The 70,477-nt window shown below is 48.8% G+C and overlaps 2 protein-coding genes and 1 non-coding gene across 4 annotated transcripts; 2 read left to right on the top strand and 1 right to left on the bottom strand.

Annotated features, from left to right (window-relative positions):
• The first annotated feature begins 3,800 nt into the window (after positions 1–3,800).
• LOC121452659 lies at positions 3,801–3,927 on the top strand. Its single transcript, XR_005974903.1, has one exon. It is a non-coding gene; the product is annotated as a small nucleolar RNA SNORA24 (small nucleolar RNA).
• Positions 3,928–6,768: 2,841 nt separating this feature from the next.
• Vrtn (vertebrae development associated) lies at positions 6,769–8,925 on the top strand. Its single transcript, XM_041657927.1, has one exon. It carries the CDS (start codon positions 6,769–6,771, stop codon positions 8,923–8,925), a length of 2,157 nt encoding a protein of 718 aa, XP_041513861.1.
• A 25,637-nt stretch (positions 8,926–34,562) lies between these two features.
• Positions 34,563–55,376, bottom strand: Syndig1l (synapse differentiation inducing 1 like). 2 transcript variants are annotated; one of them, XM_041658460.1, is made up of 5 exons: positions 55,027–55,376; positions 45,562–45,649; positions 37,780–38,253; positions 36,419–36,559; positions 34,563–36,265 (listed from the first exon to the last, which is right to left on the bottom strand). In XM_041658460.1, exons 3-5 carry the CDS (start codon positions 38,191–38,193, stop codon positions 36,107–36,109), a joined length of 714 nt encoding a protein of 237 aa, XP_041514394.1. In that variant the 5' UTR covers positions 38,194–38,253; positions 45,562–45,649; positions 55,027–55,376; the 3' UTR covers positions 34,563–36,106. The 2 variants fall into 2 exon arrangements, with proteins under 2 accessions (XP_041514394.1, XP_041514393.1); XM_041658459.1 differs by lacking the exon at positions 45,562–45,649.
• Positions 55,377–70,477: the final 15,101 nt, after the last annotated feature.

Genomic DNA, 70,477 nt, shown 5'->3' with positions numbered 1-70,477 from the left:
CGTTTTTGTGTTTCAAGACAGGGTTTCTCTGTGTAGCTTTTGGTAAGATTTAAATTTTTTGAATTTATTCTTATGTATGTGTGTGCGTTGTGTGTCTGATATGTATTTATGGGCATGTGTGTCACGGTGGCAGCTAAAAAGCAACTCTCCCACCCTGATGTGGGTTCCAGGAATAAAACCGGAGTTGCCAGACCTGTGCTGCAAACACTATCAGCTGAGCCATCTCAACAGCCCTGTAATAAGAGTTTCCAAAAATGTAAAATGCATAAAAGATAAGATGATTTAAAAGGCCAATTCCTGTCGAGGTTTTGGGGGGACAAGGAGTTTGAAGGTATGCTTCTATAATCCCGCATTTAGGAGGCAAGACTATTTCACATTCAAGACCAGCCTGGGCTGCGTGATGAGACCCTGTCATTTAAACAGGAGCAATTAAAACCTATTCTGCTTTCTCCCCCCAAAAAAGCAAGAAAGAATCTAAATCTAGATTAAATAACACTGTATAGGTAGAAATCTGGTGAGTTTATGCCAGATTATTCCTAATATACACGGTGTCCTTTCCCTAGACAGGTTTTCTCTGTGTAGCCCTGGCAGTTCTGGAGCTCACTTTGTAAACCAGGCTGGCCTCAAAACTCAAAGATCTGCTTGCCTCTGCCTCCGAGTGCTGGTATTAAAGGTGAGTGCCTCTACCACTCAGTGGGGGTATAATTCTTATGAAATTTTTCTTAATATGCACATTTTGAAGACTTTCCCCCTATAATGTTAACTAAGGGTGATTTGCATCGTCACCACGTGGAAGGTTCTTTCTTGCCATCAAGTAAAATTCTGGCAGTGCCTTTGGTGCTTCAAAATTCCCATCTCCCCACCTTTACCCAATTACAATTTACCTTCCGGTGCACCTTTTAAGCTTACAGTTTGACGAGCAAGTGCTTTGTAGGTGGGGACTAATTAAAGCAATTGGGTTAGACTCTGAGAACCAGATCTGCGAAGCCAGAGAAGAAAACATCTCTTTTCTAATTTAAAAGCTGTCCACAACGGAATGCCTCTGCTTGGCGATTTTCTGAAGTTAGGGTGATTGACCTCTATTAGAAGGGAGACTGGCTGGTTAAACGGGAGAATACAGCACCTGGCTAACTAACTAATTCACTTGTGGCATTTTTAGACTAATTAGGCTTCTGCCAATTGCCTCAGTTTCTCCGCCTGTGAATTGGGGCTAACGATATTACCAACCCTTTTCTTTCTTTTTGAGATAGTGTCTGAAATATTCTAGACCAACGTCAAGCTGGACACGTAGCCAAGGGAAACCTTAGGATCCTCCTGCCTCCACCTCCCTCGTGCTGAAAGTATAGGTGAGCTCAGGGGTTGCTATTCAGGAACTGGAGGCCCACGCCAGCACACACGTTTATGCTATATGGTGGTAGCCATGGAATCCAGGGCTTCTTGCATGCTGGATAAGCTCTCTTGGCTGAATTCTAGCCCCCGAAGTTCCTTGCACACCCTTTTTAAAATGAGGGACCTGTGCACTGTGGTGGCGGTGCACACTTTTAATCCCAGGCAGAGGCAGATGGATCTCTGTGAGTTTGTAGCCAGCCTGGTCTACAGAGTGAGTTCCAGGACAGCCCTGGCTACACAGAGAAACCCTGTCTCAAAACAGAAGAGCGAAAATCAAGGACTTGTTTTTTTGGTTTGGTTTGGTTTTGGTTTTCCAAGATGGGGTTTCTCTGTGTAGCTCTTCTGTCCAGGAATTTCACTCCGTAGGCCAGAATGGTCTCAAACTCAGATCCACCTGCCTTTATTATTTATTTTTAATTAATTGTATATGTATGAGTGTTTTGCTTGAACGTATGTCTTTACCACCACACGCGTGCCTGGTGCCTGTGGAAGTTAGAAGATGTTGGATTCCCTGGACCTGTTATGGAGTTATAGAGGTTATGGACTGCCATGTGGATGCTAAGAATTGAACCTGGGTCATTGGTGAGAACAACAAATGTTCTTAACTGTTGATCCCAGAATTAATCCATCCATTCATTCATTATGTGCCAATCCCAGTTCTCTCTTCCTTCTCTCCTGCTCCCCTCACCTTCCCCCATCCCACCCCCATCCACTCCTCAGAGAGGGTAAGGCCTCCTCTGGGAAGTCAATTATTAAGTCTATCCTATCCCTACCTTGAGGCAGGGCCATCACCAACCCCTCCCCCCGCCCAGGCTGAGTAAGGTATCGCTCCATAAAAATGAAGCCCTGGATTACTTTTTTAAAATTATACATTAATTTATTTATTTTGTATGTAGTGGGCCTATATGCTATAGCACACGTGTGGAGGTCAGAAGACAGTTCCCAGAGTCTTTTTCTACCATGTGGGTTGCAAGAATTAAACCCAGAAGCCAGGCTGTGGTGGCGCACGCCTTTAATCCCAGCACTTGGGAGGCAGTGGCAGGCGGATCTCTGTGAGTTCGAGACCAGCCTGGTCTACAAGAGCTAGTTCCAGGACAGGCTCCAAAACCATAGAGAAACTCTGTCTCAAAAAACCAAAAAAAAAAAAAATTAAACCCAGATGTCGTATCATCAGGCTTGGCTGTATTGGCTGTATGTTTTTGTGTGTGTGTGTCTGTGTATGTGTGTGAGAGTGTGTGTGTGTGTGCGTGCACGCGTGTCTGTCGCTCTGTGTGTTGTATGTTTAATGATGTGGATTGCTCTTCATCTTCCTTGCGGGGATTGGTTCTCTTGATTCAGCTAGCTTGGCTGGCCAGCAAGCCTCGGATTTTTCTGACTGTAAGGGTATGTGCCACTCCCCTGACTTTTTAACATGGAGTCTTATACTCTGAGCTCAGGCCCAGATTTCTGGGCCAACACTGTACCAACTCAGCTGTCATCCATGTCTGCCCACCCCCATCTGTCTTCTTTCTCGCCGTACTGGGGATTGAGCATAAGGTCTCCCTCATGGTAAGCAAGTGCACTGAGCTGTCCCAGTCATTCCTACTCTACCGTGCTGCTCTCAGGTTTAGAACACAAACAGTCCCCATTCAACAATCTTCCACACTGTGGGGTCCTCCTTGTTGCCCCCGTGAAAGACCATATATTCCAGGACAGCAGTTCCCAACGTTTTTTAAGTTTCGAGATCTCCCTTAGCTCTTTAAATGAGGAACTTGGAGACTTTGTTTATAATGATAATAGCTCAGTGTATACTATATTCAAACTTAAAGCCAAGGAGTTGAGGACTCCAGTCTTACATGTCCGAGGTCCTGGGTTCAACTCTTAATATTGAATTAAAAACAAAGTAAAAATGAAATAGTAACAGATAACCACTGATATGAAAAGTAACTTTCCCAAGGCTGGACAAAGCTCAGTGGTGGAATTCACCACTGGTACGTTCAAGGCCTGGGTTTGATCCCTAGCACTAATTTAAAACAGATTTCCATAGTCAAAAGAAAAATGAAGAATCATTTAATTTCTTTATTTTCGGACCTCTGCAATACCAGTTTGGTAGATCCTCATCAGTCTGTCTTCTTACGCTGTTTGGTTGGGGGAGAAATTAGGAAAATCAGACTTTAATTCCTTTATTTATGTTTATTTTATTGTTTTTGAGACAGGGTTTCTCCGTTTAACAGTTCTGGCTGTCCTGGAATTCACTTTGTCTCTGTAGACCAAGCTGGCTGCAAACTCCTAGAGGTCTACCTGCCTTTACCTCCGGAGTGCTAGGATTAGAGGTGACCTTGGACTCTAAACCCGGCCTGTTTCAGCTTTACTGAGCTGGGGTTACAGACCCACAGACCCGTGCTGCCACGCCTTACTGTGGCAATCGGCAGTTCCGTGTATCCTTGGGCCTTGCCGGCTGTGGCAGTCACTTCCTAGCCGTGGAGAGCATGTTCTTGTTATTGCCAAAGCCGTCCCCATTTAATTGGTCTCAGATTCTGACTTGAACAAGTAACATCTGAGTCTGTGTGGTGCCAGGAAATCGGATATATTCTAAACTACTCTTGAATGTATGTTTCTAGGTAACCTGAATTCATTGCTGTTGGGTGATGGAAGACACGCTAAGGTATTGTTTGAAGCAAAGTAATAGTGGCTGAGATCTTTCAGGCACCTTACAAGGGGTCTTCACATTTCAATCTTGTAAATGAGTATTGTTAATTGTAATATGGCAGTCTTTTCAATAAAGTCCTGATCTTTATTTCATATAAAATTTTTCGTAGTCGGGTGGTGGCACACCTTTAATCCAAGCACTCGGGAGGCAGAGGCAGGTGGATCTCTGTGAGTTTGAGGACAGCCTGGTCTACGAAAGCTAGTTCCAGGACAGGCTTCAAAGCTATAGGAAAGCTCTGTCTTGAAAAACCACTAAATAATAAACAAATTTTTCATGAACAGAAATAAAGCTTGGTTGGTGAGTAATTAAAAAAAAAATGTCAGTAAGTCTCTTGCTAACAGTAGTATTCTGGCCAGCCCTCTTGGGCAGGCCATTTTCCCAAGCCTTTCTCTGATTTGTCTTTAAATTTATAGTAAAACTCTTTTTTAGTTTTTCTTTTTTTTTTAATATTTATTTATTTATTATGTATACAATATTCTGTTGTGTGTATGCCTGCATGCCAGAAGAGGGTACCAGACTTCATTACAGATGGTTGTGAGCCACCATGTGGTTGCTGGGGATTGAACTCAGGACCTTTGGAAGAGCAGGCAGTGCTCTTAACCTCTGAGCCATCTCTCCAGCCCCTCTTTTTTAGTTTTTCAAACCAGGATTTCTCTGTAACAGCCCTGGCTGTCCTGGAACTTACTTTGTAGACCAGGCTGGCCTCGAACTCACAGAGATCCACCTGCCTCTGCCTCCCAAGTGATGGAATTAAAGGTGTGTGACACCACCACCCAGCCAAAACTCTTCCTTTTCTTCCTTCCTTCCTTCCTTCCTTCCTTCTTTCCTTCCTTCTTTCCTTCCTTCCTTCCTTCCTTCCTTTTTCTTTTTTCCCCCCAAGATCATAGAGTTTCTCTGTAGTAATGGCTGTCCTGGAACTCACTCTGTAGACCAGATTGGCCTCAAACTCACAGAGATCTGCTTGCCCTACCTCCCAAGAGCTGAGATTAGAGCCAGCCGTGTGCCACGATTCAACGCGTGAAACCTTAATAAACTCCCAACTATGCTTTAAAAAAATTGCTCTATAGGGCGTGGTGAACACTTCCAATCCCGGCACTGAGAGGCAGGAGGCCGACTGAGTCTGAGGCAAGCCTTGTCTACATAAGAATGTCCCACGCTGAAAGCAGCTAATTCATCACAGACCTCTGAACCATAATAGTCTAGAGGAGACATTCTTCCTGCTCAGTGTGACAAAAGGCCCTACCTCCAAGGGCATTCTTGGGACATCAGGGGGAAAGGATGGGACTTCTGGTATAATTAGATGCTGTTCTCTTTATAGAAAAGATTGGTTTCCACACTGTAGCCCAAACTGGCTTGGAATTCACTTTAGTCTGCCCTGGTTTCAACCTTATGGTACTCATTCTGCGTTAGTCTCCAGCGTGCTGGGAATATAGGAAGAAGCTGTCGCTTCGAATCATACAATAACATGGTTTTATTCAAATCGGATAAGAAGGCAAACTCTGCTGGGTGGTGGTGCCATGCGCCTTAAATCCCAGCACACAGGAGGCAGAGGCAGCCGATCTCTGAGTTCGAGGCCAGCCTGGTCTACAGAGTGAGTTCCAAGACAGCCAGGGCTACACAGAGAAACCCTGCCTCGAAAAAGAAGGCAAATTATGTCATTGTGTAAAATAATTATGGTATGTCTAAGTATTATTCTCAAAATAATTTATGAGGGACCTGGAACTATAGTTTGGGAATCATTGTTTTAGGTTTGTCTCTCGTGTGATCATAAGTCTTGAACCACTACAAAGATAATTTGTTTATATATTTATTTTGAGACAGGACTTCACTCTGTAGCCCTGACTGGCCTGGAACTTGCAGAGATCTGGCTGCCTCTACCTTCCAGATGAGTGCTAGGATTAACGGCATTCACAACCGTGCCCAGTCGAGGTGAAGTTTATGCACCTGCTGTATACGATGCATGTATTAAATGATGATGCATAGGAACCACCATCCCCTACTGCTTTGCTGTGTGTCTGCTTCTGTGCTAGGGGATAAGTGTCTGTGCCTGTCTGTTTTACATAGAATCTGGCTAGGTAGCCCAGGCTGGCCTTGAATTCATGATCCTCCTGCCTTTCCCAGTCCTAGGATTGCATGTGTTATTTTACTTTCATTATATTAGTTGAGCTCATAGGTTTTCTAAGGTAGGAACCCCCATGTTATGTGGGTGGAAGGCAGAAGCCAGAAGCTTAAGTGTGCTTTGCCAAACTCACATCAGAACCAGGATTCAAAGCCAAGTTCCAGAGACTGTGCTTTTCCTCAGAACCACTGAGTGACTAGACAAAGCCAAGGCAAAATTAGCTGCTATCTCTTCTGGGGGACTGAGGGACACTACATCTAGGACAGTGGTTCTCAGCCTTCCCAGTGCTGCGACCTTTAATGTCGTGGTGACCTCCAACTGTGAAATTATTTTCATTGATACTTCATCACTGATTTTGCTACTGTTTTGAGTCATAATGGAAATATCTGTATTCCCATGGTCATAGGCGACCCCTGTGAAAGACTTGTTTGACTCCCAAAAGGGTCACAACCCACAGGTTAAGAACCATTGCTCTAGGGAGAAGGTACAGGAGCGCACAGGGTACCTGCTGTTGTTGGATATCACAGTCATCTTGTTTTGACCTCTGCCCCCTCTCCTTTGCCCTGTCAGGATGCCCTCTCGGGATCAGCTGGTGCAGCAGGTGTTGCGGGATCTGCAGGAGGCAGTAGAGTCCGAGGGCCTGGAAGGTCTCATCAGTGCCGCCCTGGAGGCCAAGCAGGTCTTATCTTCCTTCACCCTCCCGGTCTGTCAGAAGGGTGGCCTTGGGCCCCAGGTGCTGGAGGTGGACTCTGTGGCCCTGAGCTTGTATCCAGAGGATGCTCCGCAGAACATGCTGCCCCTGGTGTGCAAGGGGGAGGGGAGCCTGTTGTTCGAAGCAGCCAGCATGTTGTTGTGGGGGCACACGGGCCTCAGCCTGGAGCTGCGGGCCCGCACCGTGGTGGAGATGCTGCTGCACCGGCACTATTACCTCCAGGGCATGATCGACTCCAAGGTGATGCTGCAGGCTGTGCGCTACTCCCTGTGCTCCGAGGAGTCCCCTGAGATGACCAACCTGTCCTCTGCCACACTGGAAGCCATCTTTGATGCCGATGTCAAGGCCACGTGCTTCCCCACCAGCTTCTCCAATGTGTGGCACCTGTATGCCCTCGCGTCCATCCTTCAGCGCAATATCTACTCCATCTACCCCATGCGCAATGTCAAGATCCGACCCTATTTTAACCGCGTTATCAGGCCACGCCCCTGCACCCAGGTGACCTCCATGTTGCACATCATGTGGGCTGGCCAGCCCCTCACTAACCACCTCTTCCGTCATCAGTATTTTGCCCCGGTGGTTGGGCTGGAAGAGGTGGAGGCTGACGATGCCGCTACCCTGGACCCCACTCCTCCGATCCTAGGTCCTCTGCTACCACCAGCCAAAACCCTGGAACTGCTCAACCATGAACCTGGCCTTAGCTACTCCCACCTCTGTGACCGCTCCAGCATCACGAAGAGCACCTTCTACCGCTGGCGGCGGCAGACCCAGGAGCATCGGCAGAAGGTGGCCACCCGCTTCTCTGCCAAGCACTTCCTGCAGGACAGCTTCTACCGTGGGGGCCTTGTGCCATTGCAGCAGTTCCTGCAGAGATTCCCTGAGATCTCCCGTTCTACCTACTATGCCTGGAAGCACGAGCTGCTGGGCTCTGGTGCCTATTCAGCTCTGGTCCCGGCTACTCCACCCAAGGAGGCCCTGGCTGTGCCAGAGCTGGAGAGTCTGCCAGGGAAGAAGGCTGCCGAGGGGCTGGGGTGCTCCCCAGCGGCAGCGGCTATATCAAGCCCTAGCATGGTCTTAATGCAGCGCGCCGCCAAGTCGTACCTGGAACATTGCATCTCTCTGAACAAACTGGTACCCTATCGCTGCTTCAAATGCAGGTTCCCTGGCATCTCGAGGTCCACCTACTATAACTGGAGGCGGAAGGCCCTCAGGGGGAGCTCCAGTTTCAAGCTGGCTCCAGTTCTTGAAACCACTGAGTCTCTACCCCCAATAGAAGTTGGGGACGGTACCCTGCTCTCTTCGAAAGGTGAGGTGGGAGAAGAGGGGACCGGGAAAGCAGCAGCTGGAGGCCCTCCAACTTCCCAGCGGCTCCTACCCACAAGGATGCCCCTGTCTCGTTGGCAGAGGCGACTACGCAGGGCTGCCCGCAAGCAGGTACTTAGTGGGCACCTGCCTTTCTGTCGCTTCCGCCTCCGCTACCCTAGCCTGCTACCCTCCACTTTTTGGGTATGGAAAAGTCTTTCCCGGGGATTGCCCAGGATGCAGGCCTCCTCTTTGGGCCGAAGGAGGCAGAAGCCAAAAGATCGGCAGAAGCCAAATGAATGGCAGATAGAAGCTGTTAAGAATGTAACATCTGTGATTGGTCGTCAGGTGGAGACACTGCCAGTGGTTGCTTCTTCAGAAACCTCCCCAGAAGATGCCCAGAGAGGGCCTTCTAGAGAGGGGGTCATCCAGGAGACAGCTATGACCCAGGGCCAACCCCACAGTGGGTCCCTGTCAGGCCAGACTGTGGCCGCAGCGGCAGCAGGTGGCAGGGATGGCCAGGTGCTAGTGATGGACATGCTGACCACCACAAGGTTCAAGGCCCAAGCCAAGCTGTTCCTGCAGAGACGCTTCCAGTCCAAGACTTTCCCCTCCTACAGGGAGTTCCAAGCTCGCTTCCCCCTCACTGCCCGCTCCACTTACTATATGTGGAAGCGGGCACTCTTTGAAGGCCTCACGCTTGTTGATGGCTGACAGAGAGGTGACACAGAGCCTGAGAAGGGGAGACTTGAGGTGTCTCCTGGCTTGGCTTGGATGCCCTTCGCTCTGTCTTCCATAATTTCCTGGCTTGGGTGGAGAGGAGGAAATCGACCACCTATTCTAATGAAAGCTACAGAAGTATCAATTGACTCTTTTTGGTTGTTGGCTGGTCATATATTTTTATTGCGTTTAATTTTTTTTTTTCCCATTAAGGTGGGTTGGGCAGGACCCCCTTGCCAGTGGTTGTGGAAGTTACGGTTGTGCCACGGCTGCCTGTAGCTCTTCCTGGTCCCACAAAGAGTATCACAGCATGGCCATTCTCTCCGATGAGGCACAATATGTCTTTACTTTTTTTTTTTTTTTTAGGGTGAGGTCCCTTTTTCTCAAAGATGTCTTCCAAAGAAACAAGGGATTTGAATGTGAGGCTGATGTGTGGCTTTGTCTCATGCCGCCCGTGGAGAAGGTGCCAGGCTCTTCATGATCATCAGCTGGACTTCATAGAATAAAACCACGGTGGCCTCTAAGCCAGGGAAGGCCCCTAGGCAATGGAAACCCTAGAGAAGAAGGGCCTGCTCTGCTCCCTCTGCTGGGGGTCTCTGCCGGTTGCTGCCAGCCTGGCTCACTGTTGGGGACCTGTCTTGGAGCCAAGCCTCCTCAAACACTGAGTCACATCTTGGGCCAGGAGCCATAGGGTTACAAAGCTGATGGGAGACTGAATTTTCTTTGTCCAGCGGCAAAGTTGGAAAACCAAAAAAATAAAGTGATGTCTTGCTCTCACGCTGCCTAAGGTCTCTGGGATTTGTTCCGCTAAAATGTGACTGCCCGGGAGCTGGAAAGATGGCTCAGTGGTTAAGAGTACTGACTACTCTTCCAGAGGATCTGGGTTCAATTCCCAGCACCTACATGGTAGCTCACAACTGTCTGAAGATCCAGTTGCAGGGGATCTGACATCTTCACACCAATGCACATAAAATAAAGTTAAATAATAAATCCATAAAAAATATTTTGAAAAAAGATGTGACTGCCTGTTCCCAGGTTCCCCTTCAGTTTAAGGGGTTGGAACACTATTTCTATCTTCTGAGAGTGCATGCTTGGGAACACAGCTGGTGGGACTCTTAGGAACTGGATCTAGAAGTGACAATTTGGCCTGGCTGAATAAAACACGTCCCTCTCCACATACTAGGTGTGCCAGGCAGGCTGGGCCTAAGGCAGATGAGGGCTTTTGTCTCTTGGGCATGAGAGAGAGATTCTCTTTGGTCCTCTCAGTTTCTTGTAGCTGCTGTCACTTATGCGAACCTGACTTTTGCTTATACCCTACATCCAATCCATCATGAAGTCCTGCCAACCGTGGTGCTGGGAATGGAACCCAGGGCCTTGTACATTACTGAGTTACATCCTCAGACCCTTTCTTAAAATCCAAATTCTGCTGGGCGGTTTTGGCACACACCGTTAATCCCAGCACTCAGGAGGCAGAGGCAGGTGGATTGCTGTGAGTTCGAGACCAGCCTGATCTACAAGAGCTAGTTCCAGGACAGGCTCCAAAGCTACAGAGAAACCCTGTTCCCCCTCCCCCCCAAAAAAAATCCAAATTCTATTCTTGAATCTTCCCTTCTTTCTGCTCAACACAACTTCCCTCCTTCCCTTTCCATATGGCCCGATCTTCAGAGGGATTTTGATGAAATTAGGTCTTCCCGCTGTCCCGTGTCTGTGGCTTCCTTTTCTTCACAAAGTTCCTCCCTTGAGAATGGCCTTATAAAGTGGCCCCCACCTCTCTTCCCCCCTCTTCGCTATGCTGTGCTCCCCTGCTGTGTTCCTGCACTGGCTGCCTCTGATGTGAATGTGACTTCTCCGTTCTGCTCTGGTACTTCCCATGCTTGCTCCTTTGGTCTGAAATGCTCTTCCTCCTTGCTCCTTCCTCGAGCCTCATCTTCCCTTCACCCCTATCTTCCCCCTTTTAAAGTCGGTTAGTTTTAGACACAGTCTCGCTGTGTAACCATGGTTCCGTAGACCAGGCTGGCTTTGAACTCAACAGAGATCTGCCTGCTTTTGCCCCCCCCCCCCCTGAGTGCCGGATTAAAGCTATGCATCCCCAGGCCCCTTCTGACCATGACCTCAGCATCCAGAATGCTGGGATTACAGGCGTCCACCACCGCAGTCAATTCCAATTCCAATGCTTTTCCCTGTTATCTACACAGCAGACACTGCATCTCTGAGTCACTATAACATATAACATCACCCTTTTGCATTCTCTGGTAGGTTCTTATTTCTACTGTTGCTTTATGGTTTGGATGCCCCCATTAGAGTACATGCTCTTTGAAAAACTTTCTTTTTTCTTTTGCTAATAGCACTGAATTCTATAGATAGATTAATTCTAGGCACACAGTAGGTGCTAATATTTGAAAAGAGAATGACATGGGTTTTTCTTACTGTTAATCCTGTGAGATCTGATTTTTGCAAACCTAATCAGAAATACTTAATACTTCTCATAGGCCAGTTTCCCCTCCGTCTTTACATCCACCCTGTTAATCTGTGCCGGCAGCAGCTTGCCTTTATATTGTTTTATTTTCCAAATTGACTCTGCCTCCACTCAAATTCCAAACAAGTAAGGGCCCCCAGAGTTCAGCCCCTGTCTACCACCGAGCTTATTCCTCACCCGAATGACTCTTCTTTCTCCCGTATGCTTCTTTCTCTTCCCACAGGACTCACCCAAGAGTCCTGTTGTTATTTGTCGATTTTACGCTCTTGACTGAGGTCTGGGGTGTCCACGGAAGCCCTGCTACAGCTGAAGATTTGGTGAAAGGATTGGATTGGAGGAATTTAATCTAACTTGCAGTACCAACCTTTAGCCAGCAGGTGGAAGTCCAGTGCAATCCATTTTGGCCATGAATAGCCTCAAGGTCCCTTCTGAAAAGGCCTGAAACTCTACATTTTCTTGCCTACACTAGGCGCCGCTAGAGCAGGCCCTTTGAGGCTGGGAGTAGAGTCTCCTAATGAGACCTAAAAAACATGGAATTTTGGATGCAGCTCAATGGATAACCATTTACCCAGTGTGGGCGACGCTAAACATACCCGGGGATTGCTACCAGGAGGAAAGGGGGAGGGGCTTGTCAGGAATGTGGATTCCAGAGTCCCACCCAGATCTACTGATTTCCACCTTAGATGTGTCTCCTTTCCAATTAGAAGACAGGATCACAGCCACACTCACGGTATAGGTAAGCATCATCCAGCTCCCCATACTAAGAGATGAGTTAGGAGCCGCTCAAAAGGAGTCTGAGTTCTCGAGGCGTGGAGGGTGGGCAAATGCCTGAGGCGCTTGCTCGGGGCTACTCTCCAGTAAGACACACTAGGGTCCTGAGATGGGAAGACCATTTTATCCAAGCCCAGCATGGGTCCCTAAACTTACAGCAGAAATTTTAAGTTCTGTTGGGGGGAAATGCAAATAAGGTGTGGGCATCATTGGGAAATGACTGCGCCTGCAGGGCTCGGTTTAGTAAAGTGCTGAAGAACCGTTCCTTTTCTAATCTGCCTAGAAAGGCAAAGGGACCTAAGCCACGTTCACGCTCAGTCTCACTGTACAGCCCTGCTTGTCCTGGAGCTTAACTATGCAGACCCAGCTGGCCTTGAACTCAGGGATCCCTGACTGCCTTTGCTCCCAAGTGCTGGGACTAAAGCCGTGCACCACCAACCACACCAGGCTTCATGGCATTTGTTGAAATTACTTGTGGTTTATTGGTACCACTTTCCACCCTGACTGGATACTTATGAAGAAGAGAAAAAAACAAAACAAAACAAAACAAAAAAAACCTAGTACAACATTCTATGTGGCTCTAAGGGAAAGTTTTATTTTGTTTATTTAAATTTATTGTTTTACGTGTTTGGGTGTTTTGTCTGCATGTATGTCTATGTACCACATGTCCACCTGATCCCCGCAGAGGCAAGAAGAGGCTGTCAGGTCCCTTTGGACTAGAGTTATAGACAGTTGTGAACCACCACATTGGTGCTGGGAATCAGAACCCCATCCCTTGGAAAAGCAGCTAGTGCTCCTAACTGCTGGACCATCTCTCCAGTCACCCAGAAAGAATATTTTAAATATAAAAGTTTCCCCCAGCCGGGCGGTGGTGGCGCACGCCTTTAATCCCAGCACTTGGGAGGCAGATCTCTGTGAGTTCGAGACCAGCCTATTCTACAAGAGCTAGTTCCAGGACAGGCTCCAAAACCACAGAGAAACCCTGTCTCGAAAAAACAAAACAAAAAAGTTTCCCCCATCACTCCCGAGGCAGAGGCAGGTGGATCGAGTTTGAGGCCCACCTTCAAGGGGATTTCTGTAGGTTGCATGCCGGCAGGGCTATGTAGTGAGACTCTGTCTGAAGAAACTTTGACCCTACGTCAGGTGAGATGGCTCCGTCAGGGCATTTGCTGTTAAATCTGAGGGTCTGAGTCTGGTCCCTGGGACCCACGTGATAGAGAGAACTGACCCCGACAAGTTGTCTTCTGGTCTCCACACGAATGATGTGACACATGCCTACAACCACACCAATAAACAAACAAATAAATGTAATTTAAAAATCAGCCTAAAGATTAACGGGATTAATTTTCCCTTTTATTTCCGCATTTCCTGCTGAGGAAATCACTCTTTTCACGGAGATTATCTTGTCTGTCATGGCACACGATTTGCGGCTCAAATAGTTCTCTTTGAGAACGAGCCAGGTGTGGTGGTATATGCCTGTAATCTCAGCCTATGCGAAGCAGAGGAGGAGGCAAGCCTGGGCTACATAGATAAGGATACTCCATCTCAAAAGAAAATCAAAGGGGGCTGGAGAGATGGCTCAGTGGTTAAGAGCATTGCCTGCTCTTTCAAAGGTCCTGAGTTCAATTCCCAGCAACCACATGGTGGCTCACAACCATCTGTAATGAGGTCTGGTGCCCTCTTCTGGCCTGCAGACATACACACAGACAGAATATTGTACACATAATAAATAAAAAAAAGGAAAGAAAATCAAAAGCTGAGAAAACCTTTCTTGGGATTAATGGTGGTTCTCAGGCCCTGAGTGGCTGCTTACTTCCCATCCTGGAAGGCTCAGTTGTGCCTTGACATCACCAGCTGCCACTCCGGGTTCATGCTCTCGGTCCCCCGCTAAGTCCCTCTTCTCTGGGTAATCTGCTCTATAGCATCCAGCTGGCGGTTGAGCTGGCCAGGGGCTAGCCTGGTATATTCTCTTCTACTTCTCCATTCCATGTCTGTGGGAGCAGCACAGGCTTTGCCAGATACCCAGAGAATCCTTTCTTTAGGCCATCCTGCCCTCTCCACTGAGCAAAGGTCCTACGATCTAGGAGATGGCAGATATAATCCATTCTCATCCAGGGACCTCTGGGGAGTCTCTTAGCTTCAATTTCTCCAAAGCTGTTGGCAGGCAAGCCTCTGTGGTTGGCAGATCACATAGGTTTCTTTCCTTTCTTGCTTTGGTGTTTTACCTGCATGTATGTCTGTGTAAGGGAACCATATCCCCGGAAGTGGAGTTACAGACACTTGTGAGCTGCCATGTGAGTACTGGGAATCGAACCCAGGTCCTCTGGAAGAGGAGGCAGTGTTCTTAACCACTGAGCCATCTCCCCAGCCCATAGGTTTCTATATAAAATGTGCAAACTGAGTGAGTTCACAGGAAGCAGGTGCGGGTTTTGCCTGGCTTCTGGGTTCATCCTGATCATCCCAACATATAGCTGCTCAGGAGGCTGGGGCGGGGGAGGTGGGACACTGGGGTGTAGCTTAGCGGTAGAGTGCTTGTTTAGTACATGCAAAACACTGAGTTTGAAGCCTGCTCAAGCCTGACTTCAGTGTGCTGAGTACATAGGAAGGCTGCTAATCTGAGGGACAGCTCTGGCACAGCGGTCCTTGGGAAGGATCAGGAGGTTCAGAATCCAGGCTTAGTGCATGCAGAGAGAAGAGCCCACCGCAGTACTGCATGCTGTCTGCTCCATTTCTCCCAGCAAGTCACCTGAGCTACTGACGTCAGGGTTACCTGTAGGGTGTCCAAGCAGGTTCCTAAGTGTTCCGATTGCTATTTACCTCATGGACGAGGAGGAGTGGAGCTTTTAGGGAAATGAAGAGCAGCAAAAAGTAGGTTTAATGGTGTAAAGAAATTTTTCCACGGAAGATGACTTTGGAAATAGCATGAAATCCGCTTAACTCCGGCTCAGAGCTGAGCAGAGTGCTGGGGGCATCTAAGGCTGCTAGGAGGAGACTCAGGGGATGCTCAGAAAGTCGTCATTCTGCCTGGGGTGACCACTGGGGTGGCTGAAGGTAGAAAGGCCACACACCGAGGTCTTCCCCAGTGGTTCCACCATGGTTCCAGACATCAGCTGACTTCTGATGGAGGAAGGTCATTGGTTAATTATAATAAAGAAACTGCTTGGCCCTCATAGGTTAAAACATAGGTGGGAGGAGTAAACAGAACAGAATGCTGGGAGGAAGAGGAAGTGAGCTCAGACGCTATGCTTCCCCTCTCTGGGCCAGACTGGACGAAGCAAGCCGCCAGGTCAGATATGCTGAATCTTTCCCGATAAGTGCACCTAGTGGTGCTACACAGAATATTAGAAATGGGTTAGATCAATATGTAAGAGCTAGCCAATAAGAGGCTGGAACTAATGGGCCAAACAGTGTTTAAAAGATTACAGTTTGTGTGTTATTTCGGGTAAAGCCGGTGGCAGGAGCTGGGTGGCGGAATGCAGCCCTCAGCTCCTTCAACAGCCATCAGTATTTGGGGGTGGGTGGGAGGAGGAAAAGCCAGGTTGTGGGAGTTGGGAGTGAGGGAGATCCTAGACAGAAATGAGTGACTTTGGGTTCCCTTCCCAAATTCCCCAGGCCAGCCTGGATCAGAGCTGAGCCTCTGCCTTCTGTGACTTGTGAGTTTTGATCATTTCTACGTTCCCTGATTTTGGCGGAAGTCAGAATTGGGGACACAACTAGGTTGTATGACTGTATCCATGTCAGATGTTGTGGGTTTGCACTGATCTTCAGAGCTCAGCTTTGTGAGGACAGAAAGGATGCCGGTGTCTGTGGGCTCTAAGGTGCCTCATTCGTTCCATCCGTGGTTACCAAGTAGGGGTAGGACACTGGATATGGCTTGTTTGGTGGACTGTTGGCTGAGCATGTGCAAGGCCCTAGGTTTGCTCTTCAGGTCCGTATAAACTGGATGTGGTGGTGAACTCCAGGACTCAGGAAGTGGGGGCTAGAGGGTCAGGAGGTCAAGTTCATCTTCAGCCACACAGCAATTTGAAGCCAGCCTAGGATATACGAGACCCTGTCTTAAAAACAGGGCCAGTGAAATGACTCAGTGTTTTTTTTGTTCGTTTGTTTGTTTTTGTTTTTCATACAAGGTTTCATTGTCTTCCTATATAGACCAGACTGGCCTGAAATTCAGAGAGATCCGTCTGCCTCTGCCTCCCAAACATAGAGATGAAAGGAATAAACCTCCACACCCACACCCAGCTGGAATAGCTCAGTGGGGAAAGACACTTGACCTACAAACCTGAGTTTGATCCCCAGAACCCATAAAAAGGTGTAAGAAGAGAATAGATCCTACAAAGTTGTTCTCCGTCCACCATGTGTGTGCCCCCTATTAGTAATAAAGAAATAATAATTAGTCCCAGAAAAGAATGAATACAAAGGAGTCCTGACCAGAGGTTGCTGCATAAAGATGGAAGAAAGAGGGGCTGGAGAGGTGGCTCAGAAGTTAAGAGCATCGGTTGCTCTTCCAGAGTTCCTGAGTTCAATTCCAAGCAACCACATATTTGGCTCACAACCATCTATAATGAGATCAGGGCTCTTGACTGGTGTAGAAACAAGCCTACCTCTGCTGGGAGTTGGGATAAATTTCCAAAAACTTTGTAGGGGATGAGAGGTGGAGAGGCTCCATGGTTAATAGCGCTGTCTGCTTCCAGAGGACCTGGGTTTGATTCCCAGCATCGGCATGGCAGCTCACAACCATCTGTGACTCCAATGCCAGATGATCTGAAGCCTTCTTATGGCCTCAGCCGTCATATAATAGCACACAGACATACAAGAAGACAAAACATCCATAACCAGAAAATAAAAACTAAAACTCAGGGCAAAGGCTGCTGTAGAGTGTTTGTCCAGCACAAGGCTCGCAGTTTGGTCCCAGCACTAAAAATAAAACCCACAAGCAGTGTGCTGTTTGGGGGAACCGAGGAAGGAAGGAACTGAGAATGTAAGACCTGGTGAAAAACCCCATGAGGGTGAGACTGTTGCATAGAGATTTGACTCCAGTACTTACAGGCTCCAAACCATTCAAAATGTCAGCTTTCTAAAGTGACCATGTTGGCCATGATATATTTATTTTATGTGCATGGTTGTCTTGACTGCATGGATCTGCACCATGCGTGTGCCTTGTGCCTGAAGAGGCTGGAAGAAGGCATTGGACCTCCTGGAACTGGAATTACAGATGGTTGTAAGCCACTATGTGGGTGCTGAGGGTCCAACCCAGGCCCTCTTCGTTTGTTTGAAACAGGGTCTCTCTATTATGCATCTCTGGCTGTCCTGGAACTGGCCAAGTAGACCAGGCTGGCTTTGAACACACAGAGATTTACCTGCCTCTGCCTCCTGAGTGCTGGGATTAAAAGCGTGCACCATGGTTGCTCAGCCAGGTCCTCTTGCAGAGCAGCAAGTGCTCTTAAGACACTGAGCCATCTCTCCAGTTCTAGCCACGATGCATTCATACCATAAGAATTGACGAACTTTACAAACCAGCCAGATATGAAAGGCTTCCCTTGTCAATGCTTCCAGGCAAAGCCGTGTTACCCACTGAGACCTAGCCCTCTCGAGTTGCCCCATCGCCACCCACCTCTCCTTTGCTGCATCTCCACCCGAAGCAGTCATCCTGGTGATTTGGGGTGCAAGCATCCAGAGGGCAGGAACATGGTGACGTATCCTGCTGTCTACACAGTGCTCGGTGACGAGTAAGTGCTTGAACTTCTGTACTGAACAGAGAACCAGGAAGGTTTGGGGTAGGAGAAGTGTTTCCTTCCAGCTCTGGGCTAGAGTACTGTGTGAGTTGTTCTGCAGGGCAGTCAGTAGCGTGACAGGCAGCCTGTTCCTGGGTGCTGGCCTGATCTTCACCAGACGGGACAGACGGAGGCGAGCAGGAGAAAGAAGAGGACATGCCCTGTGGGTCCAGCACCTTTGGGGTAGATGCACATGGGTCAAACCCATCCAGGTTTTGGGAATAGTGTTGTCATTGTGTGAAAAAAGAGGAAGCTGTCATATAATTTCCCATCGCATTTGAATTTCAGAGAACACTATTTTTTTTGGAGGTGGGGTTTCGCTATGTTGCCTTGGATACGTTGGAACTGACTATGTAGACCAGGCTAGTTTCCAACTTACAGTGACGATTTGGAGTGTTGAGACTAGAAGCATGTACCACTGGGCCTTGTTGAAATAATATGTTTTAAGAATATTTATTTGTGAGCCAGGTGGTGGTGGCATACACCTTTAATCCCAGCACTCCGGAGGCAGAGGCAGGTAGATCTCTGAGACTACAGAGCAAGTTTAAGGACAGCCAGGGCGCACAGAGAAACCCTTCCTTGAAAACCATTAAAAATAAATAAATAAATAAATAATAAAATATTTATTTGTCATTTTACTTATTTTGATGTGTATGATGGTTTTCCCTGTGTATATGTATGCAAACCACATGGGTACCAGGTCCAAGGAGGGAGTCAAACCCCCTGGAGCTGGAGTGACAGATGGGTATGAGTCACCATGTGGGTGCTGGGAATTGAAGTTAGGTCCTCTGCAAGAACACGTGTCCTTAACCACTGAGCAATCTTTCCAGTTCCTGCAACAATAGCTTTTTAAAGATTTATTTTTATTCTTATTTATGCATTTGGGGGTGGGACATAGAGGCCAGGCATTGGATCCCCTGGAACTAGAGCTACAGGCAGTGCCTGAGACATCTGGGCTGGGGACTGAACTCAAGTCGTCTGGAAGAGTAAACCATCTTCACCGCTGAGTCATCTCTCCAGGCCGAGTCACAGTCTCTCCATGAGCCCGGAGGTCAACGTTTCCATGAGTCTGTCTGGCTGACCAGGGAATCCTGGCGATCTGCTCTGACGTCATCCTCCCTCCAGCACCGGTGACACAGGCAACGTATCTGGCTCTTTACATGGGTCCTGCGGATCCAGAATCTCGTCCTGTGTTTGTGCGGCCAGCACTTCACCAGACAAGCCATTCCCAGCCAGCATGGAGCATATACATACATATACATATACACATACACATACATATACACATACACATACATATACACATACACATATACATTTACACATACACATACACGTACACACACATACATATACACACACATATACATACATATACATATACACACATACATATACATACACACATACATATATATTGTTATCCCATTACCGTGAAAACACACACACACATGGTGGGGGTGATGCTCCACGGGATGCTTCAGGCAGACTTGAACAATTATTCAGTGTTCACTGACTGATCACACTGACTTCTCCCTGTGGGAGCTGTGGTTGAGAGCTGGGAGGAAGGCAGGGGACCGTGTCTCCCACTAGCTCCATTTCCGTCTCCGGTTGCCTGAGAGACACTGGGCACTTTCCCTGAGGATGGTGTAGAACAAGTGATGGGCTGTCCTGTGCCTCACCTGTAGACAAACATAATCACCAGGGTGCTTTCAAACCTGGCGCTGTCCAGGCCAATTGCACACCAATTAAAATCACAATCTGCAGGGTCTAATTAACGTGGCTATGATTCTTACCTTCTAAATATAGACTCCAGCCTTGCATTTCATGGTCGCATTAGACCGGGATGAACTCCCAGCTAATCTCCCCCGCATACACACTAGACAGGTCCTTCTCTCCTCCCTCCCTGCCTCCTTCTCTCCTCCCTCCTTCCCCCGTCCTCATTTTTCCTTTAATAACTAGGCCCTCAGTCCTGGGTGGTGTACATTAGGCAAGAACTTTATTGCTGAGCAGAGCTATGCACCGCCCACCGCCAGTTTAGCCCCTTTTAATTAAAAACTATTTTAATTTTTTAAATTCATTTATTTTTATGTTTGGCCTGCATGTGTGTCTGTGCACTACGTGTGTGCAGTGCTTTCGGAGGCCAGAAAGAAGCTGTCAGAGCCTCTGAAATGGACTTACAGTGTACTACCATGTAGGTGCTAGGAATTAAAGCCAGGTTCTCTGTCAGACCAACAAGTGTTCTTAACAGCTCAGCCATCTCTCCAGCCCCTAATTGTTTTTTTTTAATTATTTGCATATGTGTGAATATAATGAGTGCATGTAACAACTGAACGATCCCTCCAATTTATTTAAAGCTTATTTTTTATTGTATTATTTTATATGTATGTGTGTTTTGCCTGCATGTATGCCTATGTACCACATGGGTGCAGTGCCCATAGAGGCCAGAAGAGGGTGTTGGATCCCCTGGAACCAGAGCTACAGATGACTGTGAGCTGCCCTGTGGGTGCTGGGAATCAAATCCCAGTCCTCTGGAAGAACAGCCCATGAACCATCTCTTCAGCCTGCTGTGTAGAATTCTTGCCAGAGATTTATGTTCTCAATTGAATCCTGAGAAAACACCAGCCAAGCTGGGCATGGTGGTGCACACCTTTAGTCCTAGCACCAGGAAGACAGAGGCAGGTGGATCTCTGTGAGTTCGAGGCTAGCCTGGTCTACAGAGTGAGTTCCCGGAAAACAAGGCTACATAGTGAGACTTTGTCTCAAAAACAAAATGGAAATGTCAAGATCATGTAAAACAAAACTGAGAAACTTTCACAGATTAAAGGGGTCTATAGATACTAGACAGCTTGGTAGGGTGTGGACCCTGGATTCGATGCACAAAGGAAAAAGGACTTTAGGAGCACCTTGGTGAAATATGGGTAAGTCCCACAGGCTGGCTGACAAGATTCTGCTGTTTTTACCATACACCTCATGATTCATTAACAGCAGAGGAAACTAGATAAAGGGCATATTGGAAATCAGTGTACTTTAAAAAATTTTTTTAATTATTTATTTTCATTTTATGTGCAGGTGTTTTGCCTGCATGCTTGTCTGTGTGAGGGCATCAGATCTTGGAGTTACAGACAGTTGTGAGCTGCCATGTGAGTGCTGAGAATTGAACCTAGGTCCCCTAGAAGAGCAGTCAGTACTCTTAACTGCTGAGCTATCTCTCCAGCCCCTACAATTATTTTTTGTAGGTTTAACAGTACTTAAAAATAAAAAGCTAAGAAGAAAGTATGGGGAGGGGGTGCTGAAGAGATGGTTCAGCCGTAAAGAACATGTATTGCTCTCGCAGAGGACCCGGATCTGATTCCCAGAATCCACGGAGGATAGGTGACAACCAACTGTAGCTCCCGTGCCAGGGAATCTGACACCCTCTTCTGCCCTCTAAGGCACATACCTGGCACACATTCATGCATGTAGATAGGCAAACTCTCGCACACATAAAATACAAATAAGTAAATTCTTTAAAAAGACAAAGAAACATTTTAGGGCTAAGAATGGCGTTTAGCAGTGCAGTGTTTGCCAAGAATGCCAAGGCCCTAGGGACAGAATCAGAAATTCATGGCCAGCCTGGGCTGCAGAGTGAATTAAAGACCAGCCTGGGTTACACGACATCCTCTCTCAAAGTCAAAATAAATAAATAAATAAAACAATTAAAACAAATAAATGAACCAGGCAGTGGTGGGCCGTGGTGGCAACACTGTTAGTCCCAGCACTTGGGAGGCAGAGGCAGGAGGATCTCTGAGTTCGAGGCCAAGCTGGTCTACAGAGTGAGTTCCGGGACAGTCAGGGCTACACAGGGAAACCCTGTCTCAAAAACAAAAAACAAAACAAACAAACAAGCAAAAACCCCCGAAAACCAACAACCAAAAATCAAACAAATTAAACTTTCCTCCCTAAATTGTTTTGCTCAGGTATTTCCCTCACAACAGAAAATAAAAACCCAAACTGACACAAAGATCAATACACCCGTGTAATTGTGTTTCCATACCAGCACGGAACAATCTGAAGAGTGAATTTAAAAAACCAATCCAAGTAAAACAACATTCAAAAGATAAACTACCCGGAATTCGGTTTCTGCAGCTGGTTAAGGATTTACCCATTGAAGAGTGCCTAGTGGTGAGGGACGGGAAATCACCAGGTGTGCTGCCACACACCTGGAATCCCAGCACTCAGAAGAGGGAGGGGGAGGGGCAGGAGTTCCTCAGGTTATCCTTGGCTACATAGTCAGAGGTCAGCCTAGGCTAAGTAAGACTGGAAATAAAGGTTTTCCCCTTTGAAGCTATGAAGGAGTTTGTGTGTGGTGGGACTCACCTGTTGTCCCAGCACTTGGAGGCCCAGCAGGGTGACTGTGAGTCCCAGATCCACAGGGAGACCTGACCTCAAGGAAACAAACACACAAACGAGGGAACAACTTAAAAATAACTTAAAAAAAAAAAAAAACCCTAGGTAAATGGAAGAGAATCCAGATTCCAAAAATAGGGGCTGGAGAGATGGCTTAGTGGTCAGGAGCACTGACTTCTCTTCCAGAGGTCCCGGGTTCAGTCCTCACCATCCACAGGGTGAGTCACAACCATCTGAAACTCCAGTTCCAGGGATTCAATGCCTGATTCTGGCCTTGGAGGGTATCAGGACTGCCTGTGATTCACCCTTACACATAAATAACAATGATAATGCATTTAAATAAAAAGAGATTCTAATCTCAAGGTCCAAATCAGGAGCAGAAGGAGAGAGAGCACGAGCAAGGAACTCAGGACCGTGAGGGGTGCACCCACACACTGAGACAATGGGGATGTTCTATCGGGAACTCACCAAGGCCAGCTGGCCTGGGTCTGAAAAAGCCTGGGATAAAACCGGACTCGCTGAACATAGCGGACAATGAGGACTACTGAGAACTCAAGAACAATGGCAATGGGTTTCTGATCCTACTGCACGTACTGGTTTTGTGGGAGCCTAGGCAGTTTGGATGCTCACCTTACTAGACCTGGATGGAGGTGGGTGGTCCTTGGACTTTCCACAGGGCAGGGAACCCTGATTGCTCTTTGGGCTGACAAGGGAGGGGGACTTGATTGGGGGAGGAGGAGGGAAATGGGAGGCGGTGGCGGGGAAGAGACAGAAATCTTTAATAAATAAATAAATTTTAAAAAAGGAGATTCTAAAAACAAACCATGGTTCTTTTTTGTTTTGCTTTGTTTGATTTTTTTTGATAAATGATGCTTTTTTTTTTTAATCTGGACAGTTGCTTGCAAAGACTCGACTGGGACTCCTACCACAATTCCTATATATATTAACTCAAAATGGATCAATAACCTAACTGTAAAAGCTAAGATTATAAAACTATAACCACAGATGTGGTGATACATTCTCAGATTTGACACTAAAAGTGTGAACAACAAAAGAAAAACCAGACTGATTATACTTTATGCAAACAACAACAAAAACAAAACAAAACAAAAAACAGGAGGAGATGTCAGTGTCTGCCTGTAACCCTAACTTGGAGGAGGGTCTGAGGTTGGCCTCAGCTTCACAGAAAATTTGAAGCCAGCCTGGGCTACATGAAACTTTGTGTCTCCTAAACCAATATAAAACAAAAACCTGAACACTTTTATGTATCAACTGACAACAATAAATAAGTCAATAAATAAAATGCAGAAGATGGGCTGGAGAGATGGCTCACCAGTTAAGTGCATTAGCTACTCTTCCAGAGGATACGGGTTCAATTCTCAGCACCCACATGGCAGCTCACAACTGTTTGTAACTCCAAGATCTGACAGCTCCACACAGACATACATGCAAACAAAACACCAAGGCAAATAAAATAAAAATAAATTATTTTTTTAAAGAAATGCAGAAGAGTAGGATGTGGTGGTAAACATCTTTAGTTCCAGCACTTAGGAGGCAGAGGCAGGAGGATCTCTGAGTTCAAGGCCAGCCTGATCTACAACACAAGTTCCAGGGCAGCCAGGGATATACAGAAAAACTCCATCTTGAGAACCAAAAATCAAAACCCAAACAAACCAACCAACTAATCAATCAATCAATCAATCAATCATCAAACAAACAAACAAAACAACAAAAAAAAACAAGAAACCCACAAACACACAGATACAATTAAAAATAATAAAAATAAAATCTTCATAATTTGTCTAGTTTTAGATGCTCAGTGTCAACTATGTTACATTTCAGCTCAATTTCAAATACATCTGTTGGGGCTGGAGATAGGGCTCAGTGACAGAGCACTTGCCTGGCATGTGTGAGGGCTTAGGTTCAATCCCCAGGACTGCACAAAATAAAAGTAAACACACACACCATACACACACAGCACTTGCACTCCTAGGGCCCCTACCCTGTTCCATGCCTCATTCTCCCCGGTCTGAGACTTCTATCCTGAAACTAAAGAGCATAAGCACATGTTTAATGTTCCTACTAGGTGGGGACACGGCCCAGCATTCAATAAAGGTTACTTCTCTCTTTACACCATCAGAATCCCTGACAGAAGCCACTCAAGGACGAAGGACGCATTTTGGCTCGCAGTTGGAGGTACTGCCAGTCCATCACGGGAAAGAAGTCAGTGGCGGAGCTCACATTGTGTCAGCAGCTGATTGGCTGAGACAGATGAAGGCTGGTGCCCAGCTTGATTTAGCCTTTTTATCTAGTCCGGACCTGAGCCCACGGAATGATGCTGCCTACAGCCAGGGTGGGTTTCCCATCTCAGTTAACCTAATTAGGAAACCCCCTCACTGCCATGCCTAGGGGTTTTGTCTCCCAATGACATAGTTCCTTCCAGCTGAGAGTTGGCATCCACCCTGACACTCACTCCCTAAAAGCTCTGTCTGGATATTTGGGGGGATACTGGGAAACAGAAGCTCCCCAGGCTTCTTTCCTAACTAGCTGCCACTTGGATTCTCTTAATGACCAGGGGCCAGCTATGGGTCCACTGGTCCTCTGGCTCTGTCATGTCTGGGTACCCGCTGAGTGGCTCAGACACACCAATTGTGATTGCAGTTGATAGCTGGCCCTGCCAGGTGGGTTACAACCCCTAGACTGAGTAACCCGCCAAGGCGGTCTACAATTTACCTTAGAAGTCTGTGTCAGGTGGAAAACTTAATTAAAATTAAATTAAATTTGCTTAATAGAATTAAAGATTCCCAGGGGAGGGAGGTAGATTTTAGACGGTGAAGAGGAAGGGCATTATGGGTTCAAAACCACCCAGAACATAGGGAAGATAATGAAAAATGTGGGTTAGAGGGCAGGGAATGTGGCGGCGCAGGTAAGGAGTCTGGACCCTGTCCATAAGCCTCGGTGGACTGTGGCTGCAGGGTTTATAATCTGGGGCGACTCGCAGGCTGTGAGCCTGCCGGGAAGCTGTGTAGAAAATCACGTAGGCAGAGCTGAGCATGGCGGTTCAACCCGGCAGTGCTGGCACCTGGAGAGTAGAGGCAATAGAATCAGGGGTTCAGACAGACATAGCCTTGGCTACAGAGTGAGTCTGAGGTCAGTCTGGCTCAAATGAGACCCTGTCTCAAAAGTGGAAATAAAAATCGTTAACGAAATATCCTCTTGCTGCTTTCTCCCAAACTCCTGGGTTCTAGCTGCAGGGGCCGGGGCCGTGCGTTCGTGTGTGCGTGCGTGCGTATTTCCTGCCCCCACTATCACACCCTGCCCACCCAGGGCTTTTGACCCTAGCGGCTCTTTCCCCTTGGGCCTCTGTCAGTGCCTGGAATCCGCCCCATCCTGCCTGGAAGTCCCACCTACTGCCTCCCCCTCTAACAGCTAAGATCTTCACCCTTTCCCTCTCCTGAAGTCTCAAATGTCATTGATGAGTGATGAGCAAAGTCCCAGGTGCCAAATCTGAAGTCACCTCAGGGCACCTCCTCCTCCTTCTCACCTTATGCAAAACTCCCCCTCTCAGCCACCCCCACATCCGGGATCTCCTCCTTTACCCCTGTCCTCTGCTGTCTTTCAGACTTTGACGCCTGTTAAAAAAAAAAAAAAAAAACAGCCAATGCAGCCTGGGTAGGGTCTCCCTGAGTAGCAGCAATCCTCCTGTCTCAGCCTCTCCGTACTGGGATTAGAGTAGGCACAAGCATACCCATGCCTTCTGGATGTTTTTCAGTTAGTCCTGATCATATGTTGATCTTATATCCTGCAGTTTTGCTGAGTTTGTTTATCTGTTCTAACAGCTTGCTGCTGTTCTTCAGTTTCCTGCAAAAACCGATAGTTTGACCTCTTCCTTTCTAGTTTGGATGCCTGTCATTTCTTTCTCTTCCTGATTGCTCTGGTGAGAACTTCCAGGAAGTGTGGTTTTTTAATCGAAGAGAAATGGGCACCCTTGGAGAGCCTCACTCAGGGAAAGTTGACCACTGTGGTTACCTTAGGAAAAGTTTGTTACGGGCCTGAGAAATAACTCAGCAGTTAAGAGCACTGGCTGCTCTTCCAGAGAACCTGCGTTCAATTTCCAGCATCCACATGGCAGCATACAGCTGCCTGTAACTCCAGTTCCAGAGCATCCAACACCTTCACACAGATATACATGCAGGCAAAACACCAATGCACATTTTAAAAAAGAAAAAGAAAAAAGAAAAGTTTGTTTAAACTAAATGGAGGCCAGGGAGAGAAGCAGGAGAGTTTCCCTTTCCCAACCACTCATTAATTAAAATGATCTTTGAGGCCAGGCAAGATGACACACTAACACACACCTTTAATCCCAGCACTCCAGAGGCAGAGGCAGGCAGATCTCTGTGAGTTTGAGGGCAGCCTGGTCTACAGAGTGAATTCCAGAACAGCCAGAGCTGTTACAGAGAAATCCAAACAAACAAACAAACAAACAATAACAACAAAAGTTAAAACCACACAAGGGGCTAGGGAGATGGTTCAACTGGCAAAGTGCTTGTTGTTCAGACATGAGGACCTGAATTCCAGCCACATACTATCCACATAAATCCACAGAAAAATCCACTAATACCTACATAAAAAGCTGGGTGTGTTTGCATACCTGCCTGTAATCCCTGCTCTGGGAAAGTTGAGCCCTTAGGGTTCCTGGGCCATGTTGGTCAGACACTGTAGTCAAATTGGTAAGCTCCTGGTTCAGGTTCAGTGAGAGATTGTGTCTTAGGAAATGATTGAGAAAGACAAGCATTAATTTCTGGTACACATGCAAATATATATATATATGTATATGTATATATATATACACACACACACATACATACACACACACACACACACACAAACACCACACAAATTTTACAATCTTTTTTTTCTCTATACTGGGCATGGAGCCAGCCTAATTTGTATTAGGTACTCTGACCCACTGAGCTGTATCTAGGGCCCTTTGCCTTTTCTTTTGAGAAATGCCCTCACTAAGCTGTCCAAGCTAACTTTGAACTTTCCAGTTTCTTGCTTCAGGGGTTATGGGCCTGAGCTTGCAGGGTCAGTGCTTTTCTGACCTTATCCATGTAAACAAACCTTTCTTTTCTAATTTTTATTTTATGTGCGTTGGTGTTTTGCCTGCACATATGTCTGTGTGAGGGTGTTAGATCCCATAGAACTGGAGTTATAGACAGGTGTGAGCTGCCATGTGGGTGCTGGGAATTGAACTCAGGACCTTTGGAAGAGCAGGCAATGCTCTTAATTGCTGAGTCATCTCTCCAGCCCCACGAACACCTTTCTTTAAAGAAATATTTTATGCCAATTGGTGGTGTCTTATGCCTTCAATCCCAGCAGTCTGAGTTTGAGGTCAGTCTGATCTACAGACTGAGTTCCAGGACAGCCAGGATGACACAGAGAAACCCTGTCTCGAAAAACCAAAAAAGCAGAGCTCCCTAGAGCTGGAGTTACACTTGGGAGATGCCTGGATTTGAGTGCTGAGAACTGAGCTCTGTTTCTCTACAAGAGCAGCTAATTGCTCTTAACGGTTGAACCATCTCTCCAGCCCTGATTTATCCTCTTCTCTTTGTCTCTCTGTCTCTGTCTCTCTCTTATGAGACGGGGTCTCTCTATATAGTCCTGACTGTCCTGGAACTACGTAGACTAGGCTGGTCTCGAACTCACAGAGTTCACAGAATTCAGAGTTCACAGCGGTGCTGCCTGCCTTCCGCTCCCAAGCACTGGGAATAAAGGTGTGCGCCACCACTCCCAGCTATTACCCATTTTTTTTTAAGTGCAAAAGTTCAGCAATATTAAATATATTCATAAATATATTCATGCAATACAACTGATCCACACAGCTTTTCATCTTGCAAACTGAGCTGTCCTCATTAAACATGAGTTCTCTGCCGTCTCTCCACGGCTCCGGCAGCCACCAGTCCACATTCTTTCCCTGAGTCCGGCACTCCAGAAACCTCATACAAGTAAGCACACAGATGTCTTTTTGAGATGTCCGATTTTCCTAGCTCAGTGTCCTTGGGGTTCATCCATGTTGTAGCACGTGGCGAGGCATGTTAGGGTGCTTCTTCAGGCATCTGAGTAGATTGAAAGCAATGGCGCTTGGGAGAAGGTCAAGTCAGAACGAGTGCGAGGAGGTAAGATGGATGTCGTTGGAGGCGGTAAGCTCCTGCTTTGGCCTTGGTTTCAGAAAAGAATGTGGAGCGGCGGGTGGCAACCTCACTTGTTGACTCCTTTGGAGAAGGGGGCCCAGAAGGACCCAGGGGCGGAGCTGTGAGTAGAGGACCTCCTTATCCCGGATCATCCAGGAGACCAAAGAGAGGCCAGCAGTCACTCTAACTCCTTTGTCTCTGTTAGTGTCCTGCAGGGTGCAGACTTCACAGCACCAGGGGGTGGCCTTTGTGGCCTCCAGATGAAAGTCAGGCGTGCAGATTCCCTAGGCTGGGCATTCCAGGGGTCCACATTGTTGTCTCTGGTCTCTTCGTCCTCCCGGGAACTGTAAAAACCCTTCCCATCCAGACGCCCCTTTCCAGATCCCACGTGGCGTGGAAAGAGCCTGATCCGGAGGGTTCACACGGCCGTGAGTGAGACTGCAGTCGGTGTCTACGGAAGGCAGGCTGGAGCTAGACCTGATGCTGAGTTCAGAGACAAGCCCCACCTTCAGGAGAACCACGCTGCGCGTGGGGTAGCCGGGGTAGCCGGCAGCCGCGTCAGTTTGAACAGATGTGGTGGTAGCTTGGCTTGGGGGAAGGGCGGGTTTTCAGAAAGTGCGGCCGAAGGGATTTTTGCACCATGTCTAGGAAGTATGGAGGCAGATCAGGGCTTTCTAGGCTCAGGGAGAGACAGAGCAAGGTCCGGAAGATGGGAACCAGGCGGTTGCTCTTCAGTTTGCTGCCAATGGGATCAGCAGGAATCTGGGCAGCTAGAGTTTGAGTTGAGTTTCTCTGGCTATGGGAGGGAAGGGATGGGAAAGGAGAACGCTAGCATGGAGGCCATTTGGGGAAATGTCTGCTGGTAGTGAGAGGGTTGGGATATATATATATATATAGATAGATAGATAGATAGATAGATAGATAAGGTCTCATGTAGCTCAGGTTGTCCTCAAACTTGCTAGCTATGTAGCTAAGGAGAATCTTGAACTTCAGATCCTCCTATCTCCATCTTCTGAGCGCTGGGACTACAGGCATATGCCTCTTCCAACCCCACGGGGGATGGAGCCCAGGGCTACACAAGCACTCTGCCAACTGAGCTACACCCCCAGTGCCTAAAGAAAAAGTTAAAATGAAATGCCAGACAGTGGTGGTGTATGTCTTTAGTCCCAGCACTCATGAGGCAGAGGCAGGTGAATCTCTTGAGTTCGAGGCCAGCTTGGTCTATAGAGTGAGTGTCAGGACAGCCAGGGCTACATAGAGAAATCCTGTCTTGAAAAACCAGAACAAACAAACAAAAAGTTAAGAAATTCCATACAGGTTGGGCAGTGGTGGCACACACTTTAATCCCAGCAGGCAGATCTCCATGAGTTTGAGGCTAGCCTGGTCTACAGAGCGAGTTCCAGGACAGGTCCCAAAGTTACACAGAGAAACCCTGTCTCAAATAAACAAAATAAAAATAAACAAAAAAAGAAATTCCATACAGCATTTACTTACTTCTTTTTCCTTTATTTTAATTTGGAGTCTAGATTGCCCTGGAACTCATCATGTAGATAGCTTGGACTCCAACTTGTAGCCATCCTCCTGTCTTAGCTTCCAGTGTACTGGGATTAATTACAGTGTGTATCCCATCCCACACAACACTGGATGCTGCTGTAGGGGCCATATAGGTGTTCATTCATGTGCAACACACAGCCTTCCTTGTACTCACAAACACTACCAGAAACCATGCTCCCATCCCCCACCCCCCACCAGACAGGGTTTCTCTGTATAGCTCTGTCTTGGATCTCGCTCCGTAGACCAGAACTCCCAGAGATCCACCTGTCTCTGCCTCCCGGGTGCTGGAATTAAGGGTGCATGCCACCACTGCCCTGCAGGACCCCTATTTTTGCAGATGGGAAAGCATTGCCCAAGGATGCACAGAAGGAGGGGTGTGACTAGAGCTGGGAGTCTGTCTCCAAGAAGCTCTGATTTCAGCTTTCCATTATTCTGTGGTCCTGCCAACCTCAGAGCAGAAATGCTGCAGACAGGGCCGGGTGACGGCAGCCAGACAGAATATAGGCAGTGGGTGATGGCTGCCATAGGTTCCCAGAGGCTGTGCCTCAGTCTCCCTGTCTGTATGGGAAAAGGAACAGCTCCCTCTGTGGAATAGAGTTTGTTGGGAGGTCCTTTGTGTACTCAGAATACCATGTACCCGCATTTCACTGTGGTGCAAACAGGGTCCATGCTCCCTCTGTTTCCTTCTGGAATGCTCCTGGGGAGACCCTGCTCTCTGGGAATTTCTGCCATTTCCCTGCAGAGCTGGAACTGGCTTTGAAGCCAGCCTTGCTCTTCAGAGAGAACGAGAGGGAGAGAGATTTCAGGGACAGAGGCTGGGATGTTGGAAATTCAAATGAGCCGCATGAACACCTTTTATTTTTGTTCGGAACATCTGAGTCTCCCTGTGGGGACTCCTCTGCCCAGAGTAGTCTCTCCCTTTGTACAAAAGGGGATGTGAGAACCCCTGGGAGCAGGCTGAAGCAAGGTTGTCACCTCTCACCCACCCTGGGCCTTCACCCACCAGAAATAGAAAGGGCCAGGCTGTCAGCCCTAGGGAGGGGTTGTCTGGGGGAAGCCTTTGAACCGGGAGAAATCGGTAGCTCAGGCAGGTGGCAGCAGGTGGCCCTGGTTTTTCTTTGCCTCCAGGAAGGCTAATATCAGAAGTTCAGGTCAGCAGCACCAGGGCCTGGGAAGTGAGGCCAGGGCTTAGTTCATAGCCCATCCTGCGACACTGGGTAACTCATCTCCTCGCTGGAGTTCTGTTGTTTCTTCCACAGCCTGATCATCTGCGGCAGGGTCACTTATGATTCCTTCCTTCTGGGACCTTCCTAAACTCACGCCCTTGAAGACTTGGTTGGTGTCTTGTTGCAGCACTACCCTTCACCCCACCTTGGATTGGGGTTCAGGCCTGGCCAGTCTGTGACCTGGGCTGAGAACTTTAAAAACAGCAAGAATACTTGGTCTGTGGAGGTGGTGGCTTTCCTATAGCTCCCTCCCGGGGGAGCTGCTGCTGTAGGGAGGAAGAGACTGTGAGCACACAGACAGTATGGAGCCTTCGCGGCCAGGGACAGGTAGATGTAGATGGCTAACTAACCATCAGGGCATCCCAGACATGGAACTCTTGATCTCCAGGGTAGGGAGAGAACTAGGCTTCCGGGTCTATAGCCAGGGAAACATTTGGAAGGACAGAGCCAGTATTAGCTGGTACAGAAGTATGTCGCCATTTTGACAGTCTGTGTGACTGCGTGGAGACCTGATGTCCGCCAGCATGCTCACAGAAAGGGCAGGTTAGAGAAAGCTGCTGGGATCCTGGGAACTGGTTCCTAGTCTTCAGAAAAATGTCTTTTTGTAGAATGGGGACGGGTGCTGATCTTACTTGGCCCAGTCCCCTGCCCTCCTGCCAGGTCTGGGGCAGTGGGGATCGGGGAATGGCTTTCTCACCTGGGCTGGGGTACAATAAAAAGATACTTTTCCCTCTTTCCCATATGGAACCCGTGGCTCTGTGGCTCACTTAGGGCAGGAGGTTGCTTGGCAGCCGCCAACCACAGGCCAGGTGGCCTTAGCCCCTGGATCCTCATTGCCTCTTTGTTTAGTCTCCCTCAGCCTCCGCAGATACCTCATCCAAGCAAGGGCTTTCTTGTCTTTGTCCTTCCTGGCCCTCAGAAAACCTTGAGATGGAATTAGAAGGTTGAGGTGCAGTAAGAACAGGTAGTGTTCTTACTGGTGAGGGAGACCCTGAATTCTTGGTATGGGGGGGCCCTGCTCTGCCAGCTGCCCCGACTTCCCTGTGCAGCTATTTCTGTTTCTATTTTGAACAGTTTGGGTTGGTTGCTTCCCTGCCTTCCTGCTGGGTGTTTATAGTGAGGAAAATAATTGGTAATATTTGCACAGATGTGCTGGTACCGCAGCTCATCACAGGCACCTTTACCCAGGGGACTGCCCCAGCCCCCCTCCCCACCCCCCAGTCTCTCTGCCAGCCAGAGGAACCAGCCTGAAGGGGAAGAACTGACAGCCCTGGGGCTCAGGCAGGAGGCACAGGCAGAGCCAGGAAGCAGGAGGACTAAAGTGCCCCAGGCATGCCAGAGGCAGACCTCTTCCAGAACAGGGATGTGGTGCCTAAGCTCCAAGGACTTGAGGACAAGGGCAGGTTCCACGGAACAGGCCCTTCCTAGCAGGGGGAGTGGGAAGCCCCCAGGGCCCTCCTCTCTTCCTATTATCTTTGGTAGAGCCTAAATTTGTATATAAGGGTAGGGATGGGATTAAAAAGGATGTGTTGGGGCGGGGGGGGGGGGGCGACCACAGACTAGGGTTGAAAATACTAAAACCGGGTAAGGGTGCTGTGTGCCTATATGAGGCAGCTTGAGAGACATATTGAGACTCTGTCTTTAGGGAGAAGGGAAGAGAGAAAGGAAAGAAGGGAGGGGGGGGAGAAAAGGAGAGAGGAAGGACCCAGGAAGTCACATGGTTCCTTTCCCTTCTTCTCAAGGTCTAGAACAGCATGCTGGAAGACTGGGAAGGAAGTGAGTGTTGTCTGGGTTGTGGGGCAGACAGCCTAGTTAGGCATGGGGCCTTGTGCCAGCCCGGAGAAGGAACGATGCCTCAGGGTGGGCGGATATGGATGACAGTTTTCAGGCCTCCATCTTCGCCTCTTGAGGGTTCACGTGAGACATGCAGACATGTTGCACGACTGGGCCTATGTGGAGGTGCGTGTACATGCAAATATGTGCACATATGGTGCACATACATATGCATGTGAATGTGGTGTGTGTGTCTGGGTTTGGGTTCCCTCAGAGCTAACATTGAGAAACATCCAATGAGAGCCATTTCAGGCGATGCAGTAGAGCAATGGGAAGGAGAGGGAGGAAGGGAGCCACTGAGGGCCAAGCTACCAATGGATTGCTGCAGTGAAAAAGAGAAGAGGTCCTACTGGGGGCCACCGGGAGCTAGCAGACAATATGCCTCATCTCCCATCCAAGGGGCAAGACATCAAAGCTACGTATCCACCCATTCCTACCAGGCTCTGAGTGAAGCAGCATCACCTCCAGTACTCAGCTTGACTTGTCTCTGGCCATCTGTCACCAAGTGATAGACGCAGAGGGAGCAGAGGGATTTGGGCGAATGCTGGCACATCTGCTTAGTGTGGTGGGTATGATGACGTGGCACCCCAGGGACCTTCAGATGGCCCCCACATAGGGGCTGGCCTCAGCTGAAGAAAGCCAGCTCATTCAAGGTCACATTTCTGGGTGGCCCCCAACCAGTGACTGACAGATGAGAGGACAGCAAGACCTGGCTATTTGCACTTTCTTGTGTCGACCCTGGAGAGCTCCCTGATTCTACTCTGAGTTGGTCTAGACTGCCGTTCTGGACTACATCGCAGCCTGGCCTCTCGCTATTCCCAGATCCCCCTGCCTTCCCACAAACACACCCTACATGCTAATTTCTCTTCTAAGGTCTCTCATTCATGCAGTACACGAGGCTGTGTATACAGACACAGAGTTGTGTCTTATATGTGGATATCCATAGGATGTGGGGCACGCATAAGTATTTCCTCAGGGCCTTCTGGACACGGTGACTTTGATACCAGGCCAGCTCCTCTGCCAGGGAACCAGGACTGAGAGGCTATTGGGAATTTGGTGCCGAGGCTAGAACCTGAGGCACGGATAACTTCCTCTCCACATTTCCCAGCAGCAGCTTTGGGGACCAGAGATGTGGGGGAGCCAAAAAGGGATAGCAGGGGAATGGGACCATTGGCATGCTGTACTCTTTCTACCTTTGTAGCTCCAGGCAGCTGTGTAGCACGTAGTCACGCTGGTTCCCTTCCTTACCTCCAAGGCTCTTGCACCTAGGAGAGCTTTTTCTGCAGGCCTGCATCTTCTCTCACCTTGCCTTGCATCAATCAAATGCAATCCATCAACCTACAACCCAGGCACTCCAGGCCGAGCAGTGTTAGGGTATCTTTGACCTTGGGCCTCTTTTCTTGAGGCCCACGTGGAGATCCAGACAACAGACATGGGATGGTGAAGGTCAGTATGGGGTACAGGCACAGGACAGCCAGAGGCCCAGATGGCACCAGGTGTTACAGAAAAGTTTATTGACAGGATAAATAGAGACAGTACCGGGGACGTTTCAACTGCCAGTGCAGGGAGTAGAGTAGAGCATGGGCAACACCTGAAGTGAGGGGGATAGGGAGGGCGTGGGATGAGAGCACAGAAACTGCCAGGTTCTCCAGATCGTGCACAATAGTCCTGCAGCCTGAATCCCAGTGGGTCTGCCTTCCCATTGGACCTGGTCCTTTGCTCTCGATGTCACTGAAACTGTCGTTCCTTAGTGCCTTGGGGTGGAGGGGCTTGAAAGCAGTCCTGAATGGCAGTTATCAGTGAAGGTGCTCGGGGGCCATTACCACCACTGCCCCGTCATTCAAAGATGGGAAAATATCATGAGTGGATAGAAAGGCTTGGCCTTCCTGCCTTTGATGGATGGTTTAGAAATGGCTGCAAAAAAATTATTCCAGACTGGATAGTCCAGGCCGAATCGGAACAGCCTGGGAACCTCCATGGGAGGCTCTAACACACCCTTGTCCACCAGCATGGAGAGTTACATTGAAACAAATCTTAGGTGGATTCTGATGGTCCTTCTAGACTTTGCTCAGGGGACACCTCCTCCTGAGCACTGCTGACTGCTGCACAGCCCACGTCTGTGTGTCCCTCTTCTGTCTACATTTCTCACGCTTTCCCCAATAAGCCTGAGTCCAGGGTCTTGCACTCAGTAGCTGGGGAGTAACAATATCCTTTCCCAGTCTCCCTTGCTGGGGGGTACCAACTCAGAGTCCTCCCAGCAGAGCCTAGAAGGGATGGTAGAGAGAAGAACTGGGGTACAGTGAGTGAGGGGGCTATGTGGTCTTGCAGGATTCCAGGCCTTCATCCTCTCTGGCACCACACTTGATTTTGTCTGGCACGGAAAAGCCCCAGCAACTGCCCTTAGGACAGAGTTCTCCCAGGTCATCTCCACCCTAGGAGACACTACAGACTATCTTCCGCACCAACAAGGGAGATATGTGGTACCCACAGACAGAAGGAGCAGGGAATGGCTGGGGGTCCATGTATTTCTTTCCTGGTTGGAGGATCCTGGGCATCATGATGGGGGCCTGGGTAGCTGCTCAAGATGTACACAGGGAAGAGCCCTATGGGTTACAAACACTGACCACACCCTTCGCTCCTTGGGCATTCCTTTTCCTCCCTCGAGCCTCCTGCTCTTTCTCTGTGGGAAAGATGGCAAGTGGAATCTGAGCTGCCTGTGGGACAGAGGCCCTATGGGGAGTGGGCAGAGTAGGCTGGGCGAGGCCTGTTGGACAACCCTGCCTCTCCTGCTTCCCGTCCACAACCGGCCTACTCTGGGACGGTGAGTAGTCAGCAAGAGGGCTGTGTGGACTGCAGAATGGGAGGCCTCCCCTTAACAGGCTGTTTTCACAGGGTCAAGGCTCTCCATAGAGTACACAGTTTCTAGGCCAGGAGAGCCAGGATGAGGGTCCTTACTAGCCACTAGCCATGGCCGTTCTGGGACATGTAAGCGGCCAGAGCCACCACCACAGCCACATAGAGACCAGCCCCCACAGCGATGGAGAGTGTAGCCAGGAAGAGTGCCCGGCGGGAGGTGGTGCTGGCCAGGCGGAAGTCTCCTTTGGAGATGGCCTTGCTGGTCTAGGGAGACAAAAGACTGGTATAAGGCAACATTTCCCATGTCCAACCAAACAGCCCAGTCTCCCAGGCCCTTTCCATCCTGCAGGTGAGTGTCAAGTCCTCCAGCTGAAAGAGGTGGCCAGAGAGGCACCACCCAGACCCCTCTACACTTACCCCCTGGGAGAAGTAGAAGGCAGCGATGCCCAGGGGCCAGAAACAGCAGAGCATGGAGAAGAGGGTGATCCCCAAGTGGTCCCTGGGAGGCAGGGTGACAAAGGTGTCTTCGCTTTCGCTCTCTGTTGAGGTCGCGTCACTCTGCAAGAGAGCCGGGTTTGGTGGCAAAAGCCAGGGTCTTGCAAACCCCATCAGACCCATAAGAGTTGAAACGCAGGGTTCTTTGGCCCGCCACGAGTCCCTAGGTCCCCGTGGAGGAAGGAGATAACTGACTACCACAAGCTGTCATTTGACTTCCACATCTTTGCTGTGACCATACATACAGCAAATACATAGATAGATAAATAAATAGGTAAATAAATAAATAACGCAGTTTAAAAAATGCAACAACCAGACAGGCACTATCCAATGGGCACACACAGGGCAAGCTTCTCTGCTGTTGAGAGTGGAGGCTGCTCTTTTTTTGTTTTGTTTTTACCACCATCGCCCAGCTTCAAGAGCCTGTGCAGTGACTTGGGGAAGAGTACTTTAGGAATTATTTCTCACCACGGAAGAATGCAAGTCTCTGAATCCAGAGATGTTTATCACAAGAGAGAGCCCAGCAAAGACGGGAAGGTGAGAGGCCTTCTCAGTGCCCAAAGATCAGGTGATCAAGTTAACAAATGATGGAAGGGCTCACAGTGAAAGACCCTGTCACTTTATAAATCGTCTTGTAAAACATATTAAATTGCACAGAGCGATATCGGAAAATCAGGCTATAATACTTTGTGGGAGAAAGGCAGAGAGGAAGCTTGATCAGCCACCCAAATAAAATATTTTCAAGCGATTAATCGTTGCTGTTTGCAATGGTTGCTATTTATCACTTGGGTCGATAAATAGTTAACCCAAGCTAGTGCTATCCCTTCTCCTCCTCCTTCTTCTCCTCCTCCTGCTATAGAGTACCTTGTAGTCCATGCTAGCCTTGAACTCACCAAGTAGCCAGAGCTGACCTTGAACTCTTGGACCTTCTGTCTGTACCTCTCAAGTGCTATGATACAAATGTGCTTTCTTTTTTGAGCCGGGTCTTACTGTGTGTGCAGGACTCTAGATAGACCGTGTTGGCATCAGATCCCTCATCTTCCTGCCTCTGCCTCCTGAGCACTGGAATTGAAGGCATGTGCCATCATGCCCAGCGTAGAATCTACATTTTATTTTTTGTTTTTTTTTTTTTTAAAGACAGGGTTTCTTTGTGTAGCCTTGGAGTCTGTCTTTGAAACTCCCACTATAGACCAGGCTGACCTCTGCCTCCCGAGTGCTGGGATTAAAGGCGTGCACCACTACCACCAACCAGCTAGAATTTACAGTTTAAAAATTCTACTTACCTCTTCCTCCTGGCTATCCTCCTGGCCCTGCAGCTCCTCTTGGACCCCATAGGACACAGTGTGGATGGTAACATCCTCCTCTGTTTGGCCAGGTTCTGAGCCCTGTTCCGTGGGCCCCAGTGGGGGCTCCCTGGCCTCGGTGAAGCTGGTCTCACAGCTGCCTGCTTTGGGCTCTTTGACCTTGTCCTTTCCCAGGAGGCAGCGAGGCCGATACCAAGCCTCCACGGCCAGCTGCAGCGACCCTGGGTCTAGGAGCTGGTGGCTGTGAGCAGGACCAGCACCTCCTAGGAGGTAGGAATAAAGCTTTTCTTGGCAGGACCAGCTAGACGGGGCCTCTGTGTAGGGGTAGGAACTGTGGAGGTGGGCGGGGCTCCTTGGCAGCAGTGGGTTCTGTAATTCACTCAGTCTCTCCATGGTTCTGTCTGCCGTTGCCAGGGAGGGGAGTCCCGGTCTGCCACTCAGTCCTCACGGAGCCTGTCAGGGCAAGCAAGACAGGTAGTCATGGAGGCCAGGCCACTGGATACATGGCCTGGCGTGGTTAAACACGTGAACTTTGTGTTCTAAGTTGGCCCTAGCCTTGCTTTGCCATCTGTCATCTGAGGGACCTGGAGCTGGCTATTGCTTGGTGCCTCAGTTTCTCGGTCTGTGAAGTGGGGGTGGTAGTGGCGTTCCCTTCAGAAAGCTGACCCTCTCATTTCCTAACTTGGTGTATGATTAATCAGTACTCGCCATATGCTAGGCGCTGTACCGGATGCTGAGAATACAGCCGAGAGAGAGGCAAAAGTCAGGGGACAGGGAGACGCGTGTCTGCTGGTCTTCAGGAGTTTAATCCAGATGCAGAAGACAGCTAGAGAGTGGTGTGTCTATCCTGGAGAAGCGCAGCGCATGGCAGCGCTTAGACTTGACTGCAGTGCATGGACCTGACTGGGAGGCAGGAAAGGTTTTGTGTTGAGACGTGGAGAAGCCAGTTTACAAGGTGGGGGAAACGGTAACCCATAGCCTGGATCTGAATGCCCTGCAAAGGCCTGGGTGTTAAAGTGGTGGCTCCCAACCTGTGGGTCATGACCCCCTGGCCGCGTATTGATATCTTGTGTATCAGATATTTACATTCATAGCAGTAGCAAAATTATAGTTACGAAGTAAGAACAAAGTAATTTTATGGTTGGGGGTCACCACAACACGAGGAACCGTATTAAAGGTAGCAGCATTAGGAAGGCTGTGTTACAGGCTTAGTAGTCCTCTGGTGTCTGGGAAGATGGTGGAAACCTTTAAGAGATGGAGGCTGGTGGGAGGTTTTAGGTCCCGGGTGTGGCTTGAAGCAGATTGCTGGGATGCTGGTCTCTTGGGTGCACTCAGGCTCCTGACCTCTACAAGGGGAGCAGCTCTCTCCACTGCAGGCTCTTTGCCATGCTGGCAGCCTCGCCACATGCGCAAAGCATCAGGGCCTGTAGATCTTAGGCTGAAGCCTCTGAAGAGTCAAAACAAGCCTCGATTCCTCTTAAACCGACTGGGCATCTTGTCGCAGCACCAGAGTTTATTTCACACCGAGGGAGGACTCTCTGCAAAGGTCCTGTGGCTGGACAAAGGACGGCGGGGACGAGAGCCTAGGCGGGGGCTGGTGTGACTCCAGGTGCAGCCAGAGGAGCGAACGAGGGCCAAATGTGTAGTCCCGCTGAGGTCTAAGGGACCACAACATCAGCATGAATGGTGCTCGCATGCAGAGTGGACTGGACAGGGTCTAGTCTGTTCCATTTACAAAAGCAGTACAATGTCTTTTTTTTTTTTTTTTTTTGAGATAGGGCTTCTCAGTAGCTTTGGAGTGTATCCTGGAACTTGCTCTGTAGACCAGGCTGGCATCGAACTCACAGAGATCCACCTGCCTCGGCCGCCTGAGTGCTGAGATTAAAGACGTACACCACCACTGCCTGGCTTGCTTTTTTATATGAAAAAATTAAATACTTATTTATTTTGAGACAGGATTCCTCTGTGTAGCCCTGGCTGTCCTGGAACTGGCTCAGTAGACCAGTATCTGGTAAACTGAGGATACTGGGAACTCCCTGATGATACAGGCCTGTAATCCCAGCTGTATGGGATGCTGAGGCAGGAGGATTACAAAGTGCACGGTCTGCCTGGACTACAAAGATACTGGGAACTCAGTGGTAGAGCTGGAGATAAGGGGACAGCTGATGTTACCAGGTCTTGGTGGCAGATGGGACTAGGGGTTTGTTTATTCTCAAGTCAAGCAGGACTGCGCTCAGCTTGGCACAGGGGCTATGTTTAAGACTATAGCTTTTGCCAGGGGAGGGTACTTTCTCACCCTCCCCTTCCAATGTAGTTTTAGGAAGTGTGCTTTAGGTTAATCTGCCCTCAAGGGAAACTGTGGAAAGTTCTTGCAAGACCTAAGGCACCTAAGGGTGCTGAGGCCTGCATCTGTGCACCCCAGCTGGAGGTACACTCACCCTCCAGGCACAGATTAGGGATGCACTGGAGGGCTGTCTTCCTGCCTTCAGCCAGCTGTCTACCCACTGCCTGGGAGGCTGGCTGAAGGAAGAGGAAAAGTCACGGAGTGTGTCTCCAACAGATTCACACACTCTAGCAGGGAGGGACAGATATTGGGGCGGGGAGCAGCCTCAGAGACTTCTGTGACGATAAGGGTGGTTTGGGTGTGACTTGCCCTGGATTTTGGTCTGCAGATTTGGACCCCACCTTGACTTTGATAACTCTGGTGAACTTCATGACCCCGAGTTTCACTATCCAATCAGATCAGATGCTGCTGCTGGTGGCGCACACCTTGATCCCAGTTCTCGGGAAGCAGAGGTAGGTGGCTCTTTGTGAGTTCGAGGCCAGCCTGGTTGATAGAGTGAGTTCTAGGACAGCTAGGGCTACACAGAGAAACTGTCATCAAAAACCAAAACCAAAAGCAGATGATAATCCTTGCCCATCCCATGAGGACCTAAAGAAGAGGCTGAGGTGACAGGGTCCCGTAGATGATACATGAGTAGAGGCTGCTGTCCTTTTAAAAATCTTTTTTGACTTATGTATGTGTACGATACATATATGCATGTACAACATATGCCTGCCTGGTACCCACAGAGACCAAGAGAGTGTGTCAGATGCCCTGGAACTGGAGTTATGATGGCTCTGAGTCACCGTGTGGATGACGGGTTCTCTGGAAGAACAGCAAGTGCTCCTTAACCACTACGCCGTCGCTCTAGCCAGGGAGGCTGCAATCCTGATTTCTGGGTTGCAGAACTTGTCCTCACCCACTAGGGCCATTTCTGACCTCTCAGCCGCCACTCTGCTAAAGACGGGTGGGAAGTAAGTGTAGGGAGAGATTCCTGCTCCCAGGGCTGAGTTTGCGGGACCCCAGGACCAGGCCCTGTCAAGCATTCTCAGTCAATGCCTGGGAAAGAGCCTTTTCTACTTCTGCCCCCAAGGGACCTAGTGGACTCTACAAAGATCTTTCCGGAGTCACCTGAGATGAAACGGCTCCAGGAACAATGCCTGGTTAGAGGACAGAGAGGAAGTACATGGAAGAGAGGGGCATCAGGATGGAAGCAGGGCACTGCGGGAATGTCTAAAGGATGCTCAGCTGCCCCGACTGACTCATCACTGGGGAGGACATGGGCCGATGCCTACGTGAGGACAAAGGAAAGAAGAGAGGCTGCCAGGGTGCTGAGCCCCTGAGGGTGGCTGCGTTGGACCCGAAGCTAGAGGAATGTCTGGTAAAGAACCACAAAGTACAACAGACAGGGGCATGTGGTCTAGCACAGAGAGCACATGTGGACTGGGCTGCAGGGCTGCCACGTGCCTGAGGACCCTGCTTACATGTCACTCTGCTATGACTTCCACGTGGCTGTCACCCAGCTGTGACAGAACCTTCCTAGTGGAGTGATGGGACATGGAGCTTGGGCTGGGAGACAGGTTCTGATCACAAGACAGGGCCTCGTCCTTCCTCCCTGGGAGTCCATTCCTGGTCTACAGACTTCTTCTGGCCTCTCCATTTTCCTGAGTTCGCCCATAAGGGGTTGCAGGAAGTGGCCACAGAGGGCCACATTTTATGATTCTATAGCCCCGTGGAGGGAGCCCCTCTTTGAACACACTGTCAAAGTAGGGGATAGGTGAATATTCTCAGAGGTCAGTGAGGTAACCGTCATCATTCCCTGCCATTGCCCACTGGGCAGGTTGAGAGAGGCGAGGGAAAGGCACGATCTGTTTGGGGCAGGCAGGCAGGCAAGCAGGCAGCAGAGCCATGAAGTTAGCGTGGACTTCCCGGGTTCAGCTGTGCCTTATCCCTACCCATCTCTCTGGGAACCGAGGAGGGAGCTCCTGGAGGACCCTTAGTCTCCCCTCTAGTTGGTCTTAATGGATAGATAGCCCCTGGGCCTAGGGCCTCCAGGGTGTCACTATCCATGCAGCTGAAGTGTGCGGGGGGCCTTGAGGAGGAATGGGCAGCCCAGGGCATTTAGGGCAGCTACAAGCATCAAACTCACCCCTGCCCTAACCTCTACCTTACCAGGAGGCCTTGGCAAGTCTCTGCCCTTCCCTTTCATGCCCTCCCCTCCCCCCAGAGGGGATGGAGAGAAGCCTGGAGACTGGAAGGGCATTTGCAAGCCCGAAGCAGGCAGGGGCAACTGACCTCAGCTCATTCCCCGTTCTGGTCAAGCTGACACCAGCTGAGCCTCTGCAGTCTGGGCCACAGCTGGCCTTTTCTGGACTCCCTCCTTCCTAGTGCTCTGAAGGCTTTCCTCCCAGCCCCCCAGCCCCAAGCAGGGCTTTACAACCCTTCACACACAAAGATTTGTGATTTTTCCACAATGGGAAAACGAGAAGTCATTTGAATGTCCAAGAGTCGGAAACGAGCTCAGTAAATGATGGCACACGATCCAGCGGTACAAGGGCCTTCGAACGGGCTCACAAAGAATAATGACTTGAGGAAACGCTCATTGCCATTCCAATGAGAAGGAAGAAAAGCAATCGGTGCATGCAGCCATCCCCACTCCACCGAAATGTCAGCCGTGATTAGCCCCTGGAGTGGAAGCCCAGGAGCTCTTGTTTTTTTATTGTTTCCCACATTTGTTTATCTACTTACTTACAATGAGCATATACTATTTTTCAATCAGGGAAAAAAAAATTATAGGCTTTGTATTTCTACCTAAAATCCATCGAAAGTTATGAGCTCCTGCCGGATTTGGTGGCTGAGCGCACCATTAAAGCCTTTCCCTGCCCATATCCCTATCTATATTTCAACTTTTGAAAAGTCCCTGGCGGGTGGTTGCGGCCCAGAGTCATGGATCTTTACACAGCTTGTGTCTGTTCCTCCACCCACCTCTCCAACTACTAGCAGAGTTTATGGCCTCATCCCAGGGACCCTACTCTGACTGGGAGAAAGGCTAGCAGGTCACCAAGTCTTCTGTGCCATTGGCCTGGCTGGGACTTTGGGCCTGATGCTTAGGTCTGCATCCCAGTGTTCTTGTCCTCAGGGTGGAAGACCAAGCCACTTCTCTCTGTCATCTCAGCTACCTTGTCTTACAAGGGCTGTGTGTGCCTCCTAGACTCTGGGGCGGTTGCTAGTGTACCTGCATATCTGCATATGAGTCTGTAAGTGTGCATGCATATGTGCACACATGTGCACGTGTATGCTCCACTCCGGAGGACAGGCACAAGAAGGCCCTATAAATTACACAGGTGGAGTTGTGAGTCTGGATCCTCTGAAAGAAGAGTTTTAGGGAGAAGGCGGCGTCTCTGAGAATGCCAAGCCCTTGGCGTTGTCTTCTGACTGAGGACTAGCAGAGACCTGCTGCGGCTGGGGCTTTGCAAACACAGACCAAGGACGGGAAACTCTCCAGGGATCCCCCAGAGTCCAGTTGCAGCCTCCTGTGATCACACAGAGCAACCAACAGTAGCTGTCCTCACCCAGAAAATGTATGGGAGAGCTAGGAGGGGCTGGCTGTAACATCTCAGCTCCCATGCTCCCCGGAATTCTACTGGGAGAAGAACAATAACTCATACTTACTGAGCTTTTTAACCACGTGCCAGGAACCAAACTGCTCTGAGTGCTCATTTGACTCTGTAATTCTGATGGGAGCATAACAATAGGGGGTGGTGTCAGCGGAGGGCTTTCTCTTCCAGCTGTGACAGTCTGTGGTTGTCACAGTAAACTGCCAGCAATAGCTAGGAAAGCCGGGGTGGAGGGGCACGAAGGCCCTGAAGAACCACCGAGGGTCAATGCCAAGATCCCAGGGGAAGGGGACACTCAGAGAAGGGAGCCCAAACTTCAGGGGCCTTTCCTGATGCATGAGGGGCTGGTTCATTGCCAGCTGTTCACAGCTGTTTCAGGGCGTGACAAGGAAGGGGCCTCAGTGAGCACCTCACTTTTTCATCTTGGCTCCTCGGTAGGAAAACACTCCAGAAGTAAGCACAAACCAGAGACAGATCAGCCCTCAGGAGAGCTGAGGACAAGCTTGGAATCCACCACCCCACTGGATATTGGTGACCTGCACGAGGTATTGCTGTTTGTCTGAGCCACAGCTGTCCTTGGGCAGAGGATCTCAGCCTTCACAGTGTGAGACAGAGGATTCCACCTCCATTAGTTATGGTTCTAGGATAGGGTGCAGCCAGTTTATGGGGTGCTGGGCATCAAACTTGGGGCCTTGAGCATGCTAGGCAAATCACCAACTAAGCTAGTCTTAGCCCTAACTTTTTTCCCCCATGTAACTGGAGCGTGAACCTTAAGTATAGTGGGCAAGTGCCCTACCGCTGAGCTGCGCCCCCAGCTCTGTATTCTTATTTATTTTTTTAAATTTGAGGTAGGATTTCTCTGTGTAGCCTTGGCTGTCCTAGAACCCACTCTGTAGTCCAGGCTAACCTCAAACTCAGAGGTCCATCTGCCTCTGCCTCCCCTGTGCTGAGATCAAAGGTGTGCGCCATCACCTTCGAGCACTCTTTTGAGAGTGGGCTGTTCAGGTTTACCCCTGAACTTTCTGTTCCTCCCTCAGAATTCTGGGCATAGTGGCACACACCTGTAACACTAGCAATTGGGACCCGGGGACAGGAAGTTCAGAAGTTCCTAGGGTCCTCATTGTTCTTAGGGTCCTCATTGTTGTCTAGGTTCTCTGGGACTGTGATTTATAGGATGGTTTTCTTTGCTTTATGTTTAAAAACTGTTTATGAGTGAGTATGTATGATATTTGTCTTTCTGGGTCTGGGTTACCTCACTCAATATAATGATTTCTAGAGCCCAACTTTTACTAGAACAAGGTAAGATGGTGACAGCTATGGTTGACTTATCTTAATCTGAGCAGATGTTTTGTGTGTTTAACTTTGTTGTTTTAAGATTTATTTCTGTTTTTGGTGTGTGTATGCGTGTCCATGTGTGTGTGGTGACATGCTGAGCTTGGGTGCCAATCCTCGCTCTCACCCTGTTTGCAAATGGTCATTTTCTTGTTTGCAGCACATTGTCTTGTACGCATCACACTAGCTGACCCTGGAGCTTCCCAGGACTCTCCTGTGTCTACCTCCCATGGCCCTGTAGGAATACTGGGGTTGTAGACATGTGCCACAGCATCCAGCCGTACATAACAGTTCTGAGTTCTGGGGATTTGAACTCAGGTCCTCACCTGTGCCGCAAGTTTTCCCCACTGATCTACCTCCCAGCCCCCTGCTTGTTCTTGAGACAGGCCTGGATATGTTGCCAAATTTGGCACAGAGCTTGCTGTCCTCCTGCCTTTATCTCCCAAATTCCACCAGGGCCAACTCTTTGAACTTTATCTTAAAACTTACATCGGAGCCAGATGTGGTGACGCACACCTGTAGTTCCTACACTCAGGCAAGAGATTCCAGGGGGAACTGGTTTTTAATAGGTTAAAGCCTGTGAAGAAGAGAAATGGGAGCTTTAAGAAAAGATAAGGAGCATGCTAAAGATGGCACATTCCTTAATTCCAGCACTCGGGAGGCAGAGGCAGGTGGGTCTCTGAGCTTGAGGCCAGCCTGGTCTACAGAGCGAGTTCCAAGACAGCAAGGACTAAACAGAGAAACCCTGTTTCAAAAACCACACACGCATACACACATACACACACGCACACACACACGACAGAAAGAAAAAGAAAAAGAAAAGATGAAGAGATTTGGAGTGTCTTGCAAGGCAGCTCAGGCCCTTCAAAGGCCTGGATTCCAATAAGGTCAGAGCCACTGCAAGGGTCCTGAACTATCAACCACCATCTCTCAGTGCAACAAGAGAAACACTCTGGCTCTCCTGGAATTTGCTTTGTAGACCTGGCTGGCCTCGAACCCACAGAGATTCTCCACCGCCCGGCCGGGAGACACTTTAAACTGAGAAATAAAAGCCAGGACTTCCTAGTCAGGCAGATTAAAGCGGAGCAAGTACACTCCAGGGAAAAGGTAAAATCTTCCGTAGGCACCAACCGCACCATCTTCCAAACAACAACACCTAAACCATGTGGCCAACTGTCAAGGGCTGTGACTATGGCAGCTGTTGTAAAAGGTTTAGGCTGCACTGATGAATTCTGGCCTGTAAGCCCGAGAGCCGCTAAGTTTGCTTGTTCTCATTAGCTGCAGCTCACTACATCTGCCAGAGAGGGGAGAAAGCCAGGTGTGGGAACAAGGGCGAGGTGGACTGAGTAGCGGAAAATCGAACATAGCTTTTTGCTTGTTTCACCTCGGCGCCTGACACAATTGATCACGGCCGTCATGATTGTCTCCATCCGCACCCCACGCTTTACGACAGCCTTTTGTTCTCGTTGTTGGTTTCTGAAGCCTCTCACATGGTTCGAGCTGACCTTACACTCACTGTGTAGCTGAAGCTGGCCTTACCCTCCTAGCCTTGGGCTGCTCCCTCCTGAGCACTGGGAATGTACCATCATGCCTGCCTCACACAGCTCTCAAACATACTGTAGTCTCCTCCACTTGAAAGTGAAACTGTAGGATGTCAATCAAGATGACTCAGTGGGTAAAGGCACTTACTGCCAAGTCTGATAAACTCAGTCCAATCCCCAGGACCTACATAGTAGGAGAGAAACAACTCCTAAAAGTTGTCAGCTGACCTCCATACATGAGTTATGGCATGGGCATCCCTGCTTCCCACCAATAAACTCAATATCATAAAAACTTCAGAGTCAATCAAATCAAGGGGCTGCTGATGTGCTTTAGTACACAAGGCGCTTGCCTGGGATGCATGAAGCTCTGGGTTTGACACTCCAGAGCTGCAGGAACCCGGTGTGCTAATGCTGTAATCCAAGCTCTGCAGAGGTGGTGGAGACAGGAGGATCAGAAGTTCAGAAGATCCTTGGCTCATCTGGGATACACGAGACCCTGTAGCTCGGTGGCAGAGTGCTGGTCTAGTGGGCACAGGACCTGAGGTGCGGGACCTGAGTTTAATCCCCAACATCACAAAGAGAGGAGGAACAACAGAAGAACAAATCGGTTGCCCAATTTAGCAGCAAGTACTCTGATACTTGCCACAGCAAGCTTCCATCCATGCCCCTCCTCTCTGGTCTGAGGGCTGAGGCTGCTTCAAGCACAGGACACGGCCGTAGTGGGTGTGTGTCTTTCAAGACTAGGTTCGAGAAGGTTGCACGTCCCTCACCTTCGTTTTGCTCACTGGTACCTTGAGCTGTCCTCTAGTAGTTGGACTGCTTGTGGCCGCCGGGCCAGAGAGGCCATGTGTGATGTGAGCAGGGGCTCCAGGTCACAGAACCCAAGGCCATCCTCTCAGTCACCAGGAAGATGCCAGGTGTGTGAACGGAGCATCTCGGGCTCTCTGGGTTTGCCCATCTGCTGCCAGGTAAGCCCTGTCGGGAACCACATGGAGTGGATGAGCACACCCAGCCAGTGCTGCCAAAGTGTCTGACCCCGCAAAGTCATGCGTATGATGAGGTGACGGTTATCTGAGCCACTGTGTTTTGGGGGTGCTTTAGGCAGCAGCAGATATCAAGGACATCCTTCTTGGGGCCTTTATGCCTTCCAGCTCCTGTTCTCATCACTCCTCCACTTCCCAGCCACGTTCCTGGGAAGCGCCGCTCTCATGCTTTAGCTCACAGCTTAAAGGCCACTTCCTCGGGGAGGCTGTCCCTACATCCTCAGCTTAGACTTCAGTTCCCTGGTTATCTGCACTCCGCTGCTCCACGCTCTTCCTCTCGGAGTGCTTATCACAGTCTCTATTTATATATGTGTGATTCCTTGATTAGTGTCTTTCTCCCTCACCAGATTGTGAGCTTCAGAGGGGTGGGGACTATGTATGTCTTGCTCATCCACATATCCCCTTGCTTGGTATATAGTGGGTACTCAATAGATAACCTTATGAATGAATGACAGAAGTCACGAGCAAGGGAGTGTGTTGTACTGTACTGTATGGAAGCTCCCTGGCAAGAAAAGACTTTCTAGGGCCATAGAAGTGTTTCAGTGATTAAAAGAACTGGATGCAGCTGGGCATGGTAGTGCATGCCTTTAATCCCAGCACTCAGGAGGCAGAGGCAGGCAAATGTTAGAGTTCAAGGCTAACCTGGTCTTCAGAGCTAGATTCAGGATAGCCAAGGCTACACAGAGGAACTCTCAAAATACACACACACACACACACACACACACACACACACACACACACACAGAGAGAGAGAGAGAGAGAGACAGAGAGAAAGAACTAGATGCTCTTTTGGAGGACCAGGGTTAGATCCATGAGCTACCCACATGGTAACTCACAACTGTCTGTAACTCCGATTCTAGACGATTGAATGCCCTCTTCTGGCCTTTTTGGGTACCAGACACACAAGTGTGCCTAAGCACACATGCAGGCAAGACTTAAAAGAAAATACTTTCTAGAATCTGGGATGGAGGATGCACCTGCTGGAGATGCACTCAGCCCTCCACAACAAACGTGTCTTGGGCAGTTACTTCAGGCCATTTCTCAGGATACAAAAATAGACAAGAAGTAGCACCTGCTACGAGGAGGAGTGTACAGTACAGACGAACAAACACGAGGTTTATATAGAACGGAGGATGCTGTGCAGCTGTCGAGGGCAAGGAACCTCTACTCCGAGGTGATGGGAACTAGGAAAGTCTCTTGTAGGAGGTGATGCGGGCGATGGGTCTCCAAAGGTTAGATGGGGGTCACTTAGGTGAGACAGGGAGAAGTGTTCATTCCTTGTAGAGGAAAGAAAGCAGTGGCGTGGATGGTGGTAGGGAGAGGGAGCCAGGAGGTTTGGTGGCTGGAAAAGAGCAGGTGTGGTGAGAAGGCCTCCTACACCTACAGGCTGGCAGTGGTGAGCCAAAAACGGGCATATCAGGGTTTACCACGGCCTTGACTGTGTTTTAGAGCACTCCGGATGGCAGCAGAGAGCAGAAAGGGAGGAGTGAGAGCTGGGTCAGAGTGAAGAAGAGGAGCCCTGTTGAGAGGTGATTGGTGAGGGCTGGAGAGAGGGCTCAATAGATAAAGAGCACTTGCTGCTCTTCCAGAGGACTGGGGTCTGGTTCCCAGGACCCATAGCAGACAACTCACAAAAGTCACATGGCTTTCTGTAACTCCAGCCCCAGAGGAAATGACACCCTCTTCAGGCCTCTGGAGAAATTTGCACATACAGACCCATAAACAAAACCAAACTTTGGAGGGGAGAAGACTGAGACTACTGGGCTGGATATAATGTATATCGTTAAGTTCAGTATTAGAGAGGCAGAGACTAGTGGACCGCTGTGAGTTCAAGGCCAGCCCCATCTAGATAACAAGCCCCAGGCCAGCCAGAGCTACGTAGTGGGACCTTGTCTAGAGAAAAGGTGGAGGGGTTGACTATTGTGGCTTCGGTTTTAGTTAAAATAAATTAGGTAAGAAATCAACCAAAGATGAATACATGAAAAAATGTATTATATAGCTGTGTGTTGAGACTCATGCCTATAACTATGTAAATAAAATAATTCAGACAAGATAAATCAGAAAATCAAATATTGTATGCTCTATCTCATATATGGGAGCTCAAAAACGGCTGCTCTGAATGTAGAATATTGTGGTTAATAGAAGCTAGGAAGGGTTGATAGGGTGAGCTGGAGAATGGGATCCACACGTAGTCAGGTAAGAGGGAAAAGACAGTGTGCTGAGAATTCATAATAACCCGCTACCCACTGTATAAAGATCTAGAAGAGAGGGCCTCCCAGGCTCCGGACAGGGAATGATAAGGGGACACACACTGAACCCATAGCATGTTAATGGGGAGGGAGGGAGAGGGCGAGGATGTGGAGTGGCAGAAAGGATGGAGAGGAAGTCAAATCTGAGGAGGGGTAGCTGTGAGTGAGGCTAAGGATGCAAGAGTTCGTGGTTAACTAGAAGAGACAGAACAACTCCAGGTTTCTGGCCAGGGAAAGAGCCATGTGACCAACTGAGACTATGGAAAGCTATGGGAATGCTCCTGGCTCAAAAGGGCAGCCAGGGCAAAGGCCACGTCTAGTTCTTCTTTAGCGTTGGGGCTGGAGAGAGAGCTCAGAAAAATGCTTGCTGTACTTGCATAAGGGCGGAGTTCAGGTCCCTGCTACCCACATCGAGAACACGGCCTAGTGACAGACACATCTGTAGCTCTAGTGCTAAAGTAGAGACAGACAGGTCCAGAGAGCTCCCGGACAAGCAGCCTAGCCTAGCCACTCGGCACTAGGTTCAGTGAGACAACTTGCCTCAAAAACAAAATAGAGATAAACTGAGCATGAGGCCTGACGTCACCTCATCAACTTCTGACCTTCTAGCCTCCACATGCTTTTGTGCATACCCTAGCATACTTGCAAGCACACGCATACCACGCCATGCACATACAAAGGCTTATTTAGATAGCAAGATGTGTGATCTTAGAATGATAAAAGAAAAGAAAATGTTAGTGGAATTCCCCCAAGACAGAACGAAAAGACAAAGGCAGGGCACATATGTAAGCAAGTCGAGATGTGGCGGAGAACATCGGGACTGATGCCGCATAGAACAACTTTGAGAAAGACGCAGGAAGACCTAGAGGAAAAAAAATAGCTGAAGAGATATCACACTGTAGTAGTAACACCATGATCTCGTCGTTAATCAAAAATAAAGATGCGGAAGAAGAGAGTGTTTTCTGAGATTAAAACAGAAGCCTGTATGGACTGTGAAGACCTGTGTCCTAAGCTGGAGAAAGTGGGTGGGGAGAAGTTGGGTGAGCCTGTTTTGAAAGTATCTTGGGAAACAAAGATAGAATTCTGCCTGTTATCTGATGGATGCAATGGAAGCCCTGGGTAATGGCCTGGGCTAGAGAGGTTTAAGACCCATCCAAGGACTTTTGGAGAGAAAAGGGAGCCGAGGAAGGGACAGGAAAGGAGAGGACAGAAGAGGAGCAAATCAAACAGCTGGGGTGTCTGTGTGTGTGTGTGCGCGCGCACACATGCGCGCGTGTGTTTTCTTCTGTACGAAGTGTCTTCGCTCTTGTCTTCCAGGGAGAATCTATCTAGCACCCCGGGTTCCTATGAGTAAGACTGTTCTTCTCTCAAAGCCTAACTCACCTGTGGCTAACATGGGAAAACATTGCTGGGAAGACTGGATGGTGGCTCTCCTACTAAAATGAGTCCCTTTTCAGGAGGAAATCAAATCTCATTCTCAATGAAACAAGCCGTCTCTCCTCTTCTGAACCATGTAGAGACAAGTGGCATGCCTAACAACAGGAGATGACACACCTAACAGTCTCACTTCCTGCTGGGTTTGCTGGGGGTGGGTGGGAGTAGGGACCTGAAGTGAGGGAGGCAGTAGAGGAGAAAGAGAGAGAGGGGATGAGACAAATACAGAACGGGGGCACAGTCCTGTCTTTATTGCTCTCAGCTTGCATGACGGGGGAGCTCCCATGTAGGATGCCAACTGAGCATCCGAGAGAGGGCAAAGACTAGGAAGATGCAAGTTTTATGAATTAGGATGTTACTGCTTCCCTGAACGAAGCCTGTTCCTTCTGTTTCTATCTCACCTGAGACCCACGGCTGAATTGGCCTTTGGATCAGAAGGTAATTAATAATGTGCACATCTGCAGACATTCTCTGACTCTGCCATTATTGAATGTCATAGAGAGGAGACTTGCACGTACGTCTGTCAGTGCTTCAGCTTCCCTTACACACACACACACACACACACACACACACACTCTTCCCCCCTCCCCCCACCTTGAGTTGAGACAGAGCCTTGTTATGTAGCCCCCAAGACTGGCCTGGAATTCACTATGTGATCCAGATTGGCCCAAGTTTCTGATCCTCCTGCCTCGGTCCTCAAAGTGCTAGGATTACATATGTGTCCCACCTGATTTCACCCTGCATACCCTATTTATTTTATTAAAAAATGTTTTAATTTTTTATTTCCTGTGTATATGTGTTACCTGTGTTTATGTGTGTGCGACGGGTACCCTGGAACTGGAGTTAGAGACAGGTATGATTTATTGTGTGGATGCTGGGAATTGAGCTGGGTCCTCTGGAAGACCAGGCAGTGCTTTTAACCACTGACCCATCTCTCCAGCCCTGTATGCCCTATTTCTTAACAACCATGTTTAATTTATTCTTCCTCCTCCCCAATTCTCTTCACCTAAATAACTAAGATCACACAAAAAATATACCATTGCTGACTCCTGTATTTCCTCTGGGGACCTGCAGAAGGGCCTGGGGGTGGGGTAGCACAAGAATTAGCTGAGGGATAGCTTTCCCTGGCTGGAAGAAACAAGGTATTGTCTGCTCTGATGACTAGAGAAACCCGGAGCCCTGGTGGCTCTGGGGTAGTTGTGGACACCCACACACCTTCAGGTGGAGGGACACAGTATTTCCTTCTGCCTAGGAGCAAGGCCAGTTCCCCCACAAACCAACCCTGTAGGAAATAAACTCCCCTTTCTAGGATGTTGCTCCTGCCACTGTCACTTTGTTTTGGGGGTTAGTGACTGACCATTAACTCCAGAGAGCTGATTTTTGCCAGTGCCACACCAGCAGCTGAGAGCCAGGAAGCGCTGATGTGGAGAAGGGGGGCTGGTCCCCCCATCCTGGCTGGGCACTCAGGGGAAGTCAGGGAGGTCACTGGAATGGCTTACTCAGCTCTACCCGAGTGCCAATTAGCTAAGGTTTTTCTGAGCATGGCTGTGCCTGCCACAGTTGAGGGGAAATGATTCTAAGAGCAGCTCTTTTCTTTCTTCTTCTTCTTCTTCTTTTTTTTTTTTTATAAAATAGAATCCTTTCCACAAGGAAGGATCTTTCCCAACTGTTTTCTCTTGCAGTCTTCCTAGGAGGGAGATCCCAGCCAGCCAGGGTCTCTGGGGAGGGAGGATGAAGACCCTGGTCCCCTAATCCTGGATGGGGCAGTTTCTGGCCTCTAGGCTTGGAGTCTAAGGTCTTATCACCTTGTCAAGGTCTATATACGGTGACTTTCCTTGAGGAATGAGGGAAATAGGAATGTCAAATGTGTAAGTGGCCTTTTCTGCTTCTTCTAGCTTTCTTCACTCCATTCATAAAACCCACTTCATCACAGAAAGGCGATTTAACTTGTCCCAGCAGGATATTGAAAGCAGGTCCCTGTATCCAAGAAGAACTAAGAGGGTGGTGGTTTGGGACAGCCTTAAGGAACTCCATAGAACACCAGACCCTTGGCATCTTCAATCTCTCTTATTATGGATAAGAGAACTGAAGGGAAGGTACCTGCCGAAGACAGTCAGAGGCAGACTTGGAACCAAACACCAGGCCCCTGATTTCCAGTCAAACACTTTGACTCTGATACATTATCACAGATCATTCCTGTGTTTTTACACCCAATTATTGAGTCCTTACTACTGTCCAGGTGCTGTGGGGGAAGGAGTGTGGAGGGAAGCGGAGACATGAAAACAACACAATCCTTGCCTTCAAGGAGCTATTTTCCCTAGATCTGTGACTCCTGGGGAAATATAAAAACAAAAACTATGAGTCAGGCTCTCGCCCTATATTATCTTCTATAGGTGTGGATGGGGGAAGGGAGCAGAAAGTCCTTTTATTTCCTGAAGATTTTTAAGTTTGCCCTCCCTGAGTTTCTGGGACCCTCTGGAGGCTGCAGGCAGAAGGAGGCCTGGCCAGACTGCAGAGGGGGTGAAGATCGCAATAGCCAGATCATCCTCAGCAGGCCTAATAGGGGATGTGAACAGGGAGAGCAGCTTCCTGTGGGAAGATGTGCCTCTGACAAATTTCGTTACTTCATGGGCTCTCAAGACAGTTCCCTGAGGTGGGCAGATGCCCAGAGTTCTTATCCTCACTGTAGGAATGAGGAAACTGAGGTTTAGAAGCTTGGGTAATTGATGCCAGCGATTGGCGTTTTCTACCCTCGAGGGGTGGAAACTGAGCTAGGTTGGAGGGTGGCAATGAGCCCGCTGTGAAGCCAGGGGTCAGCCACAGGAGTAAGCTACTCTTCCTAGATGCAGTCCCCCCTCCCCATTGGTCCATTCTGCCACTCAACAGAACTCTGCGTTCAAGAACTGGAAGCACTTTGCAGGCCTGAATGAGCTCATTCAACACACTCTTGCCAGAAGGAGAGAGAACTCCAAATGGAGGCTCTGTCCAGGGGCATCAGCATTCAGGCATATAATAGAAAGCCAGACCCAGCAGGCTCCCTACTTTGTCCTCCTGAACCAAGCAAAACTGGCCCCCTTTCATGAGGAAGAGGGCCACAGGATAAAGCCGAGGTACCTTCTGGCATCAATTCTTTCCTCAAAGAAATGGCTTAAACAGTCCAGAGGCGATAGATACCCCCCCACCCTCCGCATACATACACTTCCTTGTCCCAAGGGCTATTTCCAGGGCAAAAAAAAAAAATTCTAAAAGCAAGGAGATCACAGTTTCTCCAGTCACCCCGGTGCCAGGTTTGGATAGAAGAGAGGAGCTGAGTGAAGCCCACTCAGATTTTACCAGGGTCATGGAATCTTGGTGGAGACCGGGGTACAAGGGAGTTCGGGAGACTCGCATCAATGTTCCCGCAACCAGTAGGCAAGGTGTCTCAGAGCTGTCCCAGGTCGGGGTCAAGGCCTGGTGGTAGAGGGTCAAGGTGCCTAGGTGCCTACCACAGTCCAGGTCTCTCAAGTCCCTTCTAGCGTCACCCTGAAAGGAGGTGAGGAGTGGGGAGAGACCTGGCCAAAGCTCTAAAGGAGCTCAAGGACCTGTAGGGGGGTCGGAGCTTCATCACTGCGAGGGCTCCCCCAGCTCTTTCCAGGTCACTGGGTGCCTAGTTCTGCGCTCCCGCTGCGCCCCCAGACGGCTCCTTACCTGTCGCGCTGCGGACCGTCCCGCCTCCTCGCGGGGCTCGGGGACCTGGCATGGGCCGGTGAGTGACGGTGTCCCCCGCCTCGCAGCCGCGATGGAGCTTCCAAGAGAGCTCCCTGCTCCCGGCCGCGTCCCTGTCGCTGTCGCCGCCGCAGTTTCAGCACCGTGGACAGCTCCCACCCGCCCGCCACCGCCCCGCGCGCTGGGCACGGTCCCGGGAGCCCCGCATCCCGGCCCCGCCGCCGCTCTGCGCTCAGCCCCAGCCCGAGGCGGCTCCGCGCCGACTTCAGGGAGCGGCGAGGAGGGTCCCCGCCTCCCCGCCTCCCACCGCCACCGCCTCCCTCTCTCCTCCGTGCTCCCTTCCACGCTCCAGAATCAGCCCACCAGGCACTCCGGACCCAGCTCCCGGGAGGGGCGGGGCGGGGCGGGGCGGGAAGTCGGGGAGCCCGGAGGAGGCGGCGGTGGCGCGAGGGGCGCGCAGCTGGAACCGGCTTTTCTGCTTCCTGGGGCCAAACCCACTACCCCAACCCTTCTCCCTTGCCTCCTTCCGCGCCCCAGAAGCGATGCAGGCGGCCTTTGGGCTTCTTAGAGCATTTTGGAGCTCCTATACTCCCAAGCTCTGAGTTCTAATTATTGATCAGTCCTAAAAGGAGAAACAAACAAAAATCATTTCTTGAATGCCTACTAAAATCCAGACACCATGCCAGGTTATTTATTTATTTATTTATTTAACCAAGATAATCTCATTTAATTTTCTAAACAATTTACTAGGCACCCTCTGACTCCCAAATGTGGATGAGAATGCTGAGCTCAACACAGCTTAAATCTCTGGATTTGGTGATGTCGGTTCTGTGTTGGGAAGTACACAGGGTTCAAAGACCATGGGTCCAAGTTTTGGTGACAGCTTGTCCCACTCACTGTGTGACCCGGAGGATGTTACCAAACCCATCAAATCCTGCAGACAGAATCCACCTATGAGGGGTCATGTAAGGACATATGTGACATACTGGCAGCCAATAGGCCCAGTGGGTGAGCCATCTCGGCAGCTCTCCCAGGGGGAGGCCTGAAATCTGACCATAGGGTTCTGGCTCCTATGGGTTCGCCTCTGTGCAGCTCTTTTTCTGTGCCCCCTTTTCGGCTTCTTTTTTATTTAGACTGGGGATAGCTCTCCCATGAGTCCTGTTAACAGATAAAGATACTTCTCACGCCCTCCCTCTATTCACGGCACGTCTTGAGATTCTTTGCGGTACCCAGAGGTCAGAAGAAAAGCATATTCTCTTCAAAGGAAGGTAAGTAGGGTCAAGCAAAGGACACTCCAGAGTGGGGGTGGCTGAAGGACCCTGGGAACAAAAGTCTGCAGTGATCCCTTTATGTCCCATCCGAGGATGCCACAGAACACCCAATGGTGAGATGTGGGCCATCTAAGGCTGTTCCCTTTAGCGCCTAGCACACAGAGAAAGGGCCAGGACCTGGATCCCATGGTTAATGAGGAGATTGGGTCTCATCCCCTTCAAACTGGGCAGAGAGCTCTGGTGGTCAGGGCTCTGTCTCAAGTCTGGTATTAGTGGCCGACTTTCTTTTCCTGACATTGCCCACTAGAGTTATGCCAGGCAGGCTGTGGGGCCACCACACCCTCATGTCCCCCTAAGGCCTTATGTCCTGTGTCACTTGGCTCACTTCTAGTCTCCCTATCATAGGCTCATAGGACCCCCTTACTTGGCCTTGGCTCCCTTTTTTGTTCCCTCCCCTGGTTTTGCTGAATGCCTGGGCAGCTTACTGAGTTACTAATCGGAAGGGTAATAATATTAATAAAGCTGATAAAGCAAAAGCAGCATATAAACTTCAAACACTGACATTGGTAATTATGAGCTGTTGTCTGAGAGAGAACTTTAGTTGGCAGTGTGCCAAGGGCCACAGCCTGGGCTCCAGGGAACCTTAGGTGTTAGGCTTGCTTTGTCACAGACTGTAAGTACAGGTAGTCACCTAATCTTCCTGGGCCTTTGCCTCCTTAGAATTCTTTTTTATATTATTTGGCTTTTTTCGAGACAGGGTTTCTCTGTGTAGCTTTGGTGCCTGTCCTGGAACTAGCTCTTATAGACCAGGCTGGTCTCGAACTCACAGAGATCGCCTGCCTCTGCCTCCTGAGTGCTGGAATTAAAGGCCTGTGCCACCACTGCCCAGCTTGCTTCCTTAGAATTCTAAACCCCCTCACACTCTGAGACTGTAATCAACTCCCCAATAAATGCTTCTTTTGTAAAAAAAAAAAAAAAAAAAAAAAAAAAGAATTCTAAACCCCTCTGTAGCTTTGAAGTAATTGTAAGGAAAATCAGCATTGTATGAAATTTGTAGTGAGGAACAGTTGGCTAATGCAGCAAGAAGAACTTCTTCTAGGGAAATTACCTTTTACTGCCTACAAGTTATAGGCAGGACTGAGTCTGTATTTCTGTAAGTCTCCACTGGATTTTTCTTTTCCTTTTTTCTCTTTCTTTCTTTTCTTTCTTTTATTTATTTATTTTTTTAAAGATTTATTTATTTATTATGTATACAACATTCTGCCCGCACGCCAGAGGAGGGTGCCAAATCTCAGTACAGATGGTTGTGAGCCACCATGTGGTTGCTGGGAATTGAACTCAGGACCTCTGGAAGAGCAGCCAGTGCTCTTATCCTCTGAGCCATCTCTCCAGCCCCCTCTTTCTTTTTTTTTTTTTTAAAAAGGCAGTGTTTCTCTGTAGCTTTAGAGCCTGTCCTGGAACTAGTTCTTGTAGTCCAGGCTGGCCTCAAACTCACAGAGATCCATCTGCCTCTGCCTTCTGAGTGCTGGGATTAATGGTGTGTACCACCATCCAGCCTCCACTGGATTTTTCTATTTCTTCTCTATGTCCCTCGTTCCTTTTGCCATCACATGAGGTGATTAAATTCAGCACCTGAGAATGTAAAATATAAGCCGGCAAGTCCAGTTTTTCAAAGGAGCTACACTGCAGGGCTTTAGAAAGGTAGACAGGTTGGCCACTAATTCAACACATGGAGATAAACTCTACTACCATAAAGTCTATGAAAAGGGCTCTCTGACTGGGGAAGTCCTAGGAGGCTTGCCAGAGGTAGAAACATCTGGGGTGAGTTTTACTAAAGAATGAGACATTCTCAGGGCTAGCTAGGGAGGCTGGAGTCATGAGGGGAGGGATGAGTCAGATGGAAAGATGACAATCCACCAAAGAGATAGATGGTGAGGATTTGAACAAGGCTAAGTCAGCGGGATGGGGAACAAGGAATGGGCTTATGACACACAGGCTGAAAGAAGCAGCTGCCTGTGTGGAAGGACACAGAAGTCAGGAAATAACAGTGGGGTTTCCTGATTCTGTGAAGTTGATGCATTCTGCTGAGAGCCTCAGATTGAGAGTAGCAAACTCTACGCATGCTTTGGTGTGCTAGAATTTAGAAAATTCTAGAAAACCCAGAATTTCTAGGTTTTCACTATCATTTCTAATTAACTATTTTATTATTTATTTATTTACTTGTTTATTTGTTTATGCCTTTTTGGGACAGGGTTTCTCTGTGTCACTTTGGCTGTCCTGGAACTCACTCTATAGACCAGGCTGGCTTTGAACTCACAGAGATCCACTTGTCTCTCCCGAGTGATGGGGTCAAAGCCATGCACTACTATGCCTGGCATTTCACTCTCTCTTGAGTTCCAAGGAAATTTCTTTAAGCTAAAAATGTTTTTTCTTGGGCTGGGGAGAAAGTTCAGTGGGTTAAATGCTTGCTGTGTAAGCACGGGAACTTCAATTTGGATTCTCGGAACCTGAATAGAAAGTCAGTTATCGTGGCCTAGATCTCTAATCCCAGAGCTGGGAGCTAGAGGCTGGAGGGTCCTGGCAGAAATGGAGGTGGGACTCATTGGCCAGTCAGTCCAGCCAGGCCCAGTGAGATACTCTGGAAAAAAAGAAAGAAAGAAAGAAAGAAAGAAGAAAGACAGACAAAAGAAGAAGAAAAGGAGGAAGGAAGGAAGGAAGGAAGGAAGGAAGGAAGGAAGGAAATAGAGAAAGATATCCAACATCTTGTCTCTTTGGGCATACATGCTTGCACACACGTGCACACGCACATACACACACATGCCACCACCTACCTTTCCAACTTACCTTGTCTCTATGGAAAGGTAAACGCCCAGGAGAGGTGAGTGAAGTGGCACAGCTCTAAGGGTCTGGGAGGTGAGCGCAGGTGTCCTCACCGGGATGGGAGCAAGGTCCATAGGAGCCGGAGTAGTCACAGAGTGAGCATCTGGAAGGAGATGGCCCCTAACAGTCCCCAGGAGAAATGCGGTTCTGTTGGGCTCTGATTCTGTTGGAGTCAGCTAATCTCTCTCCACCTGGGGACTGCCTTTCAGAAGCGCTTTCGTGCATAAACGCTAAGTTCTTTTTATAAGGGGGGTGATTTCTTCTCACCGGTTCCCTGGGGAATGTAAATCAGTACCAAATGTAAGGAAACCTGCGTCACTTGCTCTCCTATAAACCACACGTTCAAGGAGTTGCTCCCCTAAGGGGAAAGGCAAGCCCTGGCCCTGCCCAGTGAGCTTAGCTTCTCCTGAAGTGCTCATGGTCAAGGCCGTATTGTCCCACAGGCCTGGGGTGATGAGAAGGACAGACTGGAAGAGGACAAGAACAATAGGCATTTGGGCTGTCGATTGACTGGCCAAGTCCTGTGCCCAGGGCAGGGCTCCAGAAGGACAGGTCTCCTAGGAGGTACATTTGTAGGTGCAAGCAGGTAGTTGGAACTAATTCTTGGCTGTGGCATCAGTAGAGAAAATTGGCAGTCCCACCACTTCAGAGCCAAGCCCTGGGGTTAGAAGCAGACACCCAAGCCATTGTGTCTGAAGTTTGTCGCTTAAACCTCTCATTTGGGGGCTGTGGAAGTCTGATACCAGCTGCTCACTTCCTCTCTCCATGGGAGATCATAAAACTGAAGATGAGACCATTTCCTCTAGAAACACACAGATTCGTTACAGGGAAAGAGGATGGGTGGTGTGGGGTGTCTTAGTCCCAGGTCTGCCCAGTCCCCCGCTGTCCAGCCAAACAGTGCTCACTCTAGCCCAGGGAAGGGGGTACATGAGACAGTGCAACCCTGCAAGGTGGGAGAGGAGCACAACGCGCAGTAACAGAGCCAGGGCAGCCTGTCGAGCTCAGACCTCCAGCGTGCTCTCTGCCGTCCACAGGCTGCCTCGGGCTATGGAAGCAGTTGTTCGCTGGCAGAGAAGCTGTACTGTTGGCACTCTCACGCTTTTGCAGAGCAGAGATGCCTGCGTTCACTGGGTGGAATGATCAGCCACCGGCTGACCAGAAGACCTGGCAGGGTGATGCGGGAAGGGGGAGCAGGGATGCTTCTGATTTGCCTTGCACTCTGCAGTTTGAGACACATCTGTTCGGCCTCTATCTCATTTGATTTTCATCGACACACATCACTGACATGTCTACACGAGGCCCAGAAGTTCTAGAAGTTATTCTGAACTTGGAAAAATAGTCGAGATCAATACCAAGCTAAAGGAGATGAAAGAAGATGGATGTGTGGCTGCCCTCCCCTATGCCTGAAGCCAGAGCCTGGCAGATGTCTTTGACTTGACTGACAGCCTTCTTGGCCTCGGCCTTGAGCAGTGATGTGTGGGCCTCAAACTCCTCTCCTAAAAGACCCTGACTGAAACCCTCTGTGAAGGCTGACACTCGGAGGAGCCAGGGCTACTCCTGTGTGAATGTGTGTAAGTACATACGCACGTACATGTGTGTGTGTGTGTACGTACATGTGTGTGTATGTATGTGTGTGCATGTGTGTATGTATGTGTATGTACGTGTGTGTACGTACGTGTGTGTATATGTGTATGTACGTGTGTGTATGTACATGTGTGTACATGTGTGTGTATGTATGTATGTACGTGTGTGTGTGCATGTGCACGTGTATATGTGTAGCCTTTATCTTGCCATGATCCACCTGCCTCTGCCTCCTACTTACTGAGATTACAGGTTTATGCCATCGAGCCTGGTTTAGGCAGTTTTCAGACAAGGCTCACAAGCATTAAATCAATACGCCAGCACTAATATTTAGCGAAAGGTAAGCAAAGTTTGGAGTCAGTCTGTCTGGTGTCAGACAGAGCTGATCTCTTCCTCATGATTCCTCTCACCCTCTTCGTTGTTGAGGGACTGGGACATTTAATGGTGGAGCAGGAGGAGAAACAAGAGGAAACAACCTTGAAGTGTAGACAGGGCCCCTGGCCACACAGCCCAGTGAATATGATGGCACAGGCCCCATACTTTCTACAAGGTCAGAAGCCTGTACCGGTCAGTTCAAAGGCTGGGGTTTCCTTTTCTTTCTTTCTTTCTTTCTTTCTTTCTTTCTTTCTTTTTTGAGTAGGGTTTCTCTGTATAGCCTATCCTGGAACTCACTCTGTAGACCAGGCTGGCCTCAAACTCACAGAAATCTGCCTGCCTCTGCCTCCTGAGTGATGGGATTAAAGACATGAACCACCACCAGCTGGCCTTTTTCTTAAGATGAGGTCTTACTATATAGCCCAGACTAGCCTTGCCTCAAATTTGTAATCCTCCTGCCTTAGCCTCTGAGAGCTAAGTGTGCCACTATGTACAATAAGGCTGAGGATTGCGTGTGTAAATAATACATATATTTGTACGCTGCACATGTGTGCATGTTCATGTACATGTGGAGGCCAGAGACCAAGCCTGAACGTTGTTCTCAGGCATCACCCAACTGGCCCTTTTATTTTTGAGGCAGAGTCTCTCAGCGGCCTGAAGCTCAGAGCCTAGGCTAGGCTGTCTGGCCAGTAACCTTCCTATCTCTGCCTCCTCAGCTCTGAGATTACAAACCCACGCTACTACAGTCAGCCTTTTTAGGTGCATTCTGAGAATTGAATCAGGTCCTCGTGGCCGGTACTTCACCGACTGAGTCAATTCCCCAAAACAAGGCTGTGCATTTTCATGTACTTTCTTTGGGTCTTTCTCTATGATTTTCCCTGCACTTTTTGAATTTTCCCTTTGTGGGTTCCAGCCTTACTCTCCCAAGAGTGAAAGGAGAAGTCCAGGAGGAACTGTGGGGATCCACCTTAGGGCATGCCGGCTCTGAGTGAGTGACTGGCATGTACTAGGCACTGTTCTGGCTGCTTGAGGTCAACCGGTTTATGGAGTTCTGACCGCCCTGGGAGGCGGATCCTCTCATTTATCCCCATTGTGCAGATGTGAGAGCAGAAGCATCGCTTCTCCAAGGTTGTCTGGTACGTGAGGGCAGAGCCCAGACTTCAGCTCTACAGCTCCAATCTTCCACTCTACACTGTCCTGACTATGTAGGTAGATAGTGTGTGAAAGACCGACCATCATCTTTGTGTGGTGGCCCACACCTCTAGCCCTGGGACTCAGTGTACAGAGGCAGGAGGATCTCTATGAGTCTGAGGCCAGCCTGGTCTACATAGTGAGTAGGACTTCATAGAGAGATACCCTGTCTCCAAAAAACACCTCCCCCCAAAAGAAAAAACCTATCAAGTAGTAACTCTTACAACAGAAAATTTGGACCATATGTAGATGTACAGTAAGTAGGGCAAGGGGCTTACATAGCTGGTTTGTTGTTGTTACTAATGTTTTGAGGTAGTATCTCACTACGAAGTCCAGGCTAGCCACAAACTTGAAATCCTCCTGCTTTAGGGTTTCCTGAGTATTAATTGGGATTATAGATGTGCGCAACCTCACACAGCCATATGATTTTCAATTTTTATGAGACAAGGTCTTAAATGTAACCTGAGCTGGCCTGGGACCTGCAGCAACCCTCCCGCTGTGGTCTGAGTGCCAGGAGGAGAATCCAGGCCTGAGCCACCACAGCTGCCGCCGAGTGACATTTTACAAGTGGACAATGCCAGAGCAAGGTGTGATGGGGCACACTTGCAATCCCAACACTCAGGAGGAGAAGACAAGGTGCAATACCCAAGAAACAAGGGGAGCAGGGGCAGGAGTAGACCCAGAGAATTTACAATACCATAAAGGAGCTGTTCACAAAGACGGTGAGTTTACCAAACTGAGCTTACACTGTTACTGTAAGTATGCAAATAACACCCCCCCCCCAAAAAAAAACTTGGAGTAATGAAAACAATATCCCATTTAGAGGTTGTCCCTAATGGAAGCATTTACAGTTCATCTAAGATTTCCTTTTGATTCCTTTTCCCATTTTCTCCCTTCTCCGCAATAAGCCTGCACTACTTTAAAACTATCTTAAAGCTGAAATAAAAAATAAATATTCAGTGAGTGGATGGTTGCTACACTAGGTACCCTTGAAGGACTCATCTCTTCTCTCAATATCTTCGCTTCCAGCAGGAACAACGATGGGGCTGGGAGGTGACCTCTACCTCTGGCCTGCCTCCGTGGGAGAATTATATTAATGAGGTCATATTTCTAAAGGCTAATGCTCTCCTTACGGCCCTAGTGATCCTCATTGGAAAAAAATAAGGAAGGCGAAGAAGAAAGCAGTGGGGAGGAAGCAGAGTGGGAAACATAAAGGCAGGGGAAAGGAGGAAGCAGAGGAGCTGGTGGGGAGGGGTGGGGAGGAAAGGCAACAGCCTCCAGAAGGGTCAGAGAGCTAGCAGAACAGAAAGTGAGGGATTGATGAGGCAAGATGAAGGGGGGAGGGGAGAGTGGGAGAAGAGAGAGAGATCATAGCAGACTGGTAAGAGATTTAATTTTTTTCATCTGCCACGGTTCCTGCTAAGCCGCAGTGCATTGCCCCAATATTACAGAAACCTCTTTTTTCTGCAGTTAAATGTTGCTTCCATTTAGGGAAAGCCTTTCCCAGGACTTGCGCCTCCAGTCCCTTTCCCAGCAGCCTGGCATCATTCCCCAGCCTTCCCTGTTCCAGCCAAGGTCCTTTCTGGACCATGACCACTGCAGTTTGCCAGGACAACTAGATCCGTGCTCGCGTGTCGCAGTCCCACCAGCCCAGACTGAGAGCTTTGGTACCAACGGAGGGATGGAGGGATGGAGGGATGGAGGGAGTCAGGAGATAAACACTGCCATTTATGTGCAGCTGTCCCAGACCACAGTATACACAGGAGCTCCCAAGTTTGAAACAAAAACATTGAAAAGATGTCATGGAATAATGTGGGACCTTCAAGGGTCATTTTTTGTTTGTTTGTTTGTTTTTTGTCTTTTGAGACAGGTTTCTCTCTGTAGCTATCCTGGAACTCGCTCATAGACCAGGCTGGCCTTGAACTCAGAGACGTGCCTGACTCTGCCTCCTGGGAATAAAAGTGTGTGCCATTACTGCCTGGCTTTCCTTTTTGAAGTCAATTGTAAAGTGAAAAATGAGAATCAGAGGCAAGAGACTTGGTCACGGCCAGTGGTAGAGTGGTTGGTTGGCAAGTGTGCCTAGCTTTCCGAGGCCTTACTAAGCTCTCTAGAAGGATCCCTTAGGAATACTGTTAGGGCTTGTGTGATGGTTCTTACCCTCTTCCCTGCTTAGGGTGCACAGGCAGAGGTAAGCCACGAATAAGCTCTGTGTTTAGTTAGAACATTTATTTGTCATTATGAGGTGTTTGTGCATGCTCACACCACATTGCGTGTGTTTCTGTGTGTGTAGAGATCAGAGGGCAACTTTGGAGAGTTGGTTCTCTCTTTCTATTTTGAATTTTGAGGATCAAACTCATGTCATTAGGTTTTCATGAAAAGAGCTTTCACCCGCTGAGCCATCTCGGGGGCCTCTGTTTTAGAGGTTGCAAAGCAGCACCTCACCCAAGCACCCCTGGGCTGACATCGGCTGGTTCTGGGGCTCAGACTGTATTTTCTCAAGAACATGACAGGCACAGGCCTTTCTCTTTTTTTAAAAAATAAGTCTTTATTTATTTATTTAACTTTATTTCATGTGCATTGGTGTGAAGATCCCCCTAAAACTGGAGTTACAGGCAGTAGTGAGCTGCCATGTGGGTGCTGGGAATTGAACCCAGGTCCTCTGGAAGAGCAGCCAGTGCTCTTAAACACTGAGCCATCTCTCCAGCCCCGACACAGGCCTTTCTTGCTCAGCCACATTCTTTGTGGAAAATTCCAGCCACAGGAACACAGGAGCAATGCCAACGTCTGCATTTTGTTGGAGTTTTCAGGCCAAGTGCCCTTGGGGCAGCGCAGCAAATATTTGAGGCAGGCAGAGTGAGCAGAGTGAGCACGTCCAAGTGTCCACTCTCACGTGTTGCCTTTCACCATGAAGTCATTTGCACTGTAAAGCCCTCAGCCCAGTGGGTAGTCACGGATTGGGTACACTGGGCAAGAGACCCAGGTAGGGTCCTGGTCATCAAAGAAAGGAGTATTTTAGCTGTGAGTCAAAGCGCAGTGCAGACACATAGAAGGTAGTGGCAAATCCGGCTCTCCTCACAGTGTTCTGCTTTTGGGTTGCTGATGCTTTTCTTTGAAGGTCCTGCTCCAGCCTGTCCTCAAATCTTAGCTTAGGGGCTTCTTCTCAGCCTGGAAAGGCTGTGCTTTGTCCGGCATCCTTTGGCCTGCATTTTCATGCCATAGCCCTCAGTGCACAGAACTTTTTACATCTGCCTTCTCCCAGTTGACTGGGCATTTAGTAGAAGAACGGGGCTGTATCTCCAGCACCTGGCTGAGGTCTAATGTAAGCTGACACTTCATAGATGCTTGTTGAGTAGAGAAGAGCCATGTGCCATGCTTTTACTGTCTAAAATGCATACGCTCGAAGTCATCTTGCAGCATTCATTCATTTCTTTTTATTTTAGACAGGATCTCATTTACCCCAGGTTAGCCTAGAACCAGGTGTGGTGGTGGATGTCTTTAATCCCAGTACTTGGGAGGCAGAGGCGTGTAGGTCTTCATGGGTTCAAGGGAAGCCTGGTCTACAGATCAAGTTCTAAGGACAACCAGGGCTACAAAGATAGACCTGGTTTCACCTCTCCACACAAACAATTCCCACAGGTGTCTCTGGAACTCAATAAATAGACAAAGATGGCCTTGAACTTCCAATTCTCCTGCCTCCACCATATCTGGCTTACACTAGGCCAGGGATTGAGTCTAGAGCTTCGTGCATGCTAGGTAAGAAGTGTTCTACTAATGGAGATACAGGGCAGCCCAAGTACTAGGACTTCACACTCAACATTGAGGAATGTATTTTGGTGTCAAAAGGCTCAGTCTCACTGACTGTGGTGGTGCACGCCTTTAATCCTAGCATTTGGGAAGCAGAGGCAGGTGGATCTCTGTGAGTTCGAGGTCAGCCTGATCTACAAAGCAGGTTCCAGGACAGTCAGTGCTATACAGAGAATCCCTGTCTTGAAAAAAAAAAAAAAAGGCACAATCTTCTTTCTTCTTTTTTACTTTGTTTTATTGTCCTTACCAATCCCTTGGAAGGCTCAATCTTTTAGAGGGCAGGCATGAATTCACTTGGCATCGGAGGAACTGTCTTGCTGGACCTCTCTCTTCTCCTCCAGGACCCACTCATGGCTTGAGCATGTCTCTTTTTAAAACGATTGGAGCAGACAGGAGTCCTTTGGGAATGTCCTGCCCACTCATAATATATCTTATCCATTTACCTGGTTGCTGGGCAGGTGAGGCTGGGGAAATTTAGTGGCTAGGCAACATACAACACTCGGAAAGGAAATTAGCCAGGAGTATTTGCAGATTCAAGTGCCAAGGAAACTTGACGGAAACAAACATTCAGAGTACCTGCCAGGCGTTTAATAATGTCAAAGGAGAAGAGCCGGGAACCAGCTGGTGGAAAAAGATAAGAAACACATTTATTTTCTCTACCCAGACTACATTAACTGTCCCCCCACCACACACACACACGCACACACTCTAAACCTTGTGTTTTACCATCAGAAAACAATCGGATGCATTTCCCAGGCAAGCTTCCTTGTGTAAGCTTTTCTTTAGGTAGGGAAAACAGTCCAACGCATTAGCAAATTCCTTCGGCATCTTCCCGTGGGCTGTGTTGCTGTCCGTGGTGCTGATGTCCTGATAGGGCCTCTAGGCCTCTCTGAGTCTTAGGCTCATCTGTGCCCCACACAGGACGTTGTCAGAAAAGATAGGAAAAAGCTGAGCTGGGACAACGGAAGCTTGAATTCCTCTGGTTTCTTAACCAAAACCCCTGGGGTCGGATACTTTGCAGAATTTCTCAAATTTTAACAAGGTGTTATGGTTTAGTGCATAAAATCCTTAGTGAAGTCTGGGGAAGTACCACATAACCAAGCAAGTCAATAATTCTCCGGGAAAAAGTATAAATAGTCCCTCCGGTGTAATCAATAAATATGTTAAATATTCTTACGGCTGCTTAGGTCAAGGTCTTCTTCCAAGTGAACTCTAGACTTGGTGAACCCATCCACTTAGATCTCTCTCTCCTCTCCCCTCCCCCTCCCTTCCCCTCTTCCTCCCTCTCCGCTACTTATCCCCTCCTCCCTCTCCTCCTTCCTCTCCCCCTCTGCCTCTCTCTCCCCCCCCACTCATGCTAATAATAACTAAACTGAAGAAGACTTCAAGCATTCCAGTCAAGCATACTCCAACACCGAGATACATCCTAAACTCTGCATTTCAGAATTCTGTTTAAGAGTCTGCAGGTCCACAGTAGTTCTAACCTTAAGTTGGGTTGAGCTGACCTGTAAAACTTCCCATAACTGATTGAACTTTCTAAGTCTGTATGAAGCAAAACAAACCTTTTCGTAAAAGCAAAAACAGCATTTATTTATTTATTGCTTTTTTTTTTTTTTGAGATAGGGTGTTCAGCCCAACCTTGTCTCAAATTCCTTGTGTAGTTGAAGAGGACACTGATCAGATGATCTTGAGTTTCTGATTCTCCTGAATCCTGGGATTATAGGCTTGTGCGGCACATCCTGTTTGTACGGTGCTGGGGATCAAACCCGGGACTTAATGCATTTCAGGCAAGCGCTCTGCCATTCAAGCTATAGCCCTGTCCCACTGCTTTCTTTCTTCTTCTTTTTTTCCTTTTTTTTTGGGGGGGGGAGTGGGGAGTTTCAAGACAGGGTTTCTCTGTATAGCTCTGGCTGTCTTGGAACTCACTCTGTAGATCAGGCTAGTCTCAAACTCACAGAGACCCGCCTAACTCTGCCTCCCACAGGCTGGGACTAAAGGTGTTGGCCACAACAAGTTGGCCCAAACAACAACTTTCTAAACTCGTAGATACCCTGACTAGGAGTTGGAGGCAGAGGATGGGTAAGATGAACTGAACCAAGCAAAAGCAGCTTGGACCATCTAGTCCTCATGCTGCCCCACCCCCAACACACACTTCAAGAGCCACAGAATAATTTCCCATAAGACAAATAGCAGCTGGAGATCCTGGAAGCTTCGCAAGTGGTACACAGATTAAAAAAAGAAAAGCCCATTAATCCTCCCTTCTACCTACAAGCCTAACAGCCCCTTGTCTCTGGATAAACTCGAGTCTCTCATTATGCACGCGTGAGCACAGCTGGAATTACCGTGATGGGGAAGGAACGCTTTCTTCTGAGTGCACAGAATCAGACTGACTGGACAGCACCTGCTCTGTAAGAATCGGATGGCCTGAGTTCTCCTTAGATTACCCAGCTAGGCGGTGTGGGCCCGTTTCATACCTGAGAGACTGAGGGTCAGAGAGGGAAAAGGAAGTTGGTACGTGGCGGAAACAGGAAGTGGAACCCTGATTAAACTGCCTCACCCTCTCCTTGCATTGCCTTTGTCACCAAGGGCACTGACTTGAACATGGGTGGGGGATTGAGTCACTACTTAATCTTGGGCAGTCAATTTTGCTCACAGTGACTTTTGAGTTGGTGACACTATAAATTCATAACATTTTTACACTAAATGCATGGGGATGGGAGTGTGGCTTGGCGTTTAGCATCCTTAAGGTCCCAGTTAGCAATCCAGCACTAAAGAAACAAAACAGTGCCCGTCTCAATAGTGGTTTCACTTATTTTAGATCCATTCATCTATACACAGTCATTGAGTACTCAGAGTACACAGAGCCAGGCACTGTGCTGGGCGCTCGGAAGCATCATGGGGGAAACTGACGAGGAACAGAGAAAAATGGCTGAGTTAAATAGTCACACTAACAAGATGTACTAACCATACTAAACTAAGATGTTGTTGACAAGAGCTACCAACAATGACAGTAAGGTGTCATCGGAACCAGAACCTGCAACAGAAGAGGCTCTGAGGCAGTTTCAGGTCACACACTGAGGACTAAAACGGGTGGGGGAGATGGCTCAGCAAATGAGGGCATCAGGTATCAAGTCTGAGGACCTGAGTTCAATCCCTGGAACCCATATGGTGGAAGTAGAGAACAGATTCCTTCTGCAAGTTGTCCTCTCAGCTCCTCTTGTGTTCTAAGGCCTGTATGCACACTCACATGCATGCACACACTCGCACACATACACACACATGCACAAAAGATAAAAAAAATAAAGATGGCAAACCAAGAGTCATGGTGTGTGTCTTTAGTCTCAACACATGGAAGACCGAGGCTGGAGGGCCCGAAGTTTAAGACAAGCTTATGCCCTATATTCAGAATATGTCTTAACCAAGAAACAAAACAAGGAAGTGTGAAGAGACCTAACTAACTAAACCAGAAAGTGCAAAAGTCCCGTAGTGGAAAAGAAACCCAGTGGGCAGATGGAAAGAAAACCAAGGCAAGCAAGGAGCCGAGCGCTGGAAGGAGGTAAACAAGAGCCAGGCCACATTTTGTTTTTAATCCTAAAACCACTAGGAAGTCATGAAAGTTTAACAAGCAGAGATCTGGTGTGGTCCGATTAACCCTTAGATCTCCAGCTGACAGTAGGTTTGGAGTAGTAGTTGACTTTAGGCCCATCAGCCAAGCTGCTACGGTAGCACAAATGAGGAACTGTGGCAGCCTAGGGTGGAGCAGGAAAGAGGGATGTCAGAGGGAAGCAGTTTTGAGGGCTATTTAGGGGAGAAAGGGGAGAGGAGCTGATAGTAGGTTTGATAGGCCAGAGATAGTGGGTTAGTGGAGAGAGCCTGTCAGATAGGCTCGGGTTTCTGGTCGTGTCAGCAACAGTGAGGGAGGCCAGCATCCCCGATGTCACCTGCAGCTGCCTGAGATCTTTCTAAGACCTCTGCTCCAGGTGAAGCAAGGGTTCTTGATTTCACTTCAGAAAAGAATTTCAGGATGAGGTAGTATGAAGCAGATTTAGAGTTTACTGAGGAAAGATTGAGAGTTAAAAAGACGGTATGGGGCTAAAAGCACTGGCTGCCCTTCCAGAGACCCAGGTTCATTTTGAGCACCAACCATGTGCATGGTAAACAAACAGACATGCAGGCAAAACACTAATATACATACAATAATATTTTAAAAGATTTGGGTTGGGGAAGATAGTTCAACAGGTAAAGCCCTTGCAACCACAAAGACCAGGGCCAGGATCCCTGGAACCCATGTAAAAGCTGGGTGGACGTGGCAGCGCCCCTGTAACCTCAGC

Source organism: Microtus oregoni, unplaced genomic scaffold (genome assembly GCF_018167655.1).
Source record: "Microtus oregoni isolate MIOR12 unplaced genomic scaffold, Mior012 000009F_ref0000495, whole genome shotgun sequence".
In the NCBI taxonomy this organism is placed as follows: domain Eukaryota; kingdom Metazoa; phylum Chordata; class Mammalia; order Rodentia; family Cricetidae; genus Microtus; species Microtus oregoni.
The sequence above is the reverse complement of the archived record's forward strand: the minus strand, read 5'-3'. Positions and strand labels throughout refer to the sequence as shown.

Excerpts from the sequence above, each read along its gene's own strand:
- Vrtn (XM_041657927.1), top strand. The coding sequence starts at position 6,769 with ATGCCCTCTCGGGATCAGCTGGTGCAGCAGGTGTTGCGGGATCTGCAG.
- Syndig1l (XM_041658460.1), bottom strand. The coding sequence starts at position 38,193 with ATGGAGAGACTGAGTGAATTACAGAACCCACTGCTGCCAAGGAGCCCC. Across the intron at positions 36,560-37,779 it reads AGGATAGCCAGGAGGAAGAG|AGTGACGCGACCTCAACAGA; the intron begins GTAAGTAGAATT and ends GCTCTCTTGCAG. Across the intron at positions 36,266-36,418 it reads CCTTCTACTTCTCCCAGGGG|ACCAGCAAGGCCATCTCCAA; the intron begins GTAAGTGTAGAG and ends TTGTCTCCCTAG.